The 72,089-nt window shown below is 38.1% G+C and overlaps 2 protein-coding genes across 5 annotated transcripts; one reads left to right on the top strand and one right to left on the bottom strand.

The window, feature by feature from the left end:
• Window positions 1-21,752: 21,752 nt before the first annotated feature.
• Window positions 21,753-42,639, top strand: LOC131244245 (probable polygalacturonase At1g80170). Its single transcript, XM_058243881.1, has 9 exons — window positions 21,753-21,887; window positions 26,121-26,255; window positions 27,249-27,461; window positions 27,616-27,636; window positions 30,070-30,277; window positions 32,082-32,163; window positions 32,489-32,597; window positions 32,845-32,961; window positions 42,305-42,639. The coding sequence occupies exons 1-9, from the start codon at window positions 21,753-21,755 to the stop codon at window positions 42,545-42,547; spliced, it is 1,263 nt and encodes a 420-aa protein (XP_058099864.1). The 3' UTR covers window positions 42,548-42,639.
• A 7,982-nt stretch (window positions 42,640-50,621) lies between these two features.
• LOC131243580 (metal tolerance protein 5) lies at window positions 50,622-60,501 on the bottom strand. 4 transcript variants are annotated; one of them, XM_058243042.1, is made up of 7 exons: window positions 60,044-60,496; window positions 58,186-58,295; window positions 57,819-58,064; window positions 53,344-53,424; window positions 52,853-53,086; window positions 52,102-52,478; window positions 50,622-50,940 (listed from the first exon to the last, which is right to left on the bottom strand). In XM_058243042.1, exons 1-6 carry the CDS (start codon window positions 60,207-60,209, stop codon window positions 52,131-52,133), a joined length of 1,185 nt encoding a protein of 394 aa, XP_058099025.1. In that variant the 5' UTR covers window positions 60,210-60,496; the 3' UTR covers window positions 50,622-50,940; window positions 52,102-52,130. The 4 variants fall into 4 exon arrangements, with proteins under 4 accessions (XP_058099025.1, XP_058099024.1, XP_058099026.1 ...); XM_058243041.1 differs by lacking the exon at window positions 50,622-50,940 and having other exon boundaries at window positions 51,957-52,478; XM_058243043.1 differs by lacking the exon at window positions 50,622-50,940 and having other exon boundaries at window positions 51,957-52,478; window positions 58,186-58,300; window positions 60,044-60,183.
• Between the last annotated feature and the right edge of the window lie 11,588 nt (window positions 60,502-72,089).

Genomic DNA, 72,089 nt, shown 5'->3' with positions numbered 1-72,089 from the left:
GAAGATAAGTAAGCCAAGTAAATTAAGAACTTGTGGTGATCATGGAGTGATACTTGACCTTTGTGGATGAGCAAGATATGGTGGTTTGTGGTTTTGTATTTCAAGATGAAGGAGAATCAATGAAGCAATGTGCAATAACCAATGAGAGAGCATTGTGCCATTGAATCATACAACAACCGTTGAGAGAGAATTGTGTTATGAGACAACTAGTTTAATGTGAAACAACGACATTTAAGAACAAGAGAACTAGAAAAATATATAAGTAATCCTTGGCCTAAAGATTTTTTTTGAGAAGTAGAGCCGCAAAAAGCAACATCCAAATCTGGGTGTCAAGGTTTGCTCATGAATTGACTAACGATCTGTATTGATATCTAATATCCAACCGTGTGATATTGAGATGTACAACAAACCAATCGATGATATCAAATGGAATCGGTAAGAAAGTCTCCACAACATCGTTAAGTTTGAAATTTTGATCCATAGACGACTCGATAGGTCAAACACTATGCAATCCAATATCGAATAAGATATTACGAGTGTACTTCTACTAGTTGAGATAATGCCCCTGCGTGAGTGAACAACTTAAGTATTAAAAATTATTTAAGCTGTGTAACATCCGAGCCGAAATGACACCAGAACCTAGAGCGTCCACGAGCGAGCCGCCTCAAGACCATATCAGGCAGTCTTTCCAAGGCACACATGCGTAACATAAGAGTGTGGGAGTGAATAAGTTCGAACGACCACATAAGTGACTTATCATAGGAAGAGGATTCATGATAAGAAGTTGCGTGCAAATGGTAGAGTAGCTTCCATTAAGGCTTATCAGAAATTGCATAAGTCGCTCTTATTGTTGGTATGAGAAAAGGTCCTTAGTTGTTGAACAAATGCATATGGGTAAGGAAGAGTAAAAAGATAAGTCATCCAAATATATTTTTAATTGACAGCAATATATGAAAATAGTAGACTGATCCTATGTATATGAATAATATAACGCTATAGTTGAAAAATAAGATGGGCATTAATTTGAGAAAAGTGATCTCAGATTATTCCAAGTACGGGTATACACGAATTGAGTTAGCTTGGTTAGCTTGACTCGACTTGAAAAAGCTCAATTTGACTCTGTTCGAAACTGAGTTCGAGCCGAGTCGAGTTGAATTTTTGAGCTTGAAAAAATTTCCAGCCGAGTTTGAGCTTGACTAGACTCGGATCGAACCCCAACTTGAGTCGAACTCGGATCAAACAGCAAGTGTTTGATGAAATGACTCAACGAAGTGTTGGCTGGTGGCGAGGAAGGTATGGATATAAAACAAATACCTTTGTATCTTGATTTTTATGTTGTCTACTAAGTGTTTGATGAAATACCTGTAAATCGATGTTGCCGCTTTACATTCCGTGAGAAATTGAAGGTGCACTCCACATGTTTGAGAAAATGCTGCAAAGGCTCGATCTTGGCTCGAAGTCGACTTAAACTGGCCCGAGCTGTTGACCGAACCAAGTCGACCTGATCAGTCAGGCTCAAGGACCGAGCCGAGATGTGCCAAGCTTGACTCGGTTTGACTCATGTGGACCCCTAATTCTAAGAGTTATTGACATACAACCACCTATCTTTTGAGCTATCTAAAAAAAGAGCTTGCTTTGAAACTCTTTCGAAAAACTAGCCTAACATTTCCACCATTGGTCATTTTACTATTCACCGTCTGATACCAATAGGTATTAGATGGTATCAGATATGGTATTTTAGAAAATATAGTGATGCCCATTATGTTATTTGCATGATAACGTCACATCTTTAACTTCGTGTTAGATTTTGCTACAAGATTGTCATAGGGACTATCATATTCTTTGCGAAAAAATTGAACCGCCCACCATTTCTCTCATATAATTTTAGGGGTTTGGGCTAAAAATGATCCAGATTCAAAGGTCAGGTGAGCCATTAGGTAAGTAACATTGCATATCGAACGCTAGTCCTTCAAATCGTCATCGAGCTACAAAAGTTTTAAATTAAGGTCAAAACTCGGTGGTTACATTCAGCCCACTAGGAATGACCTTTTGAACAATTAGGAATGCCATTTCAATTATTTGGATGGTTTAAAAATATTTTAAAAAATGGACCATTAATAATTTCAATGGTGGTAAACTACCAACCAACTTTGTCCTATATATGAGACCCACTTGTGCAATGGATTTGCCTCAATTTTCATCTCACACCCTAAAACGAGACGACAAAATGGTGGATGATTTGGATATATGATAAGCACCACGAAAGTGGGCCTCACGAAAATTAAGAATTTTATGACAACGTTATATTTTTGACTCCGTGTTAAATTTCGTTGGGAGATGGTGGCTATGATGGTGGGGCTTACCACGTTCTTTGCAAAAAAAAAAAAAAAAAAGTCAAATTATTCACAATTTCCCTCATACAATTTTAAGGGTGCTTAGGCCTAAAAATGATACATATCTGAAGCTTAGGTGGGCCACATGGTAGATAAAAATGCATATTAAATGTATGCCTTTTAAATCATCATGGGGCCATGGAAATTTTAGATCATGAACAAAAATCGGTGGTTATGTTTACTCTACTGGGAATGACTTTCTAAATGGTTAGGAATGTCATTTTCAATATTTAGATGGCCTATATATATATATATAGTTTTAATAACAATTAATCAACCCACTTTTTCCTATTATTGGACCCAATTGTGCATTGGAACCCTATGGATTTTGGGGTCATGCCTTAAAATGGGATAGAAAAATGGTGGTCAATTTGGATATGGGACAAATATCATGAAAGTTGGCTCGAATAATGGTCAGTGTCATGTCTAATTGGGACTTGGATTTTGGGGTGTATAACACAACATTAATATCGATACTATGATATGTGGCAAAGCTCTGTGGACCCCAGTATGATGTATGTGTTTTATCCACACAATTTATCTATTTTTTAAGATTATTTTATGGCATGAGCCTAAAAGCAAGTTAGGTCCAAATCCTAGGTGGACCACACCATATGAAACACATACCATTGAGAAATTCTTGGGGGCCACGTGTTTTAAATTATGCTGATATTTGAGTTTTCCCCCTGTCATATCTGCTTAACCTAATCAATAGGTTGGATGACAAATAAATATTATGGTGGGCCCCTTGCAATTTTTAATGGTAGGCATTTAATTTCCATTGTTTAATTGTTATGGGTCCACTTGATACACATTAATGTGGGGCCTACAACACGATCAACTTTTTGTGAAAAACCACATTCATCTAGGTAGGGATAAAGATATAATAGTTGAATTCATTTCAAATCAGGGGTAGAATTTCTTTTATAAGATAACGGCTGGAATCATTAGCTAATTGTTATTTAAGGTTAAATAATGTACTTTTTTACTGTATTTTATAATTAAAAAATGATGAGTTTTTGGGAAAAGATTTAAAACAATCATATAAAAAAAAAAGATAGTCGGTCTGATGTTTTATTTTAAACCAATCTGATTTAAATGATTTTAAACTCGCAAGTATACGAATCAGATGTAGATACAGTACGTATTATGAGATTGTTCCCACGAGGACTGGTTGTCACAATTCGAAATTTACGACTCTTCTTAACTAATCCAACAAATGGTTTAGTAAACTATTAAGTTAAACTATCACAAATCTATAGGAAATAACCGAGAGCAATAAGGAAAATTCAATCAAAGAGAAGACTAAGACTTTCGAATCCACCCCTAATTATCCTGACCCTTGTTTTACCTGTTGATTCACCTTAATTCAGATTGATATAAAAATAAATAAAGCACACTCTATGTCCTTGGTCGGGCATACAATGTATAATCCCTTAAAGTATAAGGATCACATCTTTCCATCTATGGTCAGGCATGAAAAGATGTAAATTCCTATTTCTTCCTCTATAAGAAACCTGTTCATGGTCAGACACAAGCACCTAGAATAAGAATCCAAACAATATCCACATCTAGACTTTGGTTAAGCTCATAGAATGGAGAAGTACGAAAATTTTAGTTAAGCATACTAGAGAAAGAAACAAATCAATCAAGTCAAGATGAATTCAACCATAAACAAGAGTCATTCAAATTAGGAGCTTCATCTCAACCCTAGCTACAAGATTAGCAATCCATAAAATCAAATAAAAAGAAGGAACTATAAGATTTAAACAATAAAAACATCTCCCTTCTCTCTCTTCTTCCTTCCTCTCTCTCTTCTCTTTCTGCTCTTTCTCCTCTCCCTGGCTCTCCCCAAGCTCTGGCTCCCCTCATCCACGTTTTAGAACTCTTTTTATAGCTGTTGGAGTGGCTGGAGTGGTGGAAATCGAATTTTAAAAGCTATCGCACGCGCAACGAAAGCCTTTTCGTAGCTAAGTTCGGGGCTTTATAACTCTCGCGTTCCTTGTATTATGTCTATAAAATCAACGTCTCTTGGGACATTTTTGACTACTATACACGATGAACAGTTCAGATCTGCCATATGATCAAAGATGGTGACCCACAACCGCCTGAAAAAGTCAGTTTTCACGGATGTGCGAAAGCTTTTGCACTCTTTCGCTGTCGTGATCGGTGGGCCCCACAGAAGCATTTTCATGGAAATCCACCCCATCCATTAGATTTAAGACGAAATTTTAGTAAAAAATGGATGGTTTTGAACTTCCATTGACACGGCCCAAAGAAGAAATCACAATAAAATCACTTTTGAATGTTGCAGAGCAGTCCGTTTGTGGCCTTTGTAGCGAGCACGTGTGTACACATGGGCACCAACGGTCAGCATGGGTTCGACTCTTTCGAGCCCCTCTACATGATGTACGGCTTAGATAATCCGTCCGGATGATGGAGGTGGCCCACCAGCTTCCACAAAACGGACGCAGTCCGTTCATTACAAAGGAAGGAGGAAATTTCCTTCTTTCCTTTTTTTTTTCCAGTCAGAGACGGTCAAACCGTCTCCGCATTTGCCGTGCACGGTTAGTGCACTTGTGCACTATGCACACTCTATTCGGGTGGGGTCCACTGCGATGTTCTTGAGAAATCTAATCCATCCATTTAATTGGTATCCCCATTTAAGGCGTTGAATCCAAAGTTGAGGCATATCCAGATAGTAGGTGGGCCCCACTTAATGAATTAAGGGGCTGATCTCGCCGTTGGGCCACTTCTCAAGATATCCAATAGCTAAACTTTTACGTGTATGGTTAATTTATAGCCCCCAGGCCATATATGAAGTTTCGAGCCAATCGGATGACGGAAACTATGTGATCTTGCATTCTGCATCCATTTCGGGCCTCTTTAACGTGAACGGCTTGATTTTCTCGGATCCCTGGCATGTAAATTCTTCATTCTTCGTTCTCTAGAGTGCGTCCCTTCCTTTGGTAACTTTAGAGTGTCAAATCCATGCTTTTAGTACTCTTTTTTCAATCCACGTTCCTGATTACATCTTGCAATAAAAACACAATTAAAATATGACATTAACCATTATCATGTACGTAAAATTAGGCAATAACTGGGGTCTAATATGCAATATTCGACCCTCATCACGGTCGTACATCCATAACTTTTATTTCAAACGCTTGATGAATTATGTGTAAACAACACTATTGGAAAGTTTTTTAGTAAGGGTATAGAGAATCCAAAAAAAGAACTATGCAAACGTAACAGGTCCACATAGCAAAGTTAGAAGAATTGGTGGTGGTGGTGAATAGGAACCATTAATGAAACAAAGTTTATTTTTGGCACTAAGAGCAAATATCATTTCACGTCTTCAAATTAATTAGTTGTCACTTATGAAGAGTTGAGAAACTAGCATAATCCATGACTAATCAAAATGGTGAAGATAAAAGGGTGAAAGGGATCGAGGGTAAAACTAAAACAACGGTTGAACTAGAACCTATAATAGAGTCAGTCATGACGATAAAAGATGATGTGAAGAGATGTAACAAGAAGGTGGTGGTGAAATAGGCCTCAATAGCAGCGTCCAACGAAGTGATAGGAGAGCAGTCGCAACGGTAGATGGCGAGAAGGTTGATGTAACAATGTACATTATGAAAATTTTGGGTCTAGTGTTTATCATATTTAAAAAGAACTTTGATAGCTAAAAATAATGGCAGCGAAATCGTTTAAAATGAAGATTAGATCGTGATCTGTTGGTTAAACTCGAGATGATAGTGGCACCGAGCTCCGATGAATGACAATAACGACGATTAAGATGATGACTGATATTGGTGGTGAAGATGCAAAAAATGATCATAAAGATGAGTTTTACCAGAAAAATGATACCCACAAGATTAAAATATTTCTCCCTTGTGTATATCATTGAAGATAAAAAAAAAATGTATATATATGGTATAAACTAAACGTAGAAATACCTAATCCAATATTATAAATTGTTTATTTACATATTTTTATACGGTTGTATATGGTCACTATACATGTTAATAAAATCAACAAATAAAAGCTTTCGATTGGATTATTAAAAGTGTTTGTGCATGACAAAAGTGACACAAATCAAATTGGATTCATTTACTAGGTATGCATGAATTAATACAACTTAAATGCACATTTTATGAAGAATAGGAGATGATTGACACTCGCTATTTCTTTCTCATTCTTTTTTTGAACAACTATTTTAGGGTCTTTACTCTGTGTGCTAAGGTGACTTTTGTGGGTCTTTCATAAGCTACTCTCATGTATTTATAGGCCCATGAACATTTGTTATTATGCATTCCTTGTTATAGAGAGATCTTATATGATAATAATTGTGCGTTACTTAAATTGCAAGCAACACCCACAATATACTTGCCTAAACATGTATATAGGAACTTTAATTGAGCTAAACCAACCTAAGTTTAAAAGTTTATACGTGTACATTGCATGAATGTACATGATCACACAATCTCATGTTCTCATACATATCCTTCTAAATGCCGCCTCATTGTTCATTATGCTAGGTCCACTATATCTCATGGCCATAATTGATCATTTAAAAAAAAATTAAAACCATTAATTTTATAAAATAATGCATACGATGATTTTGACATCAATTGTTTAAATCCAAATTGCTTTCGCCTATCATTTTGATCAATATTTTTGTTTTCTAAATATAAGGTCATAAATCATTTGTTGTGAATCATAAATTCATAAATGTCATAAATTCTTTTTTGAGAATCATAATACTCATGAGAATATAATTGATCACCCAATTTACCATGGTCCACTTAAGAGGCTTACATATTGGTGAATTAAAACAATTGACTGAATCTTCATAAAACTTACGTTTTTTCAAGTTTGAGGAAAAGCATAACAAGAATAAAAAGTGCAAGTCAATACCAATCAGTGAGATTCAACTTAACTCCCTATATCCGGTCAATGTATACACATTCACACGTATATATGTGAGAACAATATTTCATGGTAGAAACTCACCATATACACAATAGTCACATCATATATATGGGCCCATAGATTAAACTATCTTAACTTATTCACTAGCAATGATAGTATTATAAGTTTATAAATAATCGAATAAACTAAGCTTCACAATGTATTTCTTATTGAACTTATCTTACTTTATTCTCTAATAATATAAAGACCTCAATGAAGTCATCCAATGAATCTGTCACAATCAATTACATTCCAAGTATACACAATAACGATGAGAAATAATCAAACTATTAATGAAGAAAATATATAATTTATTGGACTAAAAGAACATTTATTCTAATAATGATTTCAACCTTCAATAATTTAGTTCTTTTGCTTTGAACACGAATGACTAATGTAACTCCTATACAATCAATGAGATGAGTTAAAACACTGAATGTAAGATTGTTATTTTTAATATCCCTTGTTTAATGTTAGAGTCAAGATGTATCTTATCATAATACATTAAAATATATGGAAGAAAATCTCACTTTCACATGAAGTTTGCTTAAATACATTTAGATTTAAACCTATAAATTTGTTTGGAGTTATGGACACAAGGTCAAAACATATATGTTACTCATCAACCTACTAGTAATGAGAGAGAAAACATAACATGACATTAATTGAGATTGTAGACATCTCACCTAAATTATGAGAGAACCTACTCCTGAATCTTTTGACTAGATTTCTATAATACCACCCCTAAGCTCCTCAATAACAAATGAATGGTTAGTCGAACCAAGCGACATAACCATCGACCCGTTTTAGATACAATTACCGAATCTGATCAAGAAATCCTGGTCTTAAAACTCAAAATAAGAATCAATAATCAACCCCCGTTAAAAACCATACACTTTAAGAAATGTTGGAAACCGGCCAAAAAAGAAAAAATAGAACCTAAGCGCCCATTTGATGCAGTAAATAGGCTTGATCAAGAGATCACATACCCTATAAACTTGGGTTTATCCAGGAATCAGTCCCCAAAGGAGAAGAAAAAACTCATGAACATAGTAAGGCATGAGAGAATGAAGGAAACGAATTGTTGGCCCACCGCACATCGACGAATACCTGACTCACTTTCACTAACTGAAGATATGGATGTTTGCCTATAGATGTTGCAATAACAAAAGCATGATAAGTATCACAAACCGTGTTGTACGAGAAGTTTTATTTCAACTCATATATTAACTAAAAGTCACTCTGTGACAACTAAGAAAGGGAGAGAGAGAGAGAGAATGTTGGAGAGCATAAATTCGATAAGTTTATTGTCATACTTTCAATATTTTTTTATGCATTCAATGTAATTTGACTCAATTTATATAATAAACGGCATGGATCGGCCACACATTCCTGCATTGATATGTAGGCAGATACGATGTAAAAGATGATAAAAGTCTAAAATTTCATACAACATTTCTTATTATAGGTGTGCATCTAGTCAAATCAGATTATATCCGTACGGATCTACAATCCGTATGGCCAAAATATACAAGGGCCCTAACTTTCAGATCAATCTGACCATCGGACTGGCCACACTAGTTAGATATGGAAGTGTTTAATAAAAAAAGCTCAGATTTCTGTATAAGTGTTTATATCACTTGGCGTAGAAGGTTGAGATGGGTCATCGGTGTATGTGGTTAGATCTACGACATTCATCCAATGTGTGTAGGTAAAATATGCCAAGACCTAAAAAATCTGGAGGATCCAATCATTCGGTGGGCCACCCTAATAAATCATTTGTCATTCAATTTCAGAATGTAGATATAAATAAGCATATGAATGGTTCAGATTAGAAAATCCATGGGTCTTTTCTTATGTTTGATCAATGAATGAGCAATGATACATGTACATTTGTCTAAATTGGTTAAATTCGGTCTAACGATATGTGTACCTTAAAATGTATTTTTTCGACTCAACAGCATCAATTGATAGTTGTTTGAATAGAATTTTTAAAATTTTGAATTTTGATAATTGAATTTAATGAATATATTATTTCAATTATTTGGTTATTTAAAGTTTGACCACCTAGGATGATAATTAAAGGTGCGTCCACTATGAAATATAATGTTATAAATATAATTGATAGGATTTTTGAATTCAAATTAATCTAATCATCTTGTGGATTCTTCACTAGTAGATCAAGTGAGTAACCCAATGTGTATCATGATTCATTAGAATTAAAATAAATTATTTATGATGGTTTGATTGATTGATGTACTGATTAGAGTGTTTTATTATGATATTGTTAATTTAACTACTGCAAATGTATGCTACGGTGAATCGCATACTAATCTATGCCAAATTGCATTAATTATAATAATTATACGTTAAATTCATATATGAATGTTCTAATCAAGACAAGTAACTATAACAATTATGAAAATAATGCATTCATACAAACACATTACATTGTCAATCCTGTGGGGCCCTCCCTGAAAGAAATGTCGATCATAGTAAAGCAGTACTAGATGTAGGCTATGCCCAAGCCTACTGAAAGGTTGAAGCCTACCCAACGGGTAGATGCAGGTTAACGATCTCCAACCCAAGCAGATGGACGATCATCCCATCTGATGCATTCATACATTATTTGCATCTATATCATTATGTATACTCTATTTCTATTATATCTTAATTTCAATAAGCATGAACATGCTAGGTTTTTTCACAGAGCCTGGCCAGCTTAAATTTTTATTGATAAAAAAGCCATACAGATGAGCAATTAGCTTATGAGTTGACCGCATGAACAAGAAGTGATTAAACTGGTGCATGACCCACGTGAGACGTGACTCTATTTATCAGTAGAGGAACTAACTGCATTTGGACCGTTCCTAATTATTCAATTAGAATTTTACTTTTTAGGATAGTATGATCCATATACAATGAATGATGATATTAGTTATATGATTTTAAGCATTTGATTGGTTTTATTTGAATTGTTGTAGATCTATAGCAAGTACTCATTGTTATGTTGTATTGACTGACAAATGGTGCCTAATTTATTGAATGTTTATGGATGTTGAGAATAGACGGATGTTGATGCTTAAATCATTTCATGCGAATGATTGTGAATGAACCTAATTGGATGTAAAATGAATATTACTTTTACCTTTAAGTAATTGTATAATGGAATGAATTAAGTATATAATATATGAGTTACGACTCGAAACTTGAGTATGAGGGTGTACACTCTATATTCAAATTTCGGGGCATGACATATAGTAAGCTAGAGAGACCAAGGTGGAAACTCTTCTTCGAGAACATTTGAAAAATCACATGCTAACAACGAGGCTTTATCCTGTTCAAAAAGTTAGCCATATCGGGAGTAGGGTCAGAATTAAGGACGTCTGACCACCTTTTTGAATAAAAATAATTTTCGATTTTCTTTTTTCTTCTCATATCTTAGTCACGCTCAGAACACATTCCATTTTATATATTTTTAATACATCATTATCATCCCTAGTATTCTTTCTTTTTCTATTTTCTGCATCATTTTCTTTATTATGTATGCCTATTTAGAGTCTCTTGACCTTGAAAAGTTGGGCTAGGAGTCTTTCTATTTCTACCTACCCAGTCCTCTTAAAGGACTATGCGAAATAGCTCCCTGAATGATGTGCTACAGTGATTTTAATAAGCTTTTGACCACTCCATTTGTTGACGCTCTGAACTAAAGACTAACACTCATAAGTGTTGTCGCAACGCCAGACCAACGAAAGGGAACGACAACATGGAATCCCTCTTGGATGTAGTGAGCAAAAGAGCTACCAGAGTTTTCAACAACTATCGTTGGGTTACCGAAGAAGAATTCATCAAGCCAATGAATATCGTTGCTCCTCTAACGCACTCTAGTCATGTTATCATTGTCTGCACAAGCAAGTAGATTAGCTCCCTCATACTTTAATTATGCCGACAGGCCTGGGCAAGTAACGTAGGGCTAGATTAGAGGGAAGGGGGACTACAATTGTTCGTCCCATGAAGCGCTAGGAAACTGGTCGTATAGAAGATTTAACAATGAGCCTCGACCCCTGCTACTATTCGTACTATTCTTTTTCGCTGACTATATAAAGGCGATGATTAACCATTTTTTTTTAGCTAGATGCATAACGACGTTATAGAATTGAAATTTCCTCAAAAGTTATATACCCCGTAGAGTAAAGACCGGGCAAAAGAAGGCACTAACCATTTCTTTTTTTTTTCTTATCACAAAAACAATCACTTAAATCCCCCGGTTACATACCAATCGCCAGAGTTATTCAAAATGATAGATTTTATGATATCTCAACCCTGAGGTAATCCCACGGAATCTAGCCAACCATAAATTTGAGCAAACCTACTCAGCTAGCTAGTGGCAACTCTAAATTTTCAACATACCCGTTCTCAGCATACTTTAAAAGAATTACACAATTAAGAAAATAATAAAATAATTAAATCAAATCATAAACATCATGCACCATTCTAAATGTGGGTGTGTATCCTTCATCTTTCTTCACGACTGGCTATATCGGGAAGTAAATGGGGCCTGAGAATAGCAATCACTGAGGCGTTACCAGAAAACTGTCGTACGTTTCCTATTCAAAAAACAAAACTCCCTAATGTGCACAAGTCATGTAACACCTCGAATTTTCGCTATTTTGGGATTTGCCAAAAATCCTTTAAATATTTTTTTAATAACTATTCACGTCATTACTTACGGACCATTGACGCTCGAGGAGAGCTTATACGCGATTGGTACCGATAAAGAACCATATAAGTGAAATTGATCAACTATAGAAAACCAATGAATCCAACTGATCACTTAAGCATTGAGTTCAACCCCATGATTTATTCACATAGGTTCCAAATGTAACCGACTTACCACTGATTAATCAAGACAATCGTAACCAAATTAAAAGATCTACACAAAATTGAGTCGGATAAGGCCCAGATCTTGACTAATGGACCAAATCAACCCAGTTACTCTTTTAGCCCCAAACTGACGGTTTAGGGTGATCATGATTGAATCACCATTTTTGCTAATTTTGAATAGGTCATACTATGAATTTAGTTAATTTATACCTCAACAATTGTGCCCAAGAAATTTTCCTACTCAATTTATTCCAGAAATACCCCGATTACCCAAACAAGCTCTAGACCGCTCGTTAGTGGGGCCGTTAGTTTCAAAATTATAGAGTAATGTTCGTCCCATTGGACTTGTGGTCCATTGTGAATGATAGACTCAACTGACGCCTGAAAATAGATGATTCACGCTGTCAAGTCATCACTTGTAAAGTGCAACTCGCCTTAGCACATGCTTAAAATCTGAATTTTAAAGCAAATGGCATGGCCCCGCCACTTAGAGTAATAAATTAGGGCATTTCAACCGTCGGATTTTCACCCAAATTTGTACAATAGGTCGAAGATATTTCTTTGCACTTGTCCACAAAATCTGACCATTGATCGTAGAACGGTGACCGTTGATCACAAATCGAGCCGCTGCGGTAAAACCCCACATTCGTTTGCGATCAAACTTTACCTAACCCTCCATCGGACCATGGGGCACCTATCTCATAGATTAGATGGGCCAGGGGGCATTAGAGCAGCCCCAATAGCTTGAAATGGGCCTCATAGGGCCATTATGAGAATTTCTCTAAACCTTAGGGCCAACTAAAATAATTCTTGACATATAAAAGTCCATCCATCTCTCTCTCTCTCTCTCCCCTATAACTCTAGCAGCTGAGAGAGAGAGAGAGAGAGCAAGAGAGGAGAGAGAAAGGGGCTTTTGGTGGGTGCATGAGAGCTTGGAGCTTGGGATATTAAAATCCCGGCACCTTCTCCTCTCCACGCCGACTCCTATCATTGTTAGAGTGGAATTCCATCCCATCTAAGGTAAGATAGGGTTCCCAGGCACATCTTCTTCGATTTTTGCAACATGCATGTGTCTTACCTCCATTCTATGCAATGTAAGGCTCCGACATCTCGAACTTGCGGACCCGGTGGCGCTAGGACAATCTTAGCAACTTCTGGCTAAGTTTAATTGAGGAGTACTATTACCTTTAGGTGGCTGGTTATCGTGCCTAGTATAGGTTTAACGAACGTGTTTGGTGTATGTTGGTACATGTGGTTGGATTTTCCTTTTTAGGCATAACTAAGGTGACAAATGAGAGATTTTTAAAATTTATGGGAAAGGACTTAATCCCAAACCTTTAATTAAACTAAATCGCTGATGTGCATGCTTTATTGGTTTCAAAATTGTGGATTTTCCTAATTTGCTGATGATTAATTGTGTTTCTTTTAGTTTAGTCCTAACTATGCCCAACATGCTAACATGTTTTACTGAAAATAGTTGTTAAATGTTTAATTTTATGAGTCTCTAAACTTGTAGTTGAGCATGCTTTGTTGTGGACATGTAATGATGAAGAAGTGCCGAATTGGTCGATTCACTTGTCTGGATTGTAGTGTATAATTGAACCGTAAAATGCATGATAATCTTTTGAAAATTTATTCTAGGTGCTTCGCTATATGACTATCCATATAATTATATGAGCTGGAACATATTGTGTAGAACCTGTAAATGAAATAAAACTTGTCTATGGAGCTGCCCATGCATTGATTTTGCTACAACTATATCTGCCTGATGTGAAATGTATGTATGGATGTCGTGATTGGTGTGTATAATGCATAATTTCCCTATAAATTGGCCAATTACCTGAAATTATCTGGGCGGTCCTTATTAGACCTGTCCCTAAGTGAATCTGGCTTGATAGTTGAACTATAGGTTGTTGGCCGTAGTTGAACTACTCGAGATCATGTTCTCAGGCTGATTAGTTATAGTTCAGCCCGTCGGGGCATACTGACCATTAGTCGACCATCATGGTATGTTAACCTTGTTTGATCACGCCTATATGAACCCAAAGTACCCTAAGACCATTGCACCCATTTTAAAATATAATTTATGGCCCACAAAGTCTCACGAGCCAGGGATGGTGGTATGAGACACTATGCCTGTGTTGTCGGCCTACGCCGAGGTGACAAGCCTCCCCATAGTGTCCATTGAGCATTTAGACTTGTGAGCTGGGAACGGTGGTATGGGACACTGTACTCGTACTATTGGCCTGTGTTGGGATAACGACCTCCCTACAGTGACCGTGAGTGGGACATCTAAGTTCCAATTTGATTTCATCCATGTTTTATTTTGTTCGGGATTGACGACCCCAATAAAGGGCTAAGGATTGCGAGAGTTACATGACCATGGTCATTGAGCCGCACGATCAAGTTAAGGATAATAACTCCATTGGGGTATTCCAGTTTCCCCAACTTTCTGGATGAATGGACTTAACTAATCAACCTGACTAGCACGTTCCACAGCATTGCATTTATATTGTTGGCGATTATGCAGTCGAAGTCGCTTTGGAGGGAGTGTTATTTCATTGTGAACATCAGATGTTGTTGCTTGAGGGAATGCTGGTTTTTGTGAGGTGCATGCATCATATCATAATCATGCATTTGCATTAACTATAGTGTTTAAGATTCTATGATATTTGTTGTTCATTAAATGTATCATATGTATAATAAATTGTACACCTATTGCTAATGGTACCACTGAGTTAGCTACTCACTCCCACTTTGGGATGGTGTTCTAAAACACCAACCAGAACACGTTATAGATGCAGGGTTGATGGAGCTAGATGCGCTGGAGGATGCCGGCATGGGCGATGAAGAGGAGCAAGCACACTACTAGACTTATGGTGGATCTTTTTAGACCGAGTTTGGAGATCACGGGGATTGGGCTAGGGCCCCAGTCACTTTGAGACATATGTATGGGTGGGCCTAGTTCCCTGTTTGGATACTTTTAGATTTGTGGTTTAGATATATATATATTCATTTAGTGGCACTTGATACTGTCTTATGACTTATTTATGCTTCATGTCTTGCTAAACTCTCCATTACTTATGAAATCACCCAAATGCATTGAAATCTGGAGCCCATTAGGGCATACGTGGTACCCGGGAATTTGGGAGCCGAGTTCCTATTCGATCCTTGAATTTCGGGGGCGTTACAAGTTAGCTAATGAACATGCCACTACATATACCACCATAGTAGACATCTGTAATATCCAAGTCATCTGTTGAAAGGATACAACAATGTAGATTCCATGTTCTAATAATCAGTTTGATACACTACTTAGGTGGGCCACAATTAACTGAACAAATATAAAGTTGTACCAATGGTTCAAAGGAGATCAAAGTTACATGGCCTCACAGTGATGTATTTATTATATCTACACCGTTCATCTGTTTTTAGAGATCATTTTAGAGAATTATTCAAAAAATGAATCATATCCAAAGATCATTTGGACCACACCATGAATAGCAGCGAAGATAATGAATTTCATCATTAAAAAATTCGTAGGGTCCACCATAACGTTTATTTTCCATCCAATCTATTCATAAGGTCACAAAGACCTGAATGAAGAGGAAAAACAAATTTCATATTGATCCAAAACTTCTGTGACCCCGAAAAGGGTTTCAATGGTAGACGTTCAATTTTCCACTGCTTTTTGCAGTATGGTCCACTTGATAGTTAGATCTATCTTATTTTTTGTATTAAGCCTCAAGACGAGCTCTCCAAATGGATTGACGGTTTGGATATAACACATAATTCATGATCAGACCCACAGAACTTACTGACGTCAATACAACAGCTATATAGCTGGTGTGAGGTACACCAGCCAATCCGCACCCCTTTACTTGGAAGCCTTGCATACGGAAGCGAATTGCGTAGTGAGTAACTCACCACGGTTAGCGTACCGAGTAAACTCTGTGAGGTCCACCATCATTTATGTATTTTATCCACTCCATCCATCCATTTTCCCAGGTAATTTTAGGGCTTGAGCCCCAAAATGAAATATATACTACGTTTAAATGGATAACACCACAGGAAACAATTGAATTGAACTTCTACCGGTGAAAATTTCTCAGGGGCCGCAGAAGCTTTGGATGAAGCTTATGTTTGTGTTTTCCATTCATCCATGTCTGTGTGATCTTATGAACAGGTTGGATGACAAATAAACATCACCGTGGGGCCTAGCAAGGTTTTAACGGTGGAAATCACTATCCCCACTATTTCCTGTGGTGTGATCCACTTGATCTTTGGATATGATTCAATTTTGGGTTCAACCCCTTAAATTAGATGGAAAAATGGATGGACGGCGTGGATAGACCACATACAGTCAAGGTGGGCCCAACTGAGTTTACTCAGTACGACAATAGCTTACTGAGTAACTCGGTACGTAAGAAATTGCGTACTAACTCAATATGCTAATAGCACAAACTTAGACGTAAGTGTCCTGTTCATCCGTTTTGACAGCTCATTTCACGCATGATCCCAAAATTGAAGTATATCCAAAGCTCAAAGTGGACCAAACTATAATAACAAGTGTTGATAATGAAATCTACCATTGAAATTCATAGGGCCCACGGTGATGTTTATTTATCATCTAACCCGTTCATAAGGTCACATCGACATGTATGAATGGAAAGCAGAAATATCAGACCCTAAAGGAGAAGAAAAAGCTCATGAACACAATAGGGCACGAGTGAATGGAGGAAACGAATTGTCGGCCCACCGCACATCGACGAATACCTGACTCACTTTTCACTAACTGAAGATATAGATGTCTACTTATAGATGTTGCAAACAAACTGTATCATACGAAGAGTTTTATTTCAACTCATATATTAACTAAAAGTCACCCTGTGACAACTGAGAAATGGAGAGAGAGAATTTTAGAGAGCTTAAATTCGATAAGTTTATTGTCATCCTTTCAGTATTTTTTATGCGTTTAATGTAATTTAACTCGGTTTATGCAATGAACGACGTGGATCGGCCATACATTCATTGCATTAATCTATGGGTAGATACGATGTAAAAGATGATAAAAGTCTAAAGTTTCATGCAAAGTTTCTTATCGTAGAGATTGATTAGTGTGCATCTAGTCAAATCAGATTATATCCATATAGATCATATGATTCCTATGGCCAAAATATATAAGAGGCCTAACTTTCATATCAATCTGACTATCGGACGGGCCACACTAGTTAGATATGGAAGTGTTTAATAAGGAAAGCTTAGATTTTTGTGCAAATGTTTATATTACTTGGCGTAGAAAGTCGAGATGGGCCATTAATGTATGTGGTTAGATTCACGCCATTCATCCAATATATATAGACAAAATATGTCAAGACCTAAAAAATCTGGATGATCCAATTATTCGGTGGATCACCCCAATAAATCATTTGTCATTCAATTTTAAAATATAAATGTAAATAACCATATGAATGGTTCAAATTAGTAAATCTATGGGTCTTATCTAGTGTTTAATCAATGAGTGGGCAATGATGGGTGTAGATCTGTCTAAATTGGTTAAATTCGGTCTAACGATATGTGTGCCTTAAAAAATATTTTCTCGATTCAACGGCATCAATTGATAGTTGTTTGAATAGAATTTTTAAAATTTTGATTTTTGATAATTGAATTTAATGAACATATTATTTCAATTATTTGGTTATTTAAGGTTTGATCACCTACGATGATAATTAAAGGTGGGCCCCACCATGTAATATAACTGGATGAATAACAATGTTATGGATATAACTGATAGGATTTTTTAATTCAAATCAATCTGATCATCTTGTGGATTCTTCACTAGTAGATCCAAGTGAGTAACCCAATATGTCTCATGATTTATTAGAATTAAAATAAATTATTTGTGATGGTTTGATTGATTGATATACTGATTAGAGTGTTTTATTATGATATTGTTAATTTAACTATTGTGAATGTATGCTAAGGTGAATCGCATGCAAATACATGCCAAATTGCATTAATTATAATAATTGTACGTTAAATTCATATATGAATATTTTGATCAAGACAAGTAACTATAACAATTATGAAAATAATGTATTCATACAGACACATTGCATTGTCAATCCTGTGGAGCCCTTTCTGGAAGAAATGTCGATCATGGTAGAACGGTACTAGATGCGGGCTATGCCCAAGCATACCGAAAAGTTGAAGCCTACCAATGAGTGGATGCAGGTTGACGATCTCCAATGCAAGTAGATGGACGATCATCCCATCTGATGCATTCATATATTATTTGCATCCATATCATTGTGTATATTATATTTCTGTTATATCTTAATTTCAATAAGCATGAACATGCTAAGTTTTTTCACTAAGCCTGGCCAGCTTAAATTTTTATTGATGAAAAAGCCATACAGATTAGCAATTAGCTTATGAGTTGACCGCATGAACAAGAAGTGGTTGAACTGGTGCACGACCCACGTAAGATGTGACTGTATTTATCAGAAGAGGAACTAACTGCATTTGGATCATTTCTAATTATTTAATTAGAATTTTACTTTTTAGGATAGTATGATTCATATATAATGAATGATGATATTAGTTATATGATTTTAAGCATTTGATTGGTTTTATTTGAATTGTTGTAAGTCTGTAGCAAGTACTCATTAGTATGTTGTATTGACTGACAAATAGTGCCTAATTTATTCAATGTTTATAGATGTTGAGAACAGACAGATGTTGATGCTTAAATCATTTCATGCGAATGACTGTGAATGAACCTAATTGGAATGTAAAATGAATATTACTTTTGCTTCTAAGTAATTGTATAATGGAATGAGTTAAGTACATAATATAGGATTTACGACTCAAAACTCGAATATGAGGGTGCACACTCTATACTCAAAATTTGGGGCATGACATATGTAAGCTAGAGAGATAGGTCAAGGTAGAAACTCTTCTTCAAGAACATTTGAAAAATCACATGCCAACGACGAGGCTTTGTCCTATTCAAAAAGTCAGCCGTTTTGAGAGTAGGGTCAGAATTAGGAACGTCTGACCATCCCTTTTGAATAAAAATAATTTTCAATTTTCGTTTTTCTTTTCACATCTCAGTCACGCTCAGAACACATTTCATTTCACACATTTTTGATACATCATTATCATCCCTTGTATTCTTACTTTTTCTATTTTCTACATCATTTTCTTTATTATGTATGCCTATTTAGAGTTTCTTGACCTCGAAAAGTTGGGTTATGAGTCTTTCTATTTCTACCTACTCGGTCCTCTTGAAGGACTATGCGAAGTAGCTCTCTAAATATGTGCTCTAGGGACTTTAATAAGCTTTTGACCACTCCATTTGTTGATGCTCTTAACTAAAGGCTAACTAGGTGTTGTCGCAACGCCAAGCCAACAGAAGGGAACAACAACATGAAATCCTTCTTGGATGTAGCAAGCAAAGGAGCTACCAGAGCTTTCGATAATTATCGTTAGGTGGCTGAAGAAGAATTCATCAAGTCAATGAATATTGTTGCTCCTTTAACGTGCTCCAGTCGTGCTATCATCACCTGCACAAGCAAGTAGATTAGCTCCCTCATTCTCTTATTATGCTGACAGGCCTGGGCAAGCAACGTAGGGTTAGATTAGAGGAAGGGGGGACTACGATTGTTTGTCCCATGAAGCACCAGGAAACTGGTCGCATAGAAGATTTAATAATGAGCCCGGACCTCTGATACTATTCGTACTATTCTTTTTCGCTGACTATATAAAGGCGATGGATAACCATTTTTTCTATCTAGATGCATAACGACGTTATAAATTGAGATTTCCTCAAAAGTTATATACCCCGTAGAGTAAAGACTGGGCAAAAAAAGGGTGCCTAACCAATTCTTTTTTTTATATATATATATCAGGAAGACCCTCACTCAGATCCTGCGGTTACATGCCAATCGGCAGAGTTATTCAAAATGATAGATTCCATGATCTCTCAACCCCGAGGTAATCCCAAGGAATCTAGCCAACCATAAATTCGAGCAAACCTACTCAGCTAGCTAGTGTCAAGTCTAAATTTTCAACATACCCGTTCTCAGCGTACTTTAAAAGAATTACATAATTAAGAAAATAATAAAATAGCCAAATTAAATCATAAACATCATGCACCATTCTAAATGTGGGTGTGTATCCTTCATCTTTCTTCACAACTGACTGTATCGGGAAGTAGATGGGGCCTGAGAACGACAATCACTGAGGCGTTACCAGAAAACTGTCGTACGTTTCCTATTCCAAAAACAAAACTCCCTTATGCACATGAGTCAGCTAATGAACATGCCACTACATATGCCACCATGGTACACATCTGTAATATCCAAGCCATCTGTTGAAAGGATACAACTATGTAGATTCCATGTTCTAATAATCAGTTTGATGCACTACTTAGGTGCGCCATAATTAACTGGACAAATATAAAGTGGTAAAAAATTATCCAACCTTTTAAAAAAAAACTCATCCACTATTTTCTAATATTTTGACACACTTACCAGGTGCCCCATCTTCATCTCTAGCAAGTAACGTCTAGGCAGTGAGGTCCACCTGATGAATGGCTTGGATATTTCACATGTCTGCCACATTGGCATTTGTAGTAGCACGTGCATTAGCCCAACTGTACATGCGTTTGTGGGCTAAGCAAACCTCTTTACTATCGAGGCAAGAGTAAAGGGGACTCGGATTGCGTCCTACCCTCGCTCGGACGGTAATTCATCCGGGCAGGACCCTATAGGGCCCACTTTCATCGCTTTTCTCGGATCATTTTAAGGTATGATCCTAAAAATGAAGCAGGTCCACAACTCCAGTGGACCACACTAAAAGAAGATGCAGTGACAATGACACTCACCGTTGAAACCTTTCAAAGGGCCACCATGATGTTTTTTTACCATCCAACCTATTCATAAGGTCATGTATACATGGATGAAGTGAGAACACAAATATCAAATATCAGCTTGAACCGAAACTAGAGTTGGGCAAGATGCACCCGATCAAGTGGATCCGACCCGATCCTACCCGATCTTACCCGATTCGAACAGAACCGACGGCCTGGATCGGGCAGGTTCGTGTAGGATCAGGTAGATCCGACCGTTAATCGGATCAGATTCGGGTTAAAAGCAAATTGGATCGCATCGATCCGAAATCCGATCCATTTGGAACCGATCCAATCAGATTCGAACAGAACCAGATGTAGTTAGTAACTAGAAAATTACAAATTTACCCCTATATATATATATATCTTTTACCTTTTTTTTAACCCTACCCATCCCTCTCTACCTGAACGGCCACACCTGAACCCTAAATCCCCCAAAACCCTACCCGTCCCTCTCTAGTCTCTACCCGCTGGCCACTCGAAATCATCTTCTTCAAAACCCAATAGAGAAAACCCATCGGTCTCTTCCCCTCTTTTGATTTCTCCTCTTCTGTAGAAGTATTTGTCTATAATAAAGAAAGAAAATGGTGGGATTTTTGGCATTGCAGTGCTTGATTGATTTGTTGGTAGCATGGATTTCTCTGATGATTGGGCTGGGAATCTTTGCCCTTATCCTTTCAATTCTCTGCTCAGCTGCTTTCTTACACAATGCAAAAGAGGTTTCTTAGATAGATAGAGAGAAAGATAGATTGAGTTTTCTATCCGGAGGTATTTTTTCTATCTCTTTTTGTGGTTTATTTTTTATTTTTAGTAAAATGGTAGAATTAGATAGATTTATAGAGGTTGGCTCTATTGTTTTAGTGTTAGTATTTTGAAAATTTTTTATAAACGCATTTTGATTGATTTGCATGCACAAATTTTCAATTTTGGGAATTTAAATGGTACAGCCAAAAGATTTGTGGAGGTTCTTGTCTCTAGAATTTTAGTGGTACTTGATTTTGATTTTGACTTTTTTGTTTTTCAAAATTGATATCTACACACCCCTGATTGATTTGTATACACACACTTTTTATTTTGGGAATTGAAATCATATAAAGATTTTTAAAGGTGTTTTAATTGTAATTTTAGTGTTGGTATTTTGATTTTTGGTCTTTTTAAGGTATTGGCACAAATCTGATCTGAACCTGGCCAAATTCGATCCGACTTAGTTTTCCTAACCGAGTTGGACTTGGATCGGTTCAGGCCAGCATGGGTTAGGATCGGATCGAGTCAGATGACCCGGACTCGGTCCCGAATCAGATCGAGTTCGGGTCAGGCCATGCAAAACTCGAACTGAGTCGAGTTGGACCTAATCCGATTCGACTCGGTCCGATGCCCAGCTCTATCCGAAACTTCTTCAGCTCCCAAGAAGTTTTTACCGATGGACGTTCAATCCCCACTTTTTAGTCCACTTAAGACCTGTACTTGCCTCATTTTTTTGGATCATATCTTAAAATGACCTGAGAAAAATGATGAACCGCGTGGATGAAACACTTAAATCACGATGGGTCCTACAAAGCCCTGCCGGAATGTATTACCGAGGTAGGACGCAATCCAAGAGGTAGAGTTATACTCCAACACTATATTTTTAAAATGTGTTGCTCTTCAACGAGTTGTACGGAGATCCAGACCGTCCAAATCGCTGACCCAATTGTGAGTGTTTCACTATCCAAAAATTAAAATTAGAAAATAGTAGTAACCATCTGATTTGATCCCTTGCAATTTGGACCACTTATCTATTTTTAACTTTTAACCATCCTTTTTATACCTATCAATTGGGTGGTTGAGATTGCTTGATCTATTTGATTTTAGAGGTATTGCACAATGTGCTAAGTAATGGGATTTTCTCGTGTAAGTGGGGCCATGATTCATTGATTGAAGCCGTTATATCGTGGGCCTTCCCATGAATGCCAAACTATTATAATATTTGGCCCTTTTTTAGTTGGATGTGAAGAAGAGTTGCTACATCATGATATGTTGCAATAGGCTTTAGCCTTTGTATCTGAGTCCTCTTCCAATGATCCAAGTTATTTATTTTAAGGGTTTTTACTTTTTATGATGGAGATGCGAATACGGTAAAATAAAATATCTCATTTTGATGAACGGTCACAATAACATTTGTATGACAAACGGTTGAAATATTCAGTGTGAAATATTTATTTATTTATTTTGAAACGACCCATCTAAGTGAATTCGTACAAATTAACAGTTTGGATCATTTCCAAAAGCAAAAAATCAACTGCTAGAGTCGCAATGTATCTTAGCCCATTCCATCGGGATGCATCAGAGAAAAGCCTAGGCAAGGATAACTGATCCTGCCTTTACTCGGGGAGCGGATTGGCTGATGTACCACACACCAGCTATATAGCCGCTGTAAGTACGTGTCGCGCGAGGACGAGCACTAACGCTCCCGGAGCTTCGAGTTATACAAACAGTTCAAAGGAGATCAAAGTTACATGGCCCTACTGTGATTTATTTATTACATCTACACCATTCATCTATTTTTAGAGATCATTTTATAAAATTGTTCAAAAAATGAATCATATCCAAAGATCATCTGGACAACACCACAAATAACAGTGGAGATAATGATTTTACCATTAAAAAATTGGTAGGGTCCACCATAACATTTTTTTTTTTTTTCATCCCGTCTGTTCATAAGGTCACAAAGACCTAAATGAAGAGGAAAAACAAATTTTATATTGATCCAAAACTTCTATAACCCCATAAAGGGTTTGGATGGTAGACGTTCAATTTTCCACTGCTTTTTGCATTATGGTCCACTTGATGGTTAGATCTATCTTATTTTTTTATCTCAAGCCTTAAGAGGAGCTCTCCAAATGGATTGATGGTTTTGATATAACACATACCTCATAATCGACCCACAGAACTTGGTGCCGTCAATACAGCAGCTATATAGCGGGAGGTACACCTGCCAATCCGCACCCCTTAGATCGGAAGCCCACTGCATGTGGAAGCGGATTGCGTGGTGACTCACCACGCTCAGCGTACCGAGTAAACTCTGTGAGGTCTACCATCATTTATATATTTTATCCGCTCTGTTCATTCGTTTTCCCAGATAATTTTAGGGCTTGAACCCAAAAATGAAATATATATTACATTCAAATGGACAACACCACAGGAAACAGTTGAATTGAACTTCTACTGTTGAAAATTTCTTGGGGCCGCATAAGCTTTGGATAAAGCTTATGTTTGTGTTTTCCATTCATACGTGTCTGTATGATCTTATGAATATGTTGGATGACAAATAAACATCACTGTAGGGCCTAGCAAGGTTTTAACGGTGAAAATTATTATCCCCACGGTTTCCTGTGGTGTGATCCACTTGATCTTTAGATATGATTCAATTTTGGGTTCAACCCCTTAAATTAGATGGAAAAACAGATGAACGGCGTGGATAGACCACATACAGTCAAGGTGGGCCCAAATGAGTTTACTCAGTACAACAAGAGCTTACCGAGTAACTCGGTACGTAAGCCATAACTTAGACGTAAGTGTCTGTTCATCCGTTTTGACAGCTCATTTCACGTATGATCTCAAAATTGAAGTATATCCAAAGCTCAGGTGGACATTGATAATGAAATCTACCGTTGAAATTCAGAGGGCTCACGGTGATGTTTATTTATCATCCAACCCGTTCATAAGGTCACACGGACATGCATGAACGGAAAACAGAAATATCAGCTTGATCCAAAACTTCTATAGCCCCAAATAAATTTTCAATGGTAGGCATTCAGTTCACACTGTTTCCAGTGGTGTGGTCCACTTGAGCTTTGGATATGCTTCAGTTTTAAACTCCTCCACTAAAATGATATGGAAAAACTGATAAATGGAATGGATGATAAGAATACATCACTATGGGTCCCACGGAGTTTACTCAGTACGCTGAGATTATTGAGTTACTGTGTACGTTATCCACTTTTCTAGTTATTATTATCATTTCGCATAACGTATGAGAGAAGTATCGTTACTCTCTCAAGCGTGAAAGAAAATGTATTAAAGAGAGAAACTGCCTATCTACAGTAGCATACATGCAGTTGCAGGAGAGAGAACTCTTTCTCTCATGACCATGAAAGCCATTCTCGCTATTTTTCATTTTCTACCTATAATTACACTATTTTCTACTGTTCAAGCCACCCTTGTTCACAAATCCAACGATGGGTCTAGTAAAAATTTCAACGTCGTCGATTATGGGGCCGTAGGCGATGGACGGATAGATGATTCCGACGTAGGCATTTTTTATCCCTAAAATTTCTTTACTGTAATTAAACTTAGTTTGTTTGTGCTTTTCTTTTCTTCACCTTTTTATTTTTATTATTTTTTATAAATTAAATTAATTCAACTTGGAGGAATTATGGGACATGTTAATCAATTAATGACGTCTTCTGGTGTCCAGGATTCTTTTTTGGGTGATCCAAACCGTTGAAATGATGGGCCTCCTTTTGGATGAGAGATATGACGGAGATCTCTCTTAGATACAATGATCTTTATCCTCAATTGGTGGCCGAAGAATGGATGATTAAGAGAACAAATTGAATAACTGTGTCCATATTAATATAGAAGGGTTTGAATATTTTAATCTGGAAGTTTTTTTAGCGTGCCCATCTACAGTGGGGCCCATCAGATCAACAGTTTGGATAGAAGATGACAAATTTCTCCAAGTATATGCATAGTCTGTGGGCCATTGATCAGATGGTTAGAACCGTTTGATCAATGTGATTTTAGCATGGTTTCTGGTGAAGAGTGTGTTGTATTGGATGGACATTGCAGATCAATGATCAGGACCGTCCGTAAACCTGATACAAGCAATGTCCACCATCATACGGTGCAATCAGTTGCACCATTTGCCTATAGAAGCTATACTAATATTGGTTTTTATGGTTCTTATCTAGGCTTTTAGAGATGCTTGGAAATCGACGTGCGAATCTACAGGCTCTCCTACCATGCATGTTCCCGTGGGCCATAACTTTCTATTGCATTCGTTGATCTTTGAGGGTCCTTGTACGTCCAATGATGTTCGAGTTGAGGTAAGTTCTCTTCATGCACTTGCCTAGCTAGGTGCTTTTGGTCTGGCCCAACCTAACGTCATCAGCACCATCCAGACGGTTCATATGATTACAGCCAAAAAAATTCTTATGCCCAATGATCCTAACCATTGTCTTAGAGAACTTTTGCTATTGGACCGTGGCTGTTGCTCTTTTTCCTTGGTGTCCATTTCTAGCCCACTGATTGGATGATTAGGGCGGATCCATCCGTCCATATAATTTTTTTTTGCTAAAACGAACTGGGTCACACCGGACGATTGGTCTAGATATTTCGTTTGGTGGGCCCTGATGAACATTTCTATGATTTGCAGGTGTTGGTCCATCTGGTTGGTCCAATGTGGATGGGCCATGGTACAAAACACACACAAGTTCCATAATCGGATGGTTAAGATCCTTTCTTGGGTGTTTTTTAAACATTGGCCCATCCACGTTGTGGCCACCGGATGGGCAGTTTGGATCGACGAACAATAGAAAGCAGATCTGAGCTGGACCTATGGCAATCAAACTCGATGAACTAGAAATCCTTATTGGATGAGCCATAACCTAATAATTGAATGATCTGATTTTCCTAATTGCAATGTTATAATATTAAGTCATCAATGGTCAGGATCATTTGATCAACACCATTGTCAGTCTGTTGATTGATGGTCGAGTACTGCACTATTGGTCAAAATCTTGGGTGGGCCACAACACAAGGCAATGTACAATCGGATGATCATAATCACATGATGTGGAATGATAGGTCACCATCTTTACCGTCCAATCAGTGCACATACACATTGATCAGGATGCTTGAATCAATTGGCCACCTCTTGGATGGGCCATAATCCAAACTTTTAATTAAAACATCTGACGTTCCCGATCATCCGTGTAGAATGGTTTTGTGGTTGAAATGGTCCATCAACTGAATGTACGGTCTGATTTGATAGAAATCAAATCCAAGCCATGCCATAATGCAAAATCTATTTCATGCAGATTAATGGGAACATAGTTGGAGAAAGTGATCCTTTGGAATGGCAGTGCAACGACTGTGATTGTCCCAAGTGGATTATGTTTTCTAAAGTGAACGGGCTCTCCATCACTGGATCCGGTACGATCAACGGCCAGGGATCGAATTGGTGGGCTGGGACTTGGAAACAGAAACATGCAAGATTCTCCATCTTTGGCTTGAGCAATTTTGATGCGAAGGTAGAGAATACACCAATTAAATGGTGTATGCACAACATAGAACCGTCAACTTACAATTTAAAGGTCATAAGGCGATCGTGGCCCACCCTAAACTCATTTTCTAATCCAACTTTGCCTTCTTTTTTTTCTTGTTTTTTTGGGTTTTAATGTGCAGGCTTGTAAGAAAAAACCAACGGTGAGACAACAATCCTACGTGTGATTTTGTGCATGTGGATGAATATTGGAAATGATCCACCGACAATGATGATTCACTACCGGTGATCTCAACCGTAGACTACTTAGATAGTAGCTGATGAAGAAGGATGTGTAGGATCCGCTACCTATCATCGTCTGATCTTGATCGGATGGTTGGCGTCCAACATAGGATCATTCTCTTTCACTCTCTTATTATTATTATTATTATTATTATTATTTATTTTTTTTATGGACATCCAACATTTTGTACGTCAAAATTCACTAAATTGGAGTAAACCCGTCCACCAGACACGTGTCACACATTCACGCCAATATGGACGGATTGGGATTGCCTGCGTGTAGAAAGCATAGAGGCGGGCATCGAGTCCAGCCGGACCGAGTTAGGTCCAACCCGACTCAATATGGTTTTGGAAAAATCCTCAACCCGAACTCGATCTGACTCGATATCGAGTTCAATAGGCCTGACTCGATCCAAGTCCGGGTCTTGGCTGGGCTGACCCAAACCGAATCCGACTCGATCAGAGATATCGAGTCGGATTGAGTTGGCACTAATTCGGATCAGGTCATCTAGCTCGAGCATTGGATATGCTTCAATTTTGGGGATAAATTGGATGGACAAAAGGGATAAAATGGATGGATGGAGAGGATAAAATAAATAAATCATGGTGGACCTCACAGAATTTACTTAGTACGCAGACAGCAGACAGAGGGGATAAAATGGATGGATGGAGAGGATAAAATACATAAATCATGGTGGACCTCATAGAATTTACTCAGTACGCAACCCACTTCCATCTCCACCATTTCTTATATGATGTCTATCCTCTTAACATTAAAAAAAAAAAAAACCACAATAGATAGAGCACCTGATGGGCCGTTGGCGTCCGTTGTCAGACAGGAGACGAGAGAGTTAGAGAGGAAGAGGAGGAAGGCTGAAGGTTGTTGCTGCCTGCTGGATGGGACGGGATGGTCGACCGATGGGTGCCGGGCGGGAAAAGGTTGAGACTTTTTTCGAATTGTGGCGTGCGGTGGATATAGTAGAGAGATTATGAATTAAGTGTGTGTGTGTGTGTGTGTACATACATACATACATACATACACCCTACCTAATAACGAGTCTAGTCAGGTTTTAGATCGGGTCGAGTCTGATAGATCGAGTTTCGGGTCAAGTCAGGTTGAGTTACTGGGTAACTCGAACTCCACTCGATTTGAGTTTGGATTGGGGGAAGCTTACTCCGTTTGAACCGACTCATCCATTCAGTTCGGGTCGAGTTAGGTATGAACGAGTTCGAGTCAAGTTAGGCGAGTCGAGTCAGCTCATGCCTAGCTCTAAGAACACATTACCCACATGGGCAATGTGTCTAGGTGCTCTATGAGCCCTTCCGTACTGTATGTATTTTATCATAATATGGTCTACCCGAGCTTCGGATTTATCTCTTATTTTTTTTTCTCATATTTTAAATTGATCTTGGAAACTAGATGGATGGGATGTAAAAAAACACATGTTATGGTGGAGCCCACAGATCTTTTTCACGTGTATACACGTAAGCACGAATTCGAGTGCAATCCATACTACCAAAATTGGGAGTCGATTACGTGCGCCCTTACAATGGGCCCACCTGATTTATTCTCTATCTATGCCGTTCACATGTCTTTTTGGCATCATTCTAAGGTATGATCTAAAAAATGAAGTATATTAAAAAAAATCTCAGATGGACCGAACCATAAGAAATAGTGGGGAACAAATGCTCTACCGTTAAAACATCATAGGGCCAATGTTTATTTTCCATCCAAACCGTTGATAAGGTCATACAAACCTGAATGAAAGCGTCTGTGGCCCACAAAAGTTCTTAATATTTAATCAACATTAATCACCATTAATGTTTCCTACGATACAGTGCACGTGAGATTTAGATCTGATTTATTTTTGGGCTCTTGCCCTAAAATAATCTGGAAAAATGGATGAACGGTGAGGGTATTGAATACATATATCAAGGTGGACCCCACGCTAAGGGCTGCACCAAATCCACTCCCAACAAAATCATGGGACTCATTGGAGCATAGCTGGAAAAATATACGGACAGGATAATCCTATCTGTACATATGAAAACCATCAAATGAACGGTTAAAAAGAAAACAGACAGCTTCCCAGACCCCACCAACAGCTCATTTGATCAACACAATCTGAACCGTGTGATTGTCATCACGGTGGTTGTTGCCACAGTTTAGTGATTAATGACAGACGTACATTGTAGTCACAACGTATGCATGAATGCATTTATTCATTTATTTCATATTGCTATCTAATAAAAGCATACAGACCCTTGCATTTATTCATTTATTTCATATTGCTATCTAATAAAAGCATACATACCCTTGTATGGAATTTGGATGCATTTTTGTTTCTATACAGGCACTGACCATTTACCACAGCACACATGTGAATGTTAGTGGCCTAACCTTTGTGGACAGCCCACAAATGCATGTGGCCGTTGAAAGTTCCACATGGGTGTATATGTCCAATCTCTCTATAAAAGCTCCAGAAGACAGTCCAAACACGGACGGAATCCACATCCAAGGGTCCAAATACGTCAAGATCAGTCATTCTCTCATTGGGACAGGTATCTCTTTCATCCCGGTCACTATTTCTAATTGCATCGGGATTGGTGTCAGTTTTAGTTGTGAGTTTCATACCAGAACACCAAATGTGACCTGGGTTCAGCCCTTATGGCCTGTTTGGGAGCGTGGGTTTGAAATCATCTTGTTCTGTTTGGTACCTTAAACTGAGAATCAACTTTAATCTAAAAGTAGCTATTCATGGTATACTTGTAAGGGTTTGAATTTAATTACTAAATCAACTTTAATATCTCTAATTAGTGAACTTATGTAATTTTTGACACAATGGTTGTAATAAGCCCGCTAAAATATATACCTTGCCAAAAAATGATGAAATTCCAAGTCCCAGATGGGTCACAAGCACAAGATCACGTCTGAGTGACTAACCAACGATTGTTAACCGTTGATTTACATGGACAATGTTTGGACGATGCTGATCATTGTATTAAAATAATTATAGTGATGCAACTGAGAATCTAATTATTTTATGATATCATTAGTGAGCCATGTGTCTAATAGGGTAATAGTCGATCTATTGATACACACGTTACATATGCAACTATGAGAATGATTTTAGATGTAATCCAAGGTCTTACCTTGGATTTCAAACCCAAGGGGATTTGAAAACCCCAGTTTCTTTATGGTGTCAAACAACCCAATGGATTTAAAATCCCCTCAAATTCTCCCAAATCCATGGTACAAAACCAACCCTTAGTCTAACCCATATTGGGATTGGACCCTAGACTTGAGTTTTGGGATAAAATTACTAATTGGGTTAAGCCATGTAGGTTGGCTGGTCTAGGGTTTAGGGGTCTGCCTTGGACATAGACTTATCGTTGGAGCGGATTAGGTGAGACCCCGTGCAGCCGTACTCACCCGAGATGGTGTGGCCTTTACCATGGGGCCCACATTGATGTATGTATTTTGTATCCACGCCGTACATGTGTTCTTCCAAATGATTTTAGCATATTATATAAAAAATAAAGTAGATCCAATTATTAGGTGGACAATGCCATTGGAAACAGTGGTGATTTAACTCCCTACCATTAAAAACTTATTAGGGAGCACTTTAATGTTTCTGTAATGTTTATTGGCCATCCAATCTGTTGATAAGGTCATATAACCCGGGATGAAGGGAAATAACAAACATCAGCTTGATCCAAAACTTTCTGGCCCACTAATGGTCAATCGCCACTGTTTCCTATGATATGGTCCACCTGATAATTGGATATTCTTCACTTTTTTTGGATAATGGCCTAAAATGATATGGAAAAACGGATGGACAGTGTGGATATATAATACATACATCAAGGTGGGCCCCATGGTAAGTGCCGCACTGTCTTGGCTGAGACGGGGTCTCACCTGATCCACTCCCATTTGGTTGCATAAAATATCTTGAAATTTCATTACATTTCATGAGTAATCAGTTATTTCATGATATTTGGCTCAACCAAACAGACCCTTCAATTTTTATTTATTTATTTATTTTTATTTTTTTAAATGAGATATAAGAGTTGCTCAATTTGCATTATGGAGGTGTAAGAACAAAAGCATGCTTAATAAATGGCTTGGATCCAGTCTCAAGTCCAAGACCAAACCCAGGTTTAAGTTCATTCATGGTGCTAGGGGCTAGAATTTCAAACCCACTGAATAAGCAGGCGAGACTAAGTGGGCCCTACCCATTCCATAACCCAGCCTATTTGGACGGCTTAAATGAACATTGGGTGACTTGGGTTTAGGTCATTTGGATTTTCGGTCTCCGGATCTGCTCTCACTGTATTTATTTTTGGTTTCTCATGTGCAATGTAGGAGATGATTGTATTTCAATTGGACCCGGTTCTTCTTACATCAACATCAGCACAATCACATGTGGACCTGGTCATGGAATAAGGTAACAGATATCCACTTATACAAATGGGACCCATGGTTCAATGATTCATAACATTGGTCAGTTGGGCCCCACTATGAATGGAACGTGCACATACGTCCCCAATAAAATGATTCTACATATCGAATGTGGACCATCAATCTATTTTTCTCACATTGACTGTCTATTTCCAGGCCATAAATTGATGGGTATAGGATTGTCCATTCCTAGAGATTTTCATGGCATTGTCTATCCAAAGTGGAACCCACAAGACCCACATCCCCCACATGGAGGATCAGATAATTATTTATTTTGAAAGATAACTTTGGTGGATTTTTATTTCGTGAAGTATTGGAAGTCTCGGTAAAGGAGAGCGGAACGAAACAGTGGAAAATGTTCATGTAAGTGGTGTGGTACTTAACAGAACTTCTAATGGAGTTAGAATAAAGACATGGCAGGTAATCATCTTTCCTAAACACACATTAGATATATAAACAATACATCATTATTCAGTGTATGATGGACCGTCCATTTCTCATCAAGAGACCCTTGAGAATGGATGATGGATGATGAGTTATATACTGAAAAGTGGTATCATAGAACAAACCAGATATATATATATATATAAATGTTTGTATGTATTTAACAAATGAATAAATTATTTTATTTTAGAATATTTATTTAATTTTTGAGTTTTGTTTGCAGGGAGGAATGGGCTACGCTAGAAACATTGTGTTTGAAGATATATCCGTTAATGAGGCCGATCGGCCTATCATCATTGACCAATACTATTGCGACGCCGATGAGCAATGCAAAAATCAAGTGAGTGACCCATGCCTTCAGGTGCTTGTTTTAGAAGATAAATAGTGTTGGGTGCATGAGCTCCTATTTTTAACTTCATAGTGAGCCTAGGTATGCCAAATACAACATAAAGGCAATAGCTTCTTACAATATTATACTATGAAATATACATACACATATTATTCTCCCAGCAGCATGCATGGAGCTGTTTGTGTTGTGTGTGTCTATATATATATATATATATATATATATATATATATATATAGGTCTTAAGTCTAATTAGGCAGACCACATGTTATGGTCCTCCTAGCAGGTAACTTCTAACTTGCTAAGTGCGCAGGACATGTACATCCAACCCATGCAATAGATTATTTATAAGGATCACTTAATGTAAAAATCAGCCCTATCAATTGTCAAGTGGACCACACTTGTATTTTGTTATTTATCAATGGCTATACACTGTTTTCGATGTGGCTCTTTTAATGAGTGAATAGGGCTGCTTTTTAGAATAGGTGATCCTCATGTTGGGTTACCTACTAGGAGGATTGGATGTCACACCCACTAAACATGTTTATCTATTGGGTGGCCTGTAAACTATGCTTCAACCAATTGGACTTGAGACCTTGTGTGTGTGTGTGTGTGTAGGCGGGTGGGTAGGCTCCATCGTGAGGTGTGATTACATCGACCCTATTAGTCATATTCACCCTTCCATTGGAAGGGTGAATCACAGACTTAAAAATCCATGACTTAGGTAGGTTACATCATAGACAACAATTAATGGTAGGTATTCACCTATTGAAATCTTCATGATTGTTTATAGGGCCCACTAAGATGAGGTTTAGAAATTCAACCCATCAATTATATGTGTCATACTTGGATGACAGATCACACCAAGTTAATTCAGCTGTATCCAAAACTCAACTAGGCCCCAACAAGTGCTTGTACATGTTTTAGGCATAATTTCACATATTTTCAAATGGTGTGGCTCACTTGAGTTCTTGATATAGTTGATTCTTGAATATACCATAACCTAGAGGGGACCCACCCAGTGCACCGTGTGGATGTCCAATACATATTACAGTGGGGCCCACACAGCTCAAACTCATGGGAAGCTCCCTTGAGGTTGACCTCATACTATATATATGTCTGTGTGTGTGAGAATAGTAATATATGGGATTAGATTATGACTATGTACATATAAGACTGTGTACATTTGGAATTCAACTTGATTTCTAATAGGATTTGAATTGTTTTGGGCCCGAAATTAACCTATTGTTAATCTAAATGAAATATATATATAGAGCCAATTAAATCCGTTGAGCTAATCCATGGATATATGTGCTAGTAGACGGGTGGGCGGGCGGGTAAGCTCTATTGTGATGTGTGATTACATCCACCCTATCAGTCATATTCACCCTTCCATGGTGAATTACAGACCTAAAAATCTATAACTTAGGTGGGTTACATCATAGACAACAATTAATAGTGAATATTCACCCATTGAAATCTTCATGACTGTTTATAGGGCCCACTAAGATGAGGTTTAGAAATTCAACCCATCTATTGTATGTGCCCTACTTGGATGATAGATCACACTAAGTTAATTCAGCTGTATCCAAAACTCAGGTAGGCCCCAACAAGTGCTTGTAGATGTTCTAGGCATGATTTCACACATTTTCAGATGGTGTGGCTCAATTTAGTTCTTGACCCAGCTTATTTTTGGATATACCATAGCCCAGAGGGGACCCACCCAATGCACTATGTGGATGTCCAATATATATTATAGTGTGGCCCCACACAGCTCAACCTCATGGGAAGCTCCCTTGAGGTTGACTTCATACTATATATATGTTCGTGTGTGTGAGAATAGTAACATATGAGATTAGATTATGACTGTGTACATTTGGGATTCAACTTGATTTCTAATATGATTTGAATTGTTTTGGGGCTCGAAATTGATCCATTGTTAATCTAAATGAAATATGTATATAGAGCCAATTAAATCCGTTGAGCTAATCCATAGATATGTGTGCTAGTAGACGGGTGGGTGGGTGGGTAGGCTCTATTATGATGTGTGATTACATCCACCCTATCAGTCATATTCACCATTCCATGGTGAATCGCAAACCTAAAAATCCATGTCTTACTGGGTTACATCATAAACAACAATTAATATTACATATTCACCCATTGAAATCTTCATGATTGTTTATAGGGCCCACTAAGATGAGGTTTAGAAATTCAACCCATCTATTGTATGTGTCCTACTTGGATGATGGATCACACCAAGTTAATTCAACTATATCCAAAACTCTAGTAGGCCCCAACAAGTGCTTGTACATGTTTTACGCATGATTTCACACATTTTCAGATGGTGTGGCTCACTTTAGTTCTTGATACAGTTGACTCTTGGATATACCATAACCCAGAGGGGACCCACCCAATGCACTGTGTGGATTTCCAATACAGATTACAGTGGGGCGCACAAAGCTCAACCTCATGAGAAGCTCTCTTGAGGTTGACCTCATAGTATATTTATATGTCTGTGTGTGTGAGAATAGTAATATATGGGATTAGATTATGACTATGTACATATGAGACTATGTACATTTGGGATTCAACTTGATTTCTAATAGAATTTGAATTGTTTTAGGCTCAAAATTGACCCGTTGTTAATCTAAATGGAATATGTATATAGATCCAATTAAATCCATTGAGCTAATCCATGGATATGTGTTCTAGTAGACGGGTGGGTGGGTGGGTAGGCTCCATTATGATGTGTGATTACATTCACCTTATTTATCATATTCACCCTTCCATGGTGAATCACAAACTTAAAAATCCATGACTTAGGTGGGTTACATCATAGACAACAATTAATAGTAGGTATTCACCCATTGAAATCTTCATGATTATTTATAGGGCCCACTAAGATGAGGTTTAGAAACTCAACCCATCTATTGTATGTGTCCTACTTGGATGGCGAATCACACCAAGTTAATTCAGTTGTATCCAAAACTCAAGTAGGCCCCAACAAGTGCTTTTAGATGTTTTAGGCATGATTTCACACATTTTTAGATGGTGTGGCTCACTTTAATTCTTAATGCAGCTGATTCTTGGATATACCATAACCCAGAGGGGACCCACCCAATGCACTATGTGGATGTCCAATACATATTACAGTGGGACCCACACAACTCAACCTCATGGGAAGCTCCCTTGAGGTTGACCTCATACTATATATATGTCTGTGTGTGTGAGAATAGTAACATATAAGATTATATTATGACTATGTACATATGGGACTGTGTACATTTGGGATTCAACTTGGTTTCTAATAGGATTTGAATTGTTTTGAGCCCGAAATTGGCTCATTATTAATATAAATGAAATATGTATATATAGAATCAATTAATTAAATCCGTTGAGTTAATCCATGGATATGTGTGCTAGTAGACGGGTGGGTGGCTGTGTGGGTAGGCTCTATTGTGATGTGTAATTACATCCACCCTATCAGTCATATTCACCCTTCTATAGTGAATCACAGACCGAAAAATCCATGACTTAGGTGGGTTACATCATAGATAACAATTAATAGTAGGTATTCACCCATTAAAATCTTAATGATTGTTTATAGGGCCCACTAAGATGAGGTTTAGAAATTCAACCCATCTATTGTATGTGTCCTACTTGGATGACGGATCACACCAGGTTAATTTAGTTGTATCTAAAACTCAAGTAGGCCTCAACAAGTGCTTGTAGATGTTTTAGGCATGATTTCACACATTTTCAGATGGTGTGGCTCACTTTAGTTCTTGATACAACTGATTCTTGAATATACCATAACCCAGAGGGGACCAACCCAATGCACTGTGTGGATGTCCAATACATATTATAGTGGGGCCCACACAGTTCAACCTCATTGGAAGCTCCCTTGAGGTTGACCTCATACTATATGTATATTTGTGTGTATGAGAATAGTAACATATGAGATTAGATTATGACTATCTACATATGAGACTGTGTATATTGGGATTCAACTTGATTTCTAATAGGATTTGAGTTGTTTTGGGCCCGAAATTGACCCATTGTTAATGTAAATGAAATATGCATATGGCGCCAATTAAATTCGTTGAGCTAATTCATGGATATGTGTGGTAGTAGACGGGTGGGTGGGTGTCTGGGTAGGCTCCATTGTGATGTATGATTACATCCACCCTATCCGTCATATTCACCCTTCCATGGTGAATCACAGACCTAAAAATCTATGACTTAGGTGGGTTACATCATAGACAACAATTAATAGTAGGTATTCACCCATTGAAATCTTCATGATTGTTTATAGGGCCCACTAAGATGAGGTTTAGAAATTCAACCCATCAATTATATGTGTCATACTTGGATGACAGATCACACCAAGTTAATTCAGCTGTATCCAAAACTCAACTAGGCCCCAACAAGTGCTTGCGGATGTTTTAAGCATGGTTTCACATATTTTCAGATGATGTGGCTCACTTTAGCTCTTGATATTGGATATACCATAACCCAGAGGGGACCCACCCAATGCATTGTGTGAATGTCAAATACATATTACAGTGGGGCCCACACAGCTCAACCTCATGGGAAGCTCCCTTGAGGTTGACCTCATACTATATATATGTCTGTGTGTGTGAGAATAGTAATATATGAGATTAGATTGTGACTATCTACATATGGGACTGTGTACATTTGAGATTCAACTTAATTTCTAATAGGATTTGAATTGTTCTGGGTCTGAAATTGACCCATTGTTAATCTAAATGAAATATGTATATAGAGCCAATTAAATCCGTTGAGTTAATCCATGGATATGTATGGTAATAGACGGGTGGCTAGGTGGGTAGGCTCCATTGTGATGTGTGATTACATCCACCCTATCAGACATAATCACCCTTCCATGGTGAATCACAGACCTAAAAATCTATAACTTAGGTGGGTTACATCATAGACAACAATTAATAGTAGGTATTCACCTATTGAAATCTTCATGATTGTTTATAGGGCCCACTAAGATGATGTTTAGAAATTCAACCCATCTATTGTATGTGTCCTGCTTAGATGACGGATCACACTAAGTTAATTCAACTGTATCCAAAACTCAAGTAAGCTCCAACAAGTGCTTGTACATGTTTTAGGCATAATTTCACATATTTTCAAATGGTGTGGCTCACTTGAGTTCTTGATATAGTTGATTCTTGAATATACCATAACCTAGAGGGGACCCACCCAGTGCACCGTGTGGATGTCCAATACATATTACAGTGGGGCCCACACAGCTCAAACTCATGGGAAGCTCCCTTGAGGTTGACCTCATACTATATATATGTCTGTGTGTGTGAGAATAGTAATATATGGGATTAGATTATGACTATGTACATATAAGACTGTGTACATTTGGAATTCAACTTGATTTCTAATAGGATTTGAATTGTTTTGGGCCCGAAATTAACCTATTGTTAATCTAAATGAAATATATATATAGAGCCAATTAAATCCGTTGAGCTAATCCATGGATATATGTGCTAGTAGACGGGTGGGCGGGCGGGTAAGCTCTATTGTGATGTGTGATTACATCCACCCTATCAGTCATATTCACCCTTCCATGGTGAATTACAGACCTAAAAATCTATAACTTAGGTGGGTTACATCATAGACAACAATTAATAGTAAATATTCACCCATTAAAATCTTAATGATTGTTTATAGGGCCCACTAAGATGAGGTTTAGAAATTCAACCCATCTATTGTATGTGTCCTACTTGGATGATGGATCACACCAAGTTAATTCAACTATATCCAAAACTCTAGTAGGCCCCAACAAGTGCTTGTACATGTTTCTAGGCATGATTTCACACATTTTCAGATGGTGTGGCTCAATTTAGTTCTTGACCCAGCTTATTTTTGGATATACCATAGCCCAGAGGGGACCCACCCAATGCACTATGTGGATGTCCAATATATATTATAGTGTGGCCCCACACAGCTCAACCTCATGGGAAGCTCCCTTGAGGTTGACTTCATACTATATATATGTCCGTGTGTGTGAGAATAGTAACATATGAGATTAGATTATGACTGTGTACATTTGGGATTCAACTTGATTTCTAATATGATTTGAATTGTTTTGGGGCTCGAAATTGATCCATTGTTAATCTAAATGAAATATGTATATAGAGCCAATTAAATCCGTTGAGCTAATCCATAGATATGTGTGCTAGTAGACGGGTGGGTGGGTGGGTAGGCTCTATTATGATGTGTGATTACATCCACCCTATCAGTCATATTCACCATTCCATGGTGAATCGCAAACCTAAAAATCCATGTCTTACTGGGTTACATCATAAACAACAATTAATATTACATATTCACCCATTGAAATCTTCATAATTGTTTATAGGGCCCACTAAGATGAGGTTTAGAAATTCAACCCATCTATTGTATGTGTCCTACTTGGATGATGGATCACACCAAGTTAATTCAACTATATCCAAAACTCTAGTAGGCCCCAACAAGTGCTTGTACATGTTTTACGCATGATTTCACACATTTTCAGATGGTGTGGCTCACTTTAGTTCTTGATACAGTTGACTCTTGGATATACCATAACCCAGAGGGGACCCACCCAATGCACTGTGTGGATTTCCAATACAGATTACAGTGGGGCGCACAAAGCTCAACCTCATGAGAAGCTCTCTTGAGGTTGACCTCATAGTATATTTATATGTCTGTGTGTGTGAGAATAGTAATATATGGGATTAGATTATGACTATGTACATATGAGACTATGTACATTTGGGATTCAACTTGATTTCTAATAGAATTTGAATTGTTTTAGGCTCAAAATTGACCCGTTGTTAATCTAAATGGAATATGTATATAGATCCAATTAAATCCATTGAGCTAATCCATGGATATGTGTTCTAGTAGACGGGTGGGTGGGTGGGTAGGCTCCATTATGATGTGTGATTACATTCACCTTATTTATCATATTCACCCTTCCATGGTGAATCACAAACTTAAAAATCCATGACTTAGGTGGGTTACATCATAGACAACAATTAATAGTAGGTATTCACCCATTGAAATCTTCATGATTATTTATAGGGCCCACTAAGATGAGGTTTAGAAACTCAACCCATCTATTGTATGTGTCCTACTTGGATGGCGAATCACACCAAGTTAATTCAGTTGTATCCAAAACTCAAGTAGGCCCCAACAAGTGCTTTTAGATGTTTTAGGCATGATTTCACACATTTTTAGATGGTGTGGCTCACTTTAATTCTTAATGCAGCTGATTCTTGGATATACCATAACCCAGAGGGGACCCACCCAATGCACTATGTGGATGTCCAATACATATTACAGTGGGACCCACACAACTCAACCTCATGGGAAGCTCCCTTGAGGTTGACCTCATACTATATATATGTCTGTGTGTGTGAGAATAGTAACATATAAGATTATATTATGACTATGTACATATGGGACTGTGTACATTTGGGATTCAACTTGGTTTCTAATAGGATTTGAATTGTTTTGAGCCCGAAATTGGCTCATTATTAATATAAATGAAATATGTATATATAGAATCAATTAATTAAATCCGTTGAGTTAATCCATGGATATGTGTGCTAGTAGACGGGTGGGTGGCTGTGTGGGTAGGCTCTATTGTGATGTGTAATTACATCCACCCTATCAGTCATATTCACCCTTCTATAGTGAATCACAGACCGAAAAATCCATGACTTAGGTGGGTTACATCATAGATAACAATTAATAGTAGGTATTCACCCATTAAAATCTTAATGATTGTTTATAGGGCCCACTAAGATGAGGTTTAGAAATTCAACCCATCTATTGTATGTGTCCTACTTGGATGACGGATCACACCAGGTTAATTCGGCTATATCCAAAACCCAAGTAGGCCTCAACAAGTGCTTGTAGATGTTTTAGGCATGATTTCACACATTTTCAGATGGTGTGGCTCACTTTAGTTCTTGATACAACTGATTCTTGAATATACCATAACCCAGAGGGGACCAACCCAATGCACTGTGTGGATGTCCAATACATATTATAGTGGGGCCCACACAGTTCAACCTCATTGGAAGCTCCCTTGAGGTTGACCTCATACTATATGTATATTTGTGTGTATGAGAATAGTAACATATGAGATTAGATTATGACTATCTACATATGAGACTGTGTATATTGGGATTCAACTTGATTTCTAATAGGATTTGAGTTGTTTTGGGCCCGAAATTGACCCATTGTTAATGTAAATGAAATATGCATATGGCGCCAATTAAATTCGTTGAGCTAATTCATGGATATGTGTGGTAGTAGACGGGTGGGTGGGTGTCTGGGTAGGCTCCATTGTGATGTATGATTACATCCACCCTATCCGTCATATTCACCCTTCCATGGTGAATCACAGACCTAAAAATCTATGACTTAGGTTGGTTACATCATAGACAACAATTAATAGTAGGTATTCACCCATTGAAATCTTCATGATTGTTTATCGGGCCCACTGAGATGAGGTTTAAAAATTCAACCCATCTATTGTATATTCCGTACTTGGATGACGGATCACACCAAGTTAATTTAGTTGTATCTAAAACTCAAGTAGGCCTCAACAAGTGCTTGTAGATGTTTTAGGCATGATTTCACACATTTTTAGATGGTGTGGCTCACTTTAGTTCTTAATACAACTGATTGTTGGATATACCATAACCCAGAGAGGACCCACCCAATGCACTGTGTGGATGTCAAATACATATTATAGTGGGGCCCACACAGCTCAACCCCATGAGAAGCTCCCTTGAGGTTGGTCTCATACTATATATATATATATGTTTGTGTGTGTGAGAATAGTAACATATGGGATTAGATTATGACTATGTACATATGAGACTGTGTACATTTAGGATTCAACTTAATTTCTAATAGGATTTGAATTATTTTGGGCCTGAAATTGACTCATTATTAATCGAAATGAAATATATATATATATATATATATATATATATATATATATATATATATATATATAGAGAGAGAGAGAGAGAGAGAGAGAGAGAGAACCAATTAAATCCATTGAGCTAATCCATGGATATGTGTGCTAGTAGACGGCCATACCCACCACCGTCATAAGCTAAGCCCAAGAATCAATTTCAATTTCAAGTCCAATAAATAAATAAAATGACCCAGTGCAACTATTAGATCATGAGTATTTTTAGTTAAGGCGCTAGTTTCATAGATATAAGCTGAAAGTACTTTATTTTACATAGTTGCTAAGTTGTTTTGTGGTAAATTGTTGCAGACATCAGCTGTGAAAGTGAGCAACATCACGTACAACAGAATTTTTGGAACATCGCAGCGGAGTAATGCCATAAATTTTGCATGTAGCAAGACGGTTGCCTGCACAAACATATTTATGTCCAACATTGGCATCGATTCAATTGGAGATAATGAGCTTACAACATCATTTTGCCAAAATGCCTATGGAATTATTCGAGGACAAGTCATTCCTAATGTTCCATGTCTAGTAGCCTATACACAATAAAAATTTCATGTACTCTTTAACTTCAAAGGTTTTTTTTTGGGGTTGCTTGTACATTATTTCAATAAATTAGAAATATAGAGTCATATGGTAAATTGAAAAATAAAGTTCGAAAATTAATTGAAGTATTGAAAACTTAAATATTTGATAATGCTTAACTGGTATTGAAGTTATTATTTTTATATATATATATATATATATATATATATATATATATATATATATATATATATATATATATATATATATATATATATATAACACACGCACACACACACTTAGGCCGTAGTGGGATTTCACCACCTATGGGTACTCGAACCCTTGACCAGGTGTTGAAACTCCTAAGAGTCTACCACGAGAGCAGGAGCAAGGTCCCCCATGGATGGTAGCTTTTAGTTATATATACTTGTATTACTCGCTAGACTTTCGGGCTAAAGAACATCTGCCTTTGGGGTGACACACTGAATTGCTTGAGCCATGCACATGTTAGCTATGTCTGCATGTGTGGAATGCTTGCATTTAATATATTGAGGTTATAGGCTGCAAACAGGATTTAAAAATATATATATAAATAATAAATAAATAAATTGCACTTATAGATTATATATATGATAAGAAATTCAAGTTGCTTTAGCTAAAATCGCTATAATAAAAATGCACTTAACAAATAAGGTAGGGATGATCCATTGTGTTTACAAAGGATATATACATGATACTTTATACAAAACTCTAGTCTTAAGGTGCACGATAAATGTGATATGCACACTATTTCATAATGGGAAATGGTACCACGATGTGGTCCTCATGGGCTCTGTGAGCCCCACTGTGATGTGTGACAGACATCCACACCGTGCATTTGGTAGGTCCCCTCTAGGTTAGTGATGTGTGATAGACATCCACACCATGCATTTGGTAGGTCCCCTCTAGGTTATGGGATGTGTCATAAATCAACTGGAACTTAGGTCAGCCGCACCATCTGAAACCATTAGATGGAAAGCCCTAAAATTTGGTGTATCCCCACATCCAAGTGGGACACACCAATGGATCATCTAAACCCACATCTCACTGGCCCCTATATACAACCAGGAAAGTTTCAATGGGGCAAGCATCCACTCTCAACTGTTGTCTATAGTGTGGCCTACTTAAGTCATTGATTGGCTTGATTTTTAGGCCCATGGCTCACCATGGAAGGGCACATCTAATTAATGGGATATTTGTCTGTCCCACATTATGGTGGGGCCCACGGAACTCGAACTCATGAGAAGCTGGCCCAAATAATACCTTTTTCTTTTCACAATACGTAAATGATATTAAGATACATGTTATAATAAATGTTAAGATCTTAAGCTATAAGTTACATGGTATAATAAATGGTTAAGATCTTAAGCTACATCGATGTTTTTTAGTTGGCAAGGTGGCTTAAACTGAGTCCTTAATCTAAAAATAAGATAAAAATGCTAACATCAAGCTCACAACTCAAACCCAATGTGAGCAACATGATAATCTTTTAATATAAAATCAATTTTAAGTATTTTTTTCTTCAAAAAATAGGTAATTGAAGATGTGCCCCATCATAAATAATGATCATACTTTTCTTATATAGTAATTATGGATTGTCCATTTTCTTATTATTATTATTATTATTTTTTCACATATACCTCTTTTCTGACACACCCTACATAGGTGAACTCGAACTCATGATCTTAGTGTTGAAACGCAATCCATCTATCACTGAGCTATGTAATTGGGATTGTTCATTTTTTTATTATTTATTGGCTAGTTATGATCATACTCAGGTAGATTTTTGTAATGATGGATGGTATATATATCTAAGTAAAACCTTTTTGTTATGATAGATATGGATCATCTTCAAATTTATTGTTTTGAACTTTGTACACGCTGGAGCATCTCTCCCCTTCACTCTCCTTCAGTCACTTTCAATGCAGACCTGACTTTCAAAGGATACAAATTTCTTAAGAGCCTGTCACAAAAAGCTGTAGGCCCACCATGATGTCTGTGTTGCATCCACTCTATCCATCAGTTTCAACCTGTTACTGTATGGACTGGGTCCAAGTAGGCGCTCTGTAGAGCTGACTTTGATGTATGCGTTTTATCCAGGCCGCCCTTTACTCCGACCCTTGAAGCTTTCCTAGGTTTACCATGATATTTATTTGCCATCTAACATGTTGATAAGGTCACGTTTGATCAAAACTTCTTCTGCATTTGGAGAAGTTTTTAATAGTGAGCATTCAATCCCAATTGTGTGGTCCGCTTGAGCCTTAGATTTGCCTTATTTTTGGGCTCATATGATAAAATGATCAATCGAAATGGATGGACAGCATAGATAAAACACATTTCGCAGTGGACTCCATAGAGCCCAAAAATCCAAGTCTGATTGGGTGAACTGCGCTGCATGTATCTGGGGCAAGCATAACGCTAGCAGGATTTGATTAGATGGCATAGGCTGAACAACTCTCAAGTTTTGTTTAGTCCCATGGTGATTTATTATCCAATCAAATCTCACCACCTTGTTTTTGTACTAAGCTAGGTACGCACAACGACAGTACCCAATCCAAATCCCCAATAATCAAGCAAATCTAAAACTCAAGTGGATCACAAGAAATAACGGAGATGGTACACCCATCAATATTAAAACCCTCTTCATGCTCACCTATGTTTTGGATCAGGAAGAAAATTGTCTTGTTTATCCATGAAGGAATTGCTGTTTCGTGTGGTGTGGCCCACTTGAGTTTTGGATAAGATGATATGACGAAATTAATGGTCAGACTAGATCTCATACAAATATCAAGATGAGCCACATGTCACATACGTCATCATGTGATAACCTAATTTCAAACCTTGCGTTGCTGTCACCAAGAAATTCAAGCCTTGCTTCGCTTTCATGAAGAAAATTTAAAGTCTTGGTTAGTTTTGTACTATTTATAAAATGGTGCTATTGAATAGCTGTCCAGACCATTAAAGTAGTAGATCCCATTGTAGTTGGAGCATACCTCTAATATCTCATTAAACAAGAAATCCAAATCATTGAATTAATTAATAGTTATCAAATGGATGATTAAATGTAAAATTGTAAGTGGTCGAAATTTAAAATTTGGGTCGAATGTTTTTGCTTATGCTCCTTCATTAGTTAGGTTAGCGATTTGGATGGCCTGAATTACTTTACAATCAAACCTGATTTCGATGGCCTGAATTGCCTTACAAGCATGCCATATTTACAATTTTAACAGAAGGCTAATCTCTAAATGGTGCAAAAATAAAATAGGAGTCTTAACCTTCTTATGGGTTATTGTTAGAGTGAGTGGTGTGTATGTAGTGTGTGACGTCCATCACACTACCACACAATTTCATCCTTATTTTATTATAATAAATAAGATTAGAAAAAGGAAAAACCTTAATATCTAATTTCTCAAATTATCTTGATACCTGAGTTAGGATTTTTTAAACCCTAACCCAAAACCTAATCCGACCATCGAGCTGCACTTCTATCACCGCCACGCCAGACTTATTTTTGTGTTATCAAAGGCGTAATATAAGGGGTGGTATGGATGCAAGATATTCATGTGTAGGCCACACATGTGATGTATCCGGGCCATTCATTAGGCAGGCACACTGCAAGCATGCCATGCATATACCAAAAATCAGGATGGTTTACTCATTAAGTGAGCTACACAAGTATATTTATTTCAGACAGTTGGATATTTTTCTAGCTATCCACTTTTTCAGATAGGTTTGACTTTGCTATTAGTGAACCATAGTTACCGATGTACCCTACCTAACAAATGGGCCGTTTTCTTAGTTCATCATATGTGACTGCATGCACATGGAAGCATCAATAAATTAATCAACTAGGAAATTAAAAAGAAATAATTATTTCATTTAATGAATAAACCAAAAAACTTCAGTACCACATGGGTCGGTGGTGTCGGGACATGGAAGGATTTGATTCGATCACAGGCCGTATGTACTCGACTTAATAACTCTAAAATATACCGTTGTTAAATTTGGGCGATGGAGTATCTACTTAACCAAACAACCTTCAAACATGCCAGGTCAAATTTGGGTTCGATAAGGTACATTGTATGAATGGTTAGGATCATAAACAGATTACCCCACATTTAATAGTTTCGTGATCCAGACCATTGATGTGATGCGTTGAATACCAGTGAAAAAGGATTTTATTTTATTTATTAAAAAAAAATTATATTTAAATATTTCATATACTCTAAATTAAATATATTAACATCTATAAAGAAATACCAAAATTTAAGACATAGAAATTGAATAATTTTAAAATAATGTATATTAAATATATATATATATATAATTAATTAATTATAAAAAGAATATGACAGAGTAAAAAATGATGCAATCTCGCAGAAGCCAGGTGGGGCTCACCGTTGAAACATTTGTGGGATAATAGAAATTTTGGATCATACTAATATTTTTTTCATTTTTAGTTTATACCCATGGGAATGACCTCATGAATGTTTTGGATGGCATATAAACATATCGATGGACCCAAGAAGGTTTCAACGCTAGGCATTTCCTCACACCTTTTCCTATCACGTGGCTCATTGAGTTTTAGATCTGTTGGCACGCATTCTAAAACGAGTTGGCAAATAAGATTGAACTTTCTGCCATTGGAGGTAACAATGCAGATTGCCTGGAGACTAGGTTATCATGGATATTGCTTATGATACCACTTTGTGGGGACCACAATGATGTATGTGTTTTATCTGTACCGTTGATCCATTTTGCCAGTTGATACTTCATTCACGTTTATGTAATATTATGTTTCATGGCAAATAACCTTTTCCTATGGTGTGACCTATTTAAGTTTTGGATCTGTCTCATTGGGGGCTTATGCTCCAAAATGAGCTGGCAAAATGGATAAGTAATGTGAATAAAACACATACATCACTGTGACCCCCATAAGCCTAGTCTCATGGCAATCTGCATTTGAGTCATTCTTCTTTTGGTACATACCAGTACTATCTTAAATATATGGTTGTTAAGAGTAACCAATAAATGATCACAATACCTTCTTCTTTCAATACAAACTCTTTTGGTACATACCAGTACTATCTTAAATATATGGTTGTTAAGAGTAACCAATAAATGATCACAATGCCTTCTTCTTTCAATACAAACTCTTGGGAGAAGAAATTCCTTCTCGAAAATACACAACAATGTTGAAATTAAAAGAAAACAGGGAAAATATGTAAAACACTACAAATTTATATGGTTCCCTTTGAGTCCGTTCATGAAGTCACATTAATCTACTATCCTATAATAATAATAAAATAAATAAATAAACCAAAGAAGCAACTCTCAATATAATATATATTATCACAAACGAATTAGGATTTACATGAAACTACATGTGAAATTATGCATCTTTGATTATCAGACTCTATAGATCCTAACATAAACGCACCCCATTTACTACTAATGAGGTTATATACAGGAGGTGTTGGGTGACATATTAAAAACATAAGGGTTTCTAATATGAGGAGTTTCAACATGAGGTCTCGTTGTTCAATACCCACAGGTGGTGAAATCCCACTACGACATACGTGGGTGTGTGTCGGGTGAGTGTGTAAAAATAAAAATAAAAAGGATTAGAAACATAAGGCCCTTTTTTTTTTTTCTTTCTTAGAAATATAACCAAAATATATTACATGCATGTTCTCAACAATTTTATATGCCTCGGACATGTATTTAAATCTAAACTGTCTATACTGTGGTCCTCTCTGGATGGAGAATAACCCTAATATCCTGTGGATTGGATAATCCTATACTCTGCTTAGTGGATGTTTGTTTATTGAAATCTAGATGTTGATCTTTTTATGTCTTGTTTTAAAAACCATCATTAGTTGTCCAATGACCTGCTAGTTAGGGACCATTGACAGGGTGCTTTTTTTAGTTATCCCAAACTATAGTGAGGCCTATGTTTGAACGGTTTAGATGGAGAGATCCGCATGCAAATTGTATAGGTTAGATCCTCGGAACTAGTACTTCAAGAGACATTTCCACCCAGAGTTGCTGTTTTAAACGTTACTTAAATGTCCTTGAATTTTAAATCAAAGCTAACATTCCCTTAATTTAAAAAGGGTAAGGGGTGTCAATGGGCCTGGCTCGGGCCTGAAAATTAATTTCTGAATAAGCCCAGCCTGAAACAGTTCAAAATCCGGGCCGAGACCTACCCAGGCCCGGCCGGTTGACAGCCCTAGGAACTAAGTAGTTTCACACACAGGAAGAAAAGAAAACGGATGAAAGTTATTGGTAATATAAATGTGTTTGCATAAGTTACAATGCATCCAGCCAGTTTTTACGGCCCACCCAGCAAATAACATCCAACTTTTCACATGCGTGCAACATCCAATCCGTTCAATAGTTTGTCTGCATCATGAGAATCACCTCTTGTAAAAATCAGTCACATCCACTCCTCAAGTGGACCACAATTATATTTTTTATTTATCAATGGGTATAAATTTTTTTCAATGGTATGGTCCACCTGATGAGTGGATGGGACTGAGTTTTGCACAAGATGATCCCCATGATCGGCTTAACTCATTGGAAGGGTTGTATATCTATCACATGCACATGATAGATGGGAAGCTATTCGCTTTAAATTATGGTCCAACAACCGGACTTAGGACCTATTCAATAGTAATCATCTGATTTTTCAGTTTGAATTTAGAACCAAACCATCTTATTTTAACGATCAGATTTATGCTAATTCAAAAATATCTGAGAAATCTTGTAGAGATCGCTTGACAAGAAAACAAATGAACTCATTAAGTGGGCCATGCTATAGAGATCATCATCTGTCCACTGATTTGGCTATGCGATCCACATTATGAGTGGCTGACCTGACTTGAAGCAAATGGAATCTCAATGGCCTAACTAGACCGTAGGACGGATTCTAGATATGTTGTAAAGTTGGAATACTTCTCATATTTGGATCATTGAAAACTGACCCACGTATCAATGACCTGACTTCCACAACAATACTCATCGTATGAACTATTTGGATCATTGAAAGATGACCCACATTCAAAATTGAGACTCATCCTATAAACGATTTAGATCATTGAAAGATGACAAACGTTCAGGCTGAAGTCCTAACGTATGGTATTGCAATGCATCTGCATGTATTTGAGCAAAACCTCTTGGCAAAAGGATGGTTGAGAATGAAAATGCATCAACACTCCATATTCAACTTGAAAGGGTCCAAAGATTCTATGGCTGCAATCTTTCCATCTAACAAAAACTGGATGCTTGGACCATCATCTATTGTTATTGTAAAGGCAGAAAAATAGAAAATGAATCACTTAAAGATAGGCTTAAGGCGCGTTACGATGTCACTATCTTTAACGCGATATTCGCACCTTACTGGTGATTAAACCAACTTGCAAGAGAGTTACAACAAATTCGCCTTCAGAATACAATAAGCCTCTTCTCCGAGACTAGAGAAATATAGATTTCAGCCTATAAAATCGAAAACCACACCCTGAACACACTTTTATAGCGTACAACCCCGACTTATGTGCTGTTATATTTTACCCCTTACCTGTAAGAAAGTTACAACAAATTCGCCTCCAGAATACAATAAGCCTCTTCTCCAAGACCAGAGAAATGTAAGTTTCAACTTATAAAATTGAAAACCGCACCCCGAACACACTTTTATAGCGTACAACCCCCAACTTCTATGCTGTTATAATTTACCCCTTATTTGTAATTTACTGCCTAAAAGTTATTTACAATTTAGCGCCTGAAAACTGTATCTTTCCAAAAAACGAAAATAGTGAAAAAGAAGAAGACAAAGAGGAGATGATTGGAAATTGTGAATTCGGATTAACCCAAAGATAGGTTTATATAGAATCACAACAGATGCTTGAGGCCCTTTTTTATGAAAAACATCTTCTTTCATGGTGTCTTTTCATCAGTGGTATCTTTCCAACCACGGCATTTCTCCATTTCAAATTCAAAAAATGCTTCCTTTACCAAGAGGCATCACCATTCACACCAACAAACACCAAAGCCACAACCATTCTTTTTTCAAAATAAAATTACTATTCTTCTTATTCTGAAAAAACCCAACATCATCCACAGTGGACCCATCATATCAATGGGTTGGATCACTGTCAAAATGGAGCAAACTTCCAACAAAAGTGGTGCTATACAATTCCCCTTCCACATGCTTCCTTTTCGCGCAGTCGTGTTTTACGTCTTCTACCGTTCCTTGCACTCGCCTGACACGTGGTAACGATGCACACGTGTGAGAGATAAGAGCAGCTCTTGAGGTGGCAACGGCTGTGAAGGTGCCGTATGCAAAAACCGGGCCTATATAATCATCAGGTGGACCACAACTGTACAAAATAATGAATAGTTAATTAGAGACTCGCCAACGGTCCTAACTCCATGTAGATATGTTGCCCATATGGCGATCAACCGCTGAAAACTTGTGGTAGACTGGGCCACAGGCTAGGGAAGCATAACTCGCCCTAACGTCACTAGGCCATAACTTAGACAAGGATTTAAATGATAAAAAGGCTAATATCTACTTAAATTATTAGATAGATCTGTCAATGCACCATAGATGTAACTGAATATAGAATTAGCGGAAAGGTGGGTTGGGCTATGGAATTAGCTGGTGCCTCTAGAGGTATTTTTTGGCATGTGAAATATTTATCATGCACAAAACCTTGGAACAAAAAAGAAGAAGCTCCATTTACTTGTACATAAATGTAGATATATCGATATCAAAGTGCCTGTGTATCATCCGTCAGTCTGCTAGAGTATCAGAGTTTTTTGACCAAAGAAAATGCCAACAGTACAAGTTTAGTGTGCAGAACAAGATGTGGAAATATAAAATGCACCAGCGAAATGTGGCACGCAAATCCTTCACAATGGTTGCCCCTTTCAGCCATTGGTTTTAAATCTAAGCATCATGTTCCCCATGACTAGACCCGCCTGATTTATGGTCCACGGTATATAACGCAGTGGCAAACATCCTTGATATTTAATGGGCCACTTCAATTATTTGGGAATTGCCTGAATGAGTTGGCCCACTCATCATATCCAATCTTGATCGTATGGTTGTAGAACTCAAAACTCCACACTGCACCATTCCCGAAATGGAGCAACCAAACCCCTGCTGCTCCACTGTAATGCCTATGAACCAAACTGTATAACTTTGGGGCCTACAAATTGCCATAAGGTGTCTCTAGTCGTGATTCGCCTGAGTCAGGGGGTGACTCGGGGTATTGAACCAGATTGAGTCTGACCAAGACCAAACTCAGGCCAATCACGCAAGACCGGCCTGAGTTCTAAAACCATAAGCATACTGTCCTATCAGGCCCATATCAGGGCCTGCAGGCCAAGCTTTGGTCAACAATTACCATTGAAAATACATCAAACATAATGTCTGGAGAGTTTACAGGGCTTTTTTCCTTTCTTTTTTTTTTTTCCTCCTCTTTCCCAAAACAAAGCTACCAGCAATTCCTTCCAAAGGTGAAAAAAATACTAACCAGCTGCCATTCGGCATCGACTACGAAGCTTATGAATGGGCCTGTGCATGCTCAGGCCTGTGGGTGTACTCGTAATCTAGGTGGACGAAAGCACGCTCAATCTCCGGCAGTTGTTCAAGTTTCTCCTGCAAGTTCTCACCAATGTCATGTGCTTCCCGCAATGGCATGTCTGATGGCAAGACAATGTCGACCTCAACGAAGTAGTGTGACCCAAATGTGTAGGCCCGCACAGTATCAATGTGCCTTATGGCCTTGTGATGGTTCCAACAGAGATATGTAAGTTTCTGTAGATACTCTGGTGCAGCTGTTCGGCCTATGAGTGAGTTCACATTTTCCAGCACAGTTGTTGACCAGGTGCGAATGGTGTACAATGCCAGCTGCAGTGGACAGGTAACATCATGAATGTGCTCAGTGCGTGCATACATAAATAAAAAGTGTGCATACATAAATAAAGAGTAGAGGATCTCTCATCATGGTTCTCGCGTGCAAGATCTGGGTTGTTCATCAGGTCGGGCCCACCACCATGTATGTACCATGGCTCGAAAATCAGTACTGTCCAGTCATCACATGAGCTGCACATGTTCTAGAAAAATAGGTGGATAGAAAACAACACCAGACCAGCTTGATTATTGGACCATGACACATACATGGTGGGACACCTGATGAATGGTCCTGTGCATCCCATACAAGTGCCCCATCACGAGAGTGAGAATTGAGAACAGCTATGTAGAGGAATGTAATTGTCACTAACAATAATAGCTCCAACTGGGTCAATCCAACCAGTTATGTAATTGGCAAGAAGGGCTGCAATGAGACCGATGACATTGGTGATCACATCGAAGAAGTGATCCTGAGCGTAGGCTTTGACAATCTCATTGGTGAAGGAGCGGCAGTAAACAACCAAGGCAAGCTTCACTATTGTAACCGACAGCATTATGCTGATCACCCATCGCTCCTGCACCTTTGTCAAGCTGAACTCATCCTCCTGCAGTGGATGACTAGAAGCATGAGTAACGGATATTTACAACGGCCATCCAACAAAGTTTCTACAGCAGCATCCCAAGGATGGGTAGGAAAACAGTGCTGCGTTGAGACCAAAATAGGTGCCGCAAGGGCCTCCTGCAATCAAAATGGCTCCAGACATGAAATGGAGACTAGCCCACATGTGGGGGCAAAAATGGCATCTGTTTGGAGAAATGAAAATCACAGTAAGCTGAGAATTGAGATAAGATGCACACTTACATCAGATATCAGTGTGCGGGCGGACTCTAAAATTATCTGCAGACCCAACGTGGCCATGACAGAGGCAAAGACAAGGATTCCCTGCAGCACATCATTTTCATAGTGAAAGACCAGTAATGAAATGACAAACTGACTCAAAAGACAGATTGTTACAACATGGTCTATTTTTCAGCAGCATTGATGTCAGAAAGAAAAAAGCATTGTTTGAACTTGGGCAGGACAAAACATTTCATATAATGCACTTCAAATTGGTGATGTATTCTGAGGGAACTGGTGCTCCACGAGCGATCAAGTAATCCTCATACAATGCTGAGAAATGCAAGAGACATTGAAAAGCCACATAACATTTGTAGACGCAGCATCCACGTACAGCATCCAGGCCACTCATCAGGTTGACCCCACATGCAAGATGACATAGATCATAGGTGATTTTTGTTCTATAACCACCCATTTTTTCACATACACATGGCCCACCGATGAGTGGACTAACTTGGTTTTCAGGCCAGATCATCTGCATGGGGAGTCACACTCCCACCTGCTGAACTGCCTAGATCTCACATGCGTGAGCCATGCTAGAACATTGGCCTCAATTCACTTTTCAACCTGCTATTGTGGAGATAGCATTTCTCTGCCATACACATGCTGCATCAGCTCCATGCTAAATCTTTCATCGTAATGGAAGAACTTCAAACCAATCAATTAATTGAGAACATAATTCTTCAGTGGGAAAGAAAAGGCTGCTCACTTCCTATCTATGACAGAGATCCTCAGGTTTCAATATTGATGATCCAACATACCCAAATCCTTGCCATAATCAATAATTGTACACATACTCAGGGCAAATTGCTTCCTCTAAGTTTTATGGATCACTTTGAAAAACAAGGTAACTTATTTTAAAACATGCACAGCCTTCAAACACTTTTTGCATGCACGAGAAGAAAAGCTGCAACTAAAATCAATGGCATTCCACCTCAAGGTTTGAAGTATGGTCTGAAACCAGTACATATCATCTGATACAGACCAGTATCATCCATGAAAGATACGGCTGTATAGGCCTGGAAGATCATGATACAAGGTGATACGGGGCAATACGACCCTGAATCGGTGGTGAACAATACAATTTGCCAAAACTGATTTTTAAACCATGTTCCACATTGTGACCTTTGTGATCACCACACCCTAAATGCTTAGACATAGGGCTTTAACCCCAAATTGCAACTTTGCTAAAGTAGATAGAAGGACAAATGTAATCCTATCAAGAAAGGAAAAGAACTTCACATTTGCAGAAAGCAGCCAAGACTAGGAGTGGACAACATGGCTAGACAATCGAGGAAGCGGCCTTCTATAAATGATGAAAGCAACAATGTCTAACACACAAATAGAACTTTTGGAAAGTTAGTGTGACCAGTGACCAGATTGATAAAATGTCAAAAGCCTATTTTTCCATGGAGAGGCTTCTAAAGAACAACATCGCTCAGAAAAATGAAGTGGCCGGAAAGCCACGAGGGGACTGAATTCTTGAAGGAATGCAAACATGAAATTATGAACAGCAAACTACCATTTCTCTGAAGTGTCATGTCGTCATTGCTTTTATTTGAAGGGGGTGGGCCCTTCAAAGCCAACAATTAGAAAAGGATTAACATGTGGTACCAAATCACACTTCGTAAAATGTATCAAGAAGACCTGTGACCTGACTCCTATTACGTTTTTTTTGTTTGTTTGTTTGAAGGCACCTGGCTCTTCTTACCAAGTCAAAGAATAAGAACCCAGCCAATAGACAAGAAGATAAAGAACTTCATCAAGGATATCATGCTCATCCAGGAAAAGAAGAAAGGAGAAGAAGAACTTCATTAAGGATATCATGCCCATCTACCCAAGGTATTCCATAACAAAACATGTAGGTGCAGGTACTTGTACCCTTTTTCTTTTCCTCTTTTGGAAGGAAAGAGTACATATTTAAGGGTATTCTTAACACTTTCCAGCTCGTGAACTGTCAAACGTTTCTAATTACATCATTGCTCCAATGAACTGTTGTTGTGCTCAAGGTCTAAAGTTGAAATGGATGAACACCATTTACCAATTTCTAAGGTGTAAGGCTCTTCTTCTTTTAAATGTGGGTGCAAGTAAACTGAAAAGAGGGCCCAACAACTGTTATAACTGAATTCCAAACATGCCAGGGTCAAGATACGTATAGCTTTCTTACAATCACGGTAATTTGTACCTGCAAGGTGAGTTTTATAACCTGCAACCTTCTTTTGGATGGCAAAATGAAGGCCATGCCTCCATCTAGTTCTAGGAGGGATGACGGACGGAGTTCATGGTAACCTTCCTTCAAACTTTGCCTTGGCAAGTTGGGAGAACCCATATGCCTCTTTTGTTTGAAACCATGTTATATGCATTTTGCATGGATAAATAAGGGTCCAAGGCCCTTCCTACCAGTTGTTTTGAATGTCGGTATCCATCGCGTATCGGCCTGGCAGAAAAATGATACGATACAAAGTCGGGCATATCGGTATCAGGGCCGTATTGATCAGATTTTTTTAAAGCAAAAAAAAATGAAAAAATGAAATATCCAATAATCTATCTTTGTGTGTGTGTGTGTGTGTGTGTGTGTGTGTGTGTGTGTTGACCATGTATCGGATGGTGTATCGGACCATTCTTTGATGAGAATGTTGCTCGTCGGTTTGAGTTGTTGAAGGTCAACCAAATGGGCCTTAGTTGAATGCAAATCAAGCATGATTTGGTGAACTAGGGCCCATTACATTGAAATACAACAAACATAAGATGAAAATATAAAAAAGAAAGTGAAGGTTTACCTTTTTTTCTGATTTTCGCATAATAGTCCACTTCACTATGATTTGTTGAATCACATTCAAATCATTTGTTTTGATCCCAAAAAAGGTCTAGATCTAGACTAAAATGAGTTTTTAAGCTTTCTTCCATTATTTAAATGAGAGAGAGAGAGAGAGACGTGAGTGATTTTTTTTTTTTTAAAGAAAAATTCAAAATTGGGCTTTTATGAGCATATCAGCCTGTATCGGCCCCGCATCAGCCGATATGGGTCAGTTTTTTCATATAGGGCCGAAACAACCCCATATTGCATATCGGCTCATGCCGATATGGATACGATACAGCCGTATCGGCCGATACGATACGGATATTCATATCCATGGTCATTCACCCACCACATCAAATATGTAAGTAGTAAACATGACCATTAGCTTTGCTGCCGTTGTCTTGATGAAATCTGTGCAAAGCAGGGTTTCCTGCATTCTTCTCATTAGGAGGGATGAAAGTGGGCCAGGCCAGGCCAGGCCAGCCCATGTGTGGTCTGCTTTGAGCTGATGATAAAGAGCCAAGAATTAAAGACCAAAGAGCTAGACTTAGACATCAGTTTTTCTTTTTCTTTTTCTTTTAAAAACCAATTGTGCCAGGCCTGAGTTTTAATGTGCATAAAAGGCCCGACTTGACAGCCCATTCCAGTCCAACTTATTGCACACTTGGCTAGTGGGCTAGGCAAGACTTGGATATAGATACCTATCTAGAAAGAAGGCTTCAACAAGCCTCAAACGACCAATTTACAGCCCTACTCATTACTGGAGGGGTCATAAGATCCCCTCTTTGGTTTCTCATTCTTGGGCTTTTGGCTGCTCAACTCAGACAAAACCTATCACACATTGACAGAATTAACATAAACACAAGTTATTGAAATTTGTAAAGATAAATTAATAGAGTAATACCACACAATTGAAAATCAGTCCAGGCCATCACCTTGTGACATTATGCTTGAAAATTTGAACTCAACTCGACCATCATGATGATGATCAGGATGACAACTCGATAATGTTTTTGAACCACATTCCTAAGTCAATTGACTTAAAATAGAACAAATTAAGGGGAAAAACTGTAAATACAGAAAAGCAAGGAAATAAAAGGATTTTTTTTTTTTTTTTGAAAGATGACGAAGGAAATAAAAGGATTGAGGCATGATCACTGGGAAACAAACAAATAAAAAAGAAAACGTTGACAGTGGAGATGTTAAGAAGAAGTAGGCACCTAGAGAAGGCATTGTTGACCAAGGTTTTGACATCAGTATCGGAGGGTGTATGGGCCAGTCCCAGAAACAATACAATACGGGGCATATCAAACTGTATTGAACCCGTTTCAGACAATCTGGAAATGTATCAGACTTTGTTTTGCCCCAAAAAAAAAAAAAAAGTATGAGAAAAAGGGGGAAAATGTAAAACAACAAAGTCAATCTTTATTATTATTATTATGTTTCAAAAATGCATTCAATGGTGTATCAAACCATTCTTTGATAAGAATGTTATCTGTCAGCTTGAGTGCAACATTTGATGATAGGAACATAAATGGCCATCCTTACACACATCATACTGATAGGAATAAAGCGGATTAAGCAAATTGTAATGAATGAAATTATAATGTGTGCATGCATGTGCAAGAAGGGCACTGACCAGTGGCTGCATTCGCTTTTTCCCGATAGGATATTGGTAGGGGTTTGGAGTCTGCATAGAGAATGCAGTAAACCATAGGATAAAACCTGATAAGAGATCGAGAAGCGAATCTAACGTGGATGCTATGATTGCCAACGAACCGCTCCTTATCGAGGCATAAACTTTGGCAGCAAAAAGGAGCATATTTGCAATATTTGATAATCTGATGGCCAGCGTTTCACTTCTAGCAGTCCGTTCACGCTCTTCCTAGAAGCAGTGACAGATTCATGTCAGTCCAAGACCCTTATAAACTAGGAGTTTACAGCAGTGCTGGATCCAGACCATCATTGTAATGAGCAAAGTATAGAATGCAATGCATATACAAAACCTTTGACATTCCAGGAAGAAAACCACGATCTGCTAAGGCATCCATTTCATTGAATCCCTCTAACATTTCCACCTGCTGCTGATAATACTCGGCCACAACATCTTCCGTTGCTAGACTAACCAAGCAAACCAATCAAAACAGGAACAGTGCAATTTACAGACACATATTTCACCAAAGAAAGCTAATGCTATAGGCTCACACATAATATCAGATGAGAACCCAATTAAATATGTTCACATAAGTTGAACAGAACATAGAAAATAAATGGCATTCAAAGTATGGCATTTTCTTAGGAACAGGGGTAAAACAACTAAGAGGAGATTTTAAAGGTTCTAAAGTTTTCAACAGAACATATTGAATTGGGGTATGAAGGAACCCTTTTTTATGAATCATGGGTGTTAACCATTCAAGGAAATATGTTAAAGGTTTTCAAATTTCCAAGAAAAGATTGAATCAACTTTGCAGTGTGCAAAGTTTTCAATTAGTTTTAGAGAACCTTTCAAGAATCTAAGATAATGAATAACATCTAGCACAGGCGTGGGGACAATTTGTTTAAAGCATCAGTTAAAACAGGTACAAGTGAATGTAAAATCTTTCTTTGAAGACCACAAGCACAAGAAGTTCTACTTCCAGCTCTTCAGGAGCTGAAGAGACCACCATCAGCAACATTGACTTGTGCAGAAATTCACCTATAGGACTTGAAATTTCTGGATACTTCATTCACATTGTGAAAAGTGATTATTAACTCAATGCTAGTAGAGATTATGATTTCAAGCAGCTATTCACATGCTCATGAGTTCATGCACACTTCACATAATTTTTTTACATCACAATCGCACAAAAGCAAATAAACATTCATTTCCTTACATTGTTAATTGTTGGAAAGAGCAATTAAACCAAGAATTAGTAAATCCTCGGGTCTATAAAATATAAGAGTTATCTCAGAATATGTTCCCAAATGCACGTATCTGCTCAGAGTATCAATATCAACATGATATGCATCTTAACAGAGCTCCATTGTACTTAATCCCTGCAATTTCTCATGGTATTAAAGTATCATATGACTATTGGAACCCTTACCAGCATCCCATATTTGGAAAATACAGTCTTAAGTTACTGGGCATCACTTATTTTATAAAACTTCTTGTGGCGTATGGGATCAAAGGAAGATCCCAAGTTGGAATGAGAAAGGAGGAAGAAAAAAAAAAAAAGTCTTTGATACAGGAGAATCTCTTTCGAGGTCCTAGCCATCCGATCATTGATTTTTTTATTTTTTTATTTTTTGGTTGAATGTGGATCATTGTTGTATATCGTTTACTCACCATCTATTTCTGCAGGCCAACTGTCTATATATTAGATACGTAAACAGATTTCTCGGACGCGCTCCATCTACCAGTAGGATCATTGAAAAACGATCCTACTCTAACATGCGGTTCAAAATAGCAGCCGATATGTTACCGCACCGAGAAGCGATACAAGGGTGTATCAGCATCTCAGTTGCAGACACAAGTGTCTCGTACCAGACGATACACATGTGTCTCGGCCAACACGTCACAAAGGCGTCTGTCTGTTGTGGTTTTTTTCGCCATTTTTCCTCATTTGAACTTGGAGGACGGATCGATCTAGGGCTTTCTATGTAAAAATTCTTCAAAAAAATACGATTACAATAAAAACATTTAAAAAAAAAAAAAGTAATTAACAAACAAAAAGATAAAGTAGATAACAGCTTTCCTTTAAATATATATAGAGCTAATAAAAAATCCCCAACCTAATAAGATGATTAAGACTAATTAATCAAATAAATTACAAGATTAACAAAGATAGATAACAGAAAGAAATGAGAGAGACAAAGGCTGACCTAATACTCCAAGACAGTCATGGAGTCCGCGAGGCGGCTTCTCTTTCAACTCCGATCGCTGAAACCCATCGAAATTCAACCGCCAGGATCGCTCAGCGCATCCGGATTCCGGCAAGAGGAGCTCGGAATCCTCAGAACAGACGCCGGATCCAGTCAGATCTGCCATTGTTCCTGTAGGAGAGAGAAGAGAGAGGAAAAAACCCTAGAAGCTTGGAAATGGATAACAGCTACTTTCAGTTGAAATGAAGAAATGCATATATGCATACGATACTCGTATGTTACTGCATTTATAAGAAGCTTTTCGAAGATACGTTTCGTTCCTCTTTTCTTTTCTTTTCTTTTTTTTTTTTTTATCTTTTTTCGAAAGAGATAGGATGTTTTGATTTTGGGAGAAAGGAATTTGAGAGCTTTTGTTGTGGTGGAAGATGGCGGATTTTTTTGAACCAGAGAGAGAGAGAGAGAGAGAGAGCAGGGGTTTGTTGTGATATGCGGGCCGTGGATAGGAGTGGAGTACTCGGGACTTGAGTTTGTCGGAGTGGGGCCCAGTAGACTGTTGTGGTGAGCGGTCATCCAGTACCAGAATGCTGGGACGGTTGGATCTATCTGGACGCCGTTTGGCTAGTGACGCTGCCACTGGCCAGGTGGCTAGTGGTCGGTGCTACGCGGTCCCACCATGATCTCTGTGTTTTTTCCACACCGTCCATCCATTTTTACACATCATTTTAATAATATATCTTATGAATGAGACAGATCAAAATCTCAGGTGGACCACACCATGGGAAAACAGTAGTGATTGAACGTCTACCATTAAAAACCTCCTGGGCCCACCCACTGTAATGTTCATTTCACATCCAACCTGTAGATTTGGTCATAAAGAACTGGAGGAAGGCAAAAAAACAATTATCAGGTTGATCCAAAACTTGTAGCTCGTAAAAGTTTTGAATGGTGAGAGTTCAATCAACCGTATGTGGCCCGCTTGAGATTTTTTTCATCCGGAAAAATGGATGGACGGCATGGATGAGAAACATACATCATGTCGGTCCACAGAGCACCGACCGATAGCCAATCCGTTTCCGCTGAATTTGGGAAGTTTGATAAAGAACCCGTACGCGTGCGTGTGGAGCTCCCTACCATACACATGCAGGCACGTGCGACCACGTGGCAAGCGTCTGTGGGGGCCGAGCATCACATCATGCTGTAAAAATCTGGCCGTTTTTTTCGGACGCTGTCTGGAATCAGGACGCGAATTACGTCCTACCCTGCCAGGACGTACTCGGTCCTGCAGGGGTTATGTGGGGCCACAGGGATGCATGTGTTTTATCCACGCCGTCCATCCATTTTAACGTATCATTTTGATGCATGAAAATAATATATGAGGCTCAAGTGGGCCACACCACAGGAGTTATTGGTGATAATGGCACCACCGTTGAAAACATTTCACGGCCCATCGTGATGTTTATTTGCCATCCAACCGGTTCATAAGTTCTTGATGGGAAAAACAAATATCAGCTTAATAAAAAATATCTGTGGCCCACCAGAAGTTTTCACTGGTAGCATTCAATCCCTACCATTTCCTTCGGTGGGTTCTACCTGGGCCTTAAATCCGCCGGCTAATGCCTTTAAATGATATATCATGACGGTGAGCCCCACAGATCCACGTGCCTCGAATCAGGACAAGAGTCCGGCGGTAGTTCACGAAAAGTTAAGCGATTATCATCTAACACGTGGTATAACCCATCTCATACGTCACTGCGAGTGGGTGGCTGTCGATTGGACTACTGAAACCAATCGTTGAGGAGTACAAACTCTCTATGAAACGACTTTGCCCACTTGATGGAAAGTACCACGCACAGTTATTAGATACTCTGGTTGTGTCCGATGCTTGATACGCATGGACTTATAAATGACGCGGGCGGGTACATATCATAACTCGAAAAAAAAAAAACTCTCCACGACGTGGACACTTGGTTTTTGAAATAACGCCATTGGCTATTTTTAATTTTAACTGTCCTATGATGGTCTATCAATCGAACGGAAGTGGATTGCGTGCTGCTCCCGGGCAGAGACGCGGATTGCGTCCTACCCCGCCCGTCTCTAGCCGCGAACTGGAGCAGTTTCGCGGGCAGGCCCACATTGATGTATCTGTTCATCCAGCTGTCTAACCTCGATTTTTTTAAGTTTGTGTACAAAAAGAAGGATATCCAATAGTAAATAGTCAAGTGGCCCACGATATAGACGACTCTTGTATCTAATGCAACTTTCATTTAATGATTTTGTGCATTTAATGCAACTTCTGTTAAGTATTTGGTTTGGTCATTTTAGTGCTAGGTGTATCTTATTGTTGTGCACGTACATATCTTAAAATTATATGAAAAAATAGAATGACAGTCTGTATAAACAGATACATTACGGTCTATCCACTTATAAAGTTGACTGTTCCTTTCTAGAGACAGGTAAGGCATCATCCATGTCCTCACCTTGTCCATTTTATTTACTAATGAGCTAAAAATAAATAAGTCAAATCGGAAATTCAAGTGAGTCACAAGCAGCTCTTACAATGACACCCCCTACGTTCGAGCCTTCCAGTTTTCTTTTGTCAATTCGTGCACGAATATTCGTTCTTCCTGCTTTTTTATTTAAATATCTTTAAAATAGTGGAGGGCGGGTACCTACTAAACTCTGAAGGTGGTCCACCATAATTTATATTTTTTATCCACTGTGTCCATATATTTTAATAGATAAGTTTGCTTATAGGCAAAAAATGAAGTATACATAGTGCTCAAAATGGATATAACACCACATGAAAGATTTGAATTGAACATTTACTACTGAAAATTTTGAGGGGCTACGGTAGTTTTGGTGCAAGCTTACATTTGCTTTTTCACTCTAGCAATGCTTTTATAATCTTATGAACAAGTTGGATGTTTCAATTGTGGAAATCATTATCCCCACTGTTTCCTTTGATATGATCCACTATATCTTTGGATATGAATAAATTTTGAGATCAATCCCTTAAATTAGATTTTTAAAAAAAATAGATGAACCATGTGAATACACTAAATACATTCAAGGTGCACCAACAGAATTCAGTACTGCAAATTACTCAGTATGCAATCCGATTTCCCTAACCAAACGTAAAGACGTGCTTAACCACTTCGCATGCTGCTTAGGATGGTTGAGTAGGACACGTGTATGGGAGATGATTAGCCATGGGAGGCGTGTTGGACGGACGCATATTAGATACTGACAAGGTTAGTAGGTAAATTGCTAATGAAGGGACGTCACCAAGCTCTCTAAACCCGACTACGGTATATGGGTTGCATCCATATCATCCAACCATTTGTAGCGATTGTTTCATGGCAAGAGAAAAATAATGAGAGAGATTCAAAGTTCAGGTGGACCCATCACAAAAAACCGTGGGACCAGTCACACCACTGTTGAAACATTTATAGGGCTCACCATGATGTATTTTCGTGCCATAACACGATCTCTACAAATGGATGGACGGTATGGATACAACACACGCACCATGGTGGGGTCCACAGATTGGTGACGTCACTTCAATATCGATCAGTATCTTATCCGCTTCCGTGTTGAACCGAGATAGACGAGATATTTGAGGGTGTAAGGTACACCATAAGGGTAAAACATAACACCATCGTGAGCATTCAGACCCATCTAATGCCTGTGATTGTGTATTTACAACAATCCACGCTATTCAAAACATTAGATAACCGTTGATGATGCAGAGAGTAAATGATAAAGACTACGTGACTGTAAATGCACAATCAATGTGCATTTATTTATTGAATTCCTAAAGGTGAAGGTTTCTGCCTGTCTTCAACTAAACATTCGATGGAAGGAGATTGGATGGTCAGGATCCTCGTATCAGTGGGACCCACCAAGTTAAAAGATTTAAAGTTCAGGTACACATGCCGTGTGAATAGCATACGGGTGCATGTGTATATTCACACTAATTCCTGCCGGAGCATTCCCTCCGTATTTCCACGAAATGGGAAATTAGGCGGGCCGTACGAATATAGCAGGAGGAATGCGGACGTGGCTTCGGTACTACTCCGCCCGTTCCTGCTGGGAACGGGCAGCAGATTCGAGTTACCACCATGATGTATGGGTCCTATCCACACCATCCATCCATTGTGTAGTATCATTTTATGATATAATATAAAAAATGAGTCAGATTGAAGCTTAACTAGACCACACCACATGAAGCAGCTGTGATAATGATTATCACCGTTGAAACTTTTTTAGGGCCTACTGTGATGTTTATTTTTCATCCAACCTATTCATAAAGTTACATAGACCTGGATCAAGAAAAAATAGAAATATCATGTCCATCCAAAACTTCTGTGGCCCCAAGAAGTTTTTAACAATAAGAGTTTAATTCCCATTGTGAAGTCCAGTTGAGCGTTGTTCTAAGTTATTTTTGGGTTTTTAACCTAAAATGATACGAAAAAATAGATAGACGGTGTGGATAAGACCAATGCATCACGGTAGCGACTAAAAGGGATTTAGGGTCATTGTGATGTACGGTTCAATCCGCAGCATAAGCCTACAAATGAGGCAGATGGAAGCAGCATTGATAACACCTTCGAATCTTTTCTAAGACGCACCGCCATAGTGAATTGCCTTCCCACCTGTGTATAAGGTCACGTGGACACGTACGAAGGGAAAACAAGCATGATACGAAACTTCCGTGGCCCAAAAAGCTTTCAACGGTGGGTGTTTAATCCCTACTGTGTGGCCTACTTGAGGACTCAAACTGCCTATTTTTTTAGCTTGTAGCCTTAAATGATATCGCAAAATGGATGGACGGTGTGGCTAACCCTGCCCCTGCCTAGACAGACGTCAATGCGACCACAATGATGTGTGGGCTTTATCTACAACGTCCATACAATTTTTTTTCTTTTTTCAGATCATTTTATCACGTGAGCCAAGAGACAAATGAGTCAGATCTACAGCTTAAGTTGATCATGCGGTGGGGATTGAACGCCCACGATCATAAGCTTCTTGCGAGCTGCAAAAGTTTCAAATTAAACTTTTTGAACGCCGACGATGAGAAAATGACCATAGACAAAACCTTTTATCCAGCGGTTTTTATGAAGAAATACAAACTTAAGTTACGAACTTAGACTAGCAAGTGTGGACAGCGACTTCGAGGACGAAACTACCCCTTCCTTTTCACTGCGAAGACGAGCGCTGACGCTCCTCCAACTGAGAGTCGTGCGAACGGCTTAAAAGAGATCAAAGTTCCATGGCCCCACAGCTATATATTTATTATATCCACAACGTTCATCCATATTTCGAGATCATTTCGGAGCATTATCCAAAAAAAAAAAAAAATCATATCCAAAGATCAACTGGACCACACCACAGAGCAGCGGGGAAATTGATTTTCACCGTTAAAAATTTTGTAGGGCCCACCATAACATTTATTTTCCATCCAATCTATTCATAAGGTCACAAAGGCCCGGATGAAGAGGAAAAACAAATTTCATAATGATCTAAAACTTCCGTAACTCCTAAAAGGGTTTCAATCGTAGATGTTCAATTCTGCACTGCCTTTTACAGTGTGGTCCACTTGATAGTTAGATCTGTCTTATTTTTCATCTCAAGCCTTAATATGAGCTCACCAGATAGATGGACGGTTTGGATATAACACAGACCTCATGGTGGGGCCCACAGAAGCAACGAAAATTTCAAAAAAAAAAAAACAAAAAACTAGAATCGGAGAATCGCGATTCCACCGCAGCTCGCCATAGGATTTGGGGATGGATCGCAGAATCCGCGATTGATCCCCGATTCAAACAAAAGGCTATGGCTACGGATTATAACCGTAGCTATAGTCGTATCCTATCTACTTTTCTTTTTATTTTTTTTATTTTTATTTTTTTTACATTTAGAATTTTATTCTACCTACATTTTTCTCTAACACATATTTATATAAATATGTATATATATAAGTATATATATATATATATATATATATATATATATATATATATATATATATATATATATATATATATATATATATATATATAAATTGTCTCCTTTTTTCATTTCTTTCTTTATTCATATAACAAGAATATCTTCTAAACCAAAATTAGTTACTTGACGTATCATATATGATTTTAGGGTTAAAAGTTAGTGGGTTCAACCCGACCAACCTGTGACCTACCCGACATTGGGTTGGGCTTGGGCAGGATGTATCGGGTTTAATCTTGGGATTGGGTCATACAAACACTAACCCGATAAAACTTGGAAACAGAATTGCCGGGATTGACCGTCAGATGCATGGAAATGACCATGAAGTGAAGGGAATTGACTATGAAGTGCATCGAAATGACCATGAATCGAAACGGAATCGTCGAAATTGACAGTGAGATGCATGGAAATGACCGTGAAGTGAAGCGAATTGAACACCAGTGTGCTTCTTTGCATCATTATGGACCATGGTTGATTATTTCCATTTCCAACTGCAGAGGGCACAACTACGAATGGAGATTTCCTCCTTCCGTTTAAGACAGGTGCTTTTCTATCCAAAACGCCAGTCCTTCCAATGATCCTGAGATATCGTTACGAAAGATTTAGTCCGGCATGGGACACTATATCTGCGGTGAGAAGCTCTTGGTTTATTCATAGCTTCAACAAGATTTTACATTTAGGTGTGAAAGATTGGGATAATGAAGCTTATCTTTCATTACTCAATCTGCATGGCTTCTTAAGTTTCTTGGAAGCTTGCGAGTCCATCGCTTAATGAGTTTCCTCACCAGAGGCTTCAAAGATTGCACTGAAATCTATCCTTGAAAGAAAAGATACGTATTTGAAGGGGAAAAGTCCAGTGCTAAAGCAAATCAATCTCTATGCACACAGTGTCCGTGTATGAGATGAGATGTGGGTCATTTATTCTGTTTGACCCACCAGTCAGATGATGCTAGCCAACATGTAGGGCACTTTTTTCCATTGAATGTTGACCATGGTCGTGCCGTTCTTACCTGCCCAATCGTAATCTTCAAAAGTTGTCTATAGTAGGGCTCATGGATGAACAGTCTGGATTTCTTACATTCACGCCACATGCATGGAATTGAGTGCTTGATGACTAGCTTCAGCATTTGTGTTTAGCACCAAATTCTCTATCTTCCAAAATTATGTCTAATTCCCTCGTCTTTGTTCAACTATCTACAAGGTCCAATATTTATACATATTTGCAGGGCTGCCATGTAATTTTGCTTCTTTGTCAATTTATGAATTATATGGAGGTGACCTACCTGCCCATCTACTACCCTTCAAAGCAAGAGAAAGAAGACCTGAAACTCTATGTAAGTAATGTACGAAAGCTAAGGGCCAGGAAGGTATGCATGTTGTGCTGTGTTTGGAATGTTTGGATGCATAGTTTGATTGGATTTTCAACAGTCGAGTTTAATCAAAAGGAAATGACAAAAATTAATATGTTTCCTAGCATTCATAATGAGGAAGTATTCTCAAATTCCAATTGGACCTTGTAGAAAGTAACTAATTGCAGTTTGGAGACACCATCAATCTGAATGTTGAGGAGACTAAAGTTTCTATTTCTGCCACAGTTATAGAACTCAGTGAATCATCTTGAAACTCGACAGAATTGACTCGACTTGACGAGATTGCAAGCGAAGTCAGTGGGGAATTTGATTTCAAATGTGATTCAGTGTGACTCTTTGAGTCGACTCGTTGACTCTCAACGTCCCAAACCAAGTCATTAGCCTAAGAACAATTCTTTTTCACAATAAGCATACAAAGAAATTTGAACTAGCAACCTCCCAAATTGCAGGATACATATACCACCAGCACTTCATTGCTCGTGAACACGTTTACTTTCTTGTATATATAGTATGCAAAGATGACTATTTTACTGATTAAAGCAGCTATTTATTTCATCAGCAGCATCTATGACTTATCCCAACTAATTGGGATTGGGGACATGAATCTTATTCTGCCAATCCACTCTAACAAGGGCTTTGGAATGTCCTATTGTGCAGATTCGTGATGAAAATTATTGCAAACTCCCACCTTAAATCAAGCTTCGGAATCACGCTCTCGCTCCCTCTTCCTAGCCATTTATACTTGCTAACATTTTGAAACAGACACTTCCCGGCTTCCTCACCTGAATATATGCTACTTTGGTTCATGCAACCACACTCTGGCTGCCAACCTAACGCAACCCTCCTTTATCTAAGCATGGGACTGGCAAAGAGAGCACAAAAACTCTCATAGACGCATGCAATAGAGTATTACATAGTTTGATTACAATCAACGAGTTAACAAAATTTTATTTATTAATTAGTGGATATTGAGCCAAGTCATGTAAAGATTCATCTAAGTCTTTGAATCAACCTGACCTATTTATGTTAGATATGGGCCCTGGAGGCCCACTTGTGGGCAGCCACTAGTGGGTGGGTCCTACATAGTTTTTCCATGGAATATCTCCGAGTAGATATCCCTTTAGCTATGTGCATGCCTCTCTCTCAAATTGGGATTTAATTGAGAGGGGATAAAGATGAGGTTGGATATAAAGACCTTATCCCTATTGTAAACCAACTCTTCCTAATCCTCTCGGATTCTCTTTATAAGAAGAAGAACTCTCTCAGTGTAGAGGCATACCGAAACTACAGAGAGGAAAAATCAAGAGGAATACGAGAAAATACCCTATTGTCCATTAAGCTTCCATATGTTCTAAACCCTCGATATGCCATCATACAAACACCAACCTGATAAAACTTAGAAACGGAATCGCCGGGATTGACCATCAAATGCATGGAAATTACCGCGAAGTGAAGGGAAATGACCGTGAAGTGCATCGAAATGACCGTGAATCTAAATGGAATCGCCGGAATTGACCATGAAATGCATGAAAATGACCGTGAAATAAAGCGAATTGAACGTGAAATGCGTGGAAATGACTGTGAAGTGAAGGGAATTGACCGTGAAGTGCATCGAAATGACCGTGAATCTAAACGGAATCGCTAGAAATGACCGTGAAATGCATGGAAATGACCGTGAAGTTAAGTGAATTGACCGTGAAATGCATGGAAATGACCGTGAAGTGAAGGAAACTTATTGGAAATTGAGCGGGACAAACTGAAAATTGAGCGGGCTAAACTAGAAATTGAGCGGGCCAAACTAAAAATTGAGCGGGACAAACTGAAAATTGAGCGGGCCAAACTGGAAATTGAGCGAGACAAGCTGAAAATTGAGTGGGACAAACTGGAAATTGAGCAGGCCCAACTGAAAATTGAACGAGACAAACTGGAAATTGAGCGGGCCAAACTGAAAATTGAGCGAGACAAACTGGAAATTGAGCAGGCCAAACTGGAAATTGAGCAGGCCAAACTGGAAATTGAGCTGGACAAACTGAAATTTGAGTGGGACAAACTGGACTACGTGTCAAAATTCTACGTGATAGGACAATATTAGCTTTTCCATTTTGGTTTACCATAGATGGTTCACATTCAACTGGAAAAAATAAAGGTTTATATATTGGTAGCTGGGAGGTTCAAATGACAGGTTTTCTGGGACCTGCTCTATCCACCGTTGGACACAACAAACTAATAGTCTGGATTAAAGAATTATGCGCTTCATTTATTTGAGATGAAAGACGGTTTATACTGTCGAAAGATGTGTGCTAATCATCACATGATTCCTCCTCCACTGTGATGAAACACGTGGGAGATGTCAACCATTCATCAGATGGGTCTAGAACATATGCCTCACCTACCCCAGAAAGCCATCTCTATCTCCTTACATGGCGACCCACGGATACAAATATTAACTATAAGGGTCAGGTCTATTTCATGACCCAACCAGTCTGATTTGCGAAGATCTAAAACCCAATCTTAAAACGACCTATATCTAAGCATGTCAGCATCCCAATCTTAAAACGGGGTCAGCTACAATGGGTCATTGATGTATTGTAACAGGACAAATAGGATTATAGCTGTTGGATTTAGGTCATATTGGAACGATATCAGTTTGGCCTGCTCAATTTCCAGTTTGACCCGCTCAATTTCCAAACTAAAATTAAGCGGGACAAACTGAAAATTGAGCAGGCCAAACTGGAAATTGAGCGGGCCAAATTGGAAATTGAGCGAGATAAACTGGAAATTAAGTGGGCCAAACTGGAATTTGAGTGGGCCAAATTGAAAATTGAGTGGGCCAAACTGAAATAGAGCGAAACAAACTGGAAATTGAGCGGCAAAACTAGAAATTAAGTGGACAAATCGAAAATTGAGCAAGCCAAACTGAAATTTGAGCGGAAAATCGAAATGAGCGGGACAAATTGAAAATTAAGCGGGCAAATCTGAAATTGAGTGGGACAAATTGGAAATGAGTGAGCCAAATCGAAATCGAGTGACAAATCGAAAATTGAGGAAATTGAAAATCGAGGGGGACAAACTGAAAATCGAGCGACAAACTTAATTAATTTAAGGCGCCAAACCGAATATCGAGCAATGCTTTCAGAGTACGCATATCTTTCCAATATGACCCAATCACGATGAATGTTGGCATAATCCTACGTGTCTCTACGAGATACATCATATGACCCATCTTGAGTATAAATCCCTTTATTAAATTGGGATGTGCACATAGCGTTAGATCAGGTGCTTTAATTGGGTATTAGCTATGTTCGCAATCGGTGGTTGGTCCCAAAACTGTCATGACCTGGACCAACGTGGATGATAGTCTAATCTTATATGACGCTCCCACTATAAGATAGACCTGTTATGGCTTTAGTGGTAGGTGAAGGCATATGTCACCAAAATCGAATGAATGTTGTCATCTCCCACGTAGATTTCACACGGGAGGAATCATTGATCCGATTTAGCCCACATCAATCTTTCGATTGTATAACTCATCTTTCAATTGCCCAATAAATATGCACTATTCGTTAATCCGGACTATTGGTTTGTTGTGTCCAACGTGCAATTTTAGTATTCCCAAATTCATTGCTCGTCAATTTTCGCTTTGTCCCGCTCAAGTGTTTTAGTCCTGAAAACTGTTCATTTAACCTCGCTCAATTATTCAGCTTAGTCCTAGATTTCCATATTAGTTTCCTTCACTTCAATGGCATTTCCATGCATTTCACTGGTAACCAAAATACAAAACTATCACTGTCCTTCCATGCATTTCACGACATTTCTAATGATTCCGTTTAGATTCACGGCTCATTTCAATGCACTTCACGGTCAATTCCCTTCACATTCATTGGTCATTTCATGCATTTCATGTTTAATTTCCGCGATTCCGTTTAGATTTACTGTCATCATTTCCATGCACTTCACTTCAATTCCCTTCACTTCACGGCTCATTTCCATGCATTTCATGGTCAAATTCGCTTCACTTTTCACGTCATTTCCATGCATTTCACGGTCATTTCCATGGATTCCGTAGATTCACTGGCATTTCGATGCACTTCACTGGCCAATTCCCTTCATGCATTTCACGCATTTCCATGCCAATTTGCTTAACTTCACTGGTCATTTCCATGCATTTCAGGTCAATTCGCGATGATAGAGACTGACTGGCATTTCGATGCACTTCACGGCCTGTCAACTCCCTTCACTTCACCGTCATTTCCATGCATTTGTTGGTCAATCCCTGATTCCATTTTCAAGCATTTCATCGCTTGTTGTCCAATGCCCACCCCCAAGATCCTTAATACTCGATACATTCCCGCCTCAAGCCCAATCCTTCAATGTCGTGGGTCCAGTCCATGTTTGGTTGAACCCGCCCAACTTTCATCATTTCCTAAAATCATATATACGTCAAGAACTAATTTTGGTTTAGAAGATATTCTTGTTATATGAATAAAGAAAGAAATGAAAAAAGAAGACAATTTTTTTTTATATGCTTATATATACATATTTATATAAATATGTGTTAGAGAAAAATGTAGGTAGAATAAAATTCTAAATGTAAAAAAAATTATAAAAATTATAAAATAAAATAAAAAATAAAAAATAAAAAGAAAAGTACACAGGATACGGCTATAGCT

This window comes from Magnolia sinica, chromosome 4, assembly GCF_029962835.1.
Source record: "Magnolia sinica isolate HGM2019 chromosome 4, MsV1, whole genome shotgun sequence".
NCBI classification, from domain to species: Eukaryota; Viridiplantae; Streptophyta; class Magnoliopsida; order Magnoliales; family Magnoliaceae; genus Magnolia; species Magnolia sinica.
The sequence above is the reverse complement of the archived record's forward strand: the minus strand, read 5'-3'. Positions and strand labels throughout refer to the sequence as shown.

Bases quoted from the DNA above. Each gene is read 5' to 3' on its own strand.
- LOC131243580 (XM_058243042.1), bottom strand. From the start codon at position 60,209: ATGGCAGATCTGACTGGATCCGGCGTCTGTTCTGAGGATTCCGAGCTC. The intron at 58,065-58,185 runs GTTTTGTATATG...CACTGCTTCTAG, and splicing joins TTCTTCCTGGAATGTCAAAG to GAAGAGCGTGAACGGACTGC. The intron at 52,479-52,852 runs GTTAGTGACAAT...TGTCCACTGCAG, and splicing joins ACCCAGTTGGAGCTATTATT to CTGGCATTGTACACCATTCG.
- LOC131244245 (XM_058243881.1), top strand. From the start codon at position 21,753: ATGGTGGGATTTTTGGCATTGCAGTGCTTGATTGATTTGTTGGTAGCA. The intron at 21,888-26,120 runs GTTTCTTAGATA...GTTCTTATCTAG, and splicing joins TCTTACACAATGCAAAAGAG to GCTTTTAGAGATGCTTGGAA. The intron at 27,462-27,615 runs GTAGAGAATACA...TTTAATGTGCAG, and splicing joins TGAGCAATTTTGATGCGAAG to GCTTGTAAGAAAAAACCAAC.